The sequence below is a fragment of the Juglans microcarpa x Juglans regia genome, chromosome 3D, assembly GCF_004785595.1.
Source record: "Juglans microcarpa x Juglans regia isolate MS1-56 chromosome 3D, Jm3101_v1.0, whole genome shotgun sequence".
In the NCBI taxonomy this organism is placed as follows: Eukaryota; Viridiplantae; Streptophyta; class Magnoliopsida; order Fagales; family Juglandaceae; genus Juglans; species Juglans microcarpa x Juglans regia.
Genome location: NC_054598.1, coordinates 6513781 through 6583817, shown reverse-complemented (window position 1 = coordinate 6583817; position 70037 = coordinate 6513781). Strand labels below are relative to the sequence as shown.

The following is a 70037-nucleotide window of genomic DNA, read 5'->3' as shown; positions in this document are numbered from 1 at the left end:
TTAATATGTTAATTACTATTTTTTCTAACTTTTCTTTAAGTTATTTTCAATAACAAAATGGACAAAAGATGTTAAATAGTTGACATTATATATATACATATGTATATATATATATTCAAAACTGAAAAATTTTGTAGCTGGATTGAAATAAATAATGTTTATCGATAAATTGGGCCTTTAACAAAAAATTGACCCATTTTGCACAAGTTCGAACTAAATAGATCGGCTAGACCGGTAGATAACGGTCTGGTCATCTCACCGATCTAAAAACACCACAAGTTCAATCTCGAAGTGAAAAATAGGTGAACCGAAAGTTTCAATTCAGTCCAAAAATAATAACTCTTCGAACCAATTACACTCATATATGCTCCAAGTTGTGTAATTGCAAAATAAATTATATATAATTGTCTTCCCTCCCGAGACTCAGAAGTTTTAAATAAATTGATATTAAGTAGAGAACTTGAAAATCATATTAGCATTTTGTAAACATAATTCTAAAAGAAGGATAACATCAAATAGTTATTTTTCAAACAAAACACAGAGAAACAGAAAAAAGAATAACTTTCCTTTTTTTTGAAAATGACTTGAGACTTTTCTTTTGAAAAATGATTCTCAATTGTATATTTTTAAAAATGATTTTTTTGGACAAATGATTTGTGGATTTGGTTCAGGTATTTTATTATCTTGAAGTTCTGTAGATAATTCTGCATTCAAATAAAATTATTCGAATGGTAGTTTGCGTTCGATGAGAAAATTACTTTTGGTAATGACGATTGTGTTTGACGGGGAAGAATTTCTTTATTTATTATTATAGATATATATATATATATATATATACATATATATATATTTTTTTACTTTAGGTTTGTGTTTGATGAATAAAATGACCTTTTTGTTTTGTTCTAATGTGTTTGACAGTTAAAGTTATCTTCTTCTTTTTTAGGTTTGTGATAGGCTACTTTTTTGTTCGTTAAGTTCTAAAAATAATTTTTGTTTGGCAGGCAAAATTAAATTTACATTTAAATGAATAGTGCCTCTTTTTTCTCATCTTTTTCTTATTATATAAAATTACAGTTTTACCTCTGAGATTTCTTTTAGGTAAATTTTAGATAAATTTGGTCATTCATAGTCCATGCTATGACACGCTTAAGATCGTATTCTTATGCGATTGGTTTTAAGAATAACATCATATAGTACGAGTTATTTAAAAATAAAACCATTTAATAATTTTTGTCTATTAACATCTACAAAAACATGATTTAATCATAAATGTTAGCATACTAAATAATGTCAAACTAACATTCATCTTTCAATATCATCTTTATATATACAATTAATATAGATATGGGCATGTTACTTGCAATAAAAGAAACTATATATGAGTTGGGAATATTGGTTTTATGAACAAAACAAATTTCATCTCCGTAGAATAAGTTAACTATATTTTTTATAACCTAATCATGTGTGAAACAAATACATGCTCCTAGTTAACAAATACTAAACTTTACAGTAGTTGTATATATGTCTATTGACTTAACTTGTTCAAATACCGTGTTTTAATTTACATATCTATCATTGGTTTGCTACATTTGTCAACCGATTTAATAATTATTTTTTAAAAATTGAAAAAACTCTAAAATACTTTAACAGTGTTTAGTTCGTTATCATATTAACAATTATTATTTTTTCATAATGATTCTCATTCTTGATTATTAACTCTAATTTATATGCATTTTAAATAAGAATAATACTAGATACAAGTCTCAAATATACAAATTCTGTACAAGTCCTTTGTAAAAAAGTAGACCCCACTAATAAAAAATAGTTTTTTACACTTTTTTAAAGTGAGATCTATTTTTTTACAAGAGCTTGCATGTGATTTGTCTATTTGAGACTTGTGCAAATCATTTCTCTTTAAATATTATATGTTTTCATATAAAAAATACAGCAACAATTTCACCTCAATATATGCGCCTTGCACAGTCCAACTAACACATTGTTCAATAATTTAGCTTTTGATTAGGATCACCGAGCAAGGCTAGTCTGTCTAACCAACACGATGTTTGAGAATTTTGAGCATTGTAAGAAAATAAACATTGCTCCGGATCATCAAGCAAGTTCATTTTGACCAACACATCTCTTCTTGGTAATTCCAAATATTGCGAGAAAATAAACTTTACTCGGTATAATTGAGTAAGGTCATTTTGATCCACATATTGCTTAGTAATTTTGAGCATCGCAATAAAACAATTATTGCTTGGGATCGCTAAGCGAGTCCAGTCCAATAGACATACTAGTTGATAATATTGAACAACATAAAAATTTAACTCTTACTCGAGATCAATGAGCAAAACTAGTCTGAATAACACATGGCTAAAAAATTCAAGCATTGCAAGAAAAATAACCCTTACTATAAATCAACGAGGAAATTCAGTTGACAAACACACTAATTGGAGATTCCGAACATTGCAAGAAAATAACCGTTGTTCAGTATTACCGAACAAGACAAATTTGACTGACATATTACTCGGTTATGCCATATTCAACTGAGCATACATGCTTTTGCGTGAAATCTTTACTAGTATATATGTATATGTAAATAAATATATATAATATATGTATATATGTATGTGTATATGCATGTGTGTGAATGTAATATAAAACTAGAGTGACCAGAAATAAAATCTTGGAAAAGCTATTTTTAAATGGATAAATTTCTGACAAAAAAATAAGGAAAATGTTAAATATATATTTTTTTTAAACTTACAATTATGTTAAAAGCGAAGAAAACTTCTATGGATATAAAATAATTGTATAAATATATCATCATTTTATAAATATATTTTTATTTTAAAATATAATATGTAAAGGTTGTAAAAATTATTGCACTTTGGTTTCTTGAAATTAAAATCTAAAAACTTTAATAACATATACCTAGCGGTGTCTGTATTGAGTTTAAAGAAAGAAAAACAAACGATTAATAATTTCTCCTTGTCACTTTCCGTCAATCTCACCATTTTCTGACATTTTCTTACCTGTGTAAGCCTAGCCACGTGCAGAAGCCATATAACTAATAAAATTACATTGCATGATGGGTCTTAATCATTTTACTGTTTTTAAAAGTGTGTATTCCCGCACTTTTTTTTTTTTTTAGATTTCGAAAATATACGTCTTCCTCAATGCTAAGACACTGTTTAAATATTGAGCTTGAAATGAGTTAAGTTTTTTTTATAAAAAATAGTGAGTTGAGATAACGGAGTGAATTTTATAGAATCCACCTAAAATGAATTTAGATGTATTTATAAAAAGTTAAAAAATATTGTGGATCCCGTATGTAAAGAGATGTTGAGTTGAAAAATATTGTGTATCCCACGTGTAAAGAAGTTTTGAGTTGAGTGATATTTAGTGATTTGAGAATTAAGGTTGCGTTTGGATGTTGAGTTAAACTGAGCTGAGCTGAATTGAGTTCTTTATTAATAGAAGTAGAGTGAGTTATGTGGAGTCCATTTAAACTGAGTTGAAAGTGTGTTTGGATGTTAAGATGAGTTTAATAATTTTTATGAAAAATTGAAAAATGTTGTGAGCCCCACATATAAAAATATTTTAAGTTGAAAAAAGTTGTGAGTCTCACGTTTAAGAAAGTTTTAAGTTGTGATGAGTTTAGTAATTTGAGAGTTGAATGTTTGGATGTTAGACTCAGTTTAAAATTAGATTGAACTCAGTTGAATTCAACTGAGTTTGAGAACCAAGTGTAATATTTGAATATCAAACTCATTTAAAATTAGATTTAACTAAATTAATCTTAGGCTCGTTTGTTTTCAGAGATAAGATGAGATGAGATAAAATAAGTTGAGATTAAAGTTAAAAAGTTGAATAAAATATTGTTAGAATATATTTTTTAATATTATTTTTGTTTTGGAATTTGAAAAAAGTTGAATTGTTTATTTTATTTTGCGTAGAGATTTTGAAAAATTATAATAATGAGATGAGATGAGATGTTTCCTGAAAACAAACGAGGCCTTAATATCTTCCAAGTTGTAAACGGCTCTAAAGAAGCTTGGTAAAACTTGGACCATGGGACCAGTTTGAGCAAAATGGGAATTGGGCCTCTAAAATTCTTCCGAGACGATCGAATCAAAGTTGCGTTTGGATGTTGAACTGAGTTGAGTTGAGATGATAAAATATTATTAAAATATTATTAATATTTTGAGATTTGAAAAAGTTGAATTGTTTATTATATTTCATATTAAAATTTGAAAAAGTTATAATAATAAGTTGATATGAGTTGAGAGGAATTTGACTTCCAAACGAAGCTTAAGAGCGGGCACGTCCTGGGCTAGTTAACTGGCCTACAAGCTTCACTTGACGTTTTTTCAACGGGCTCAGTCTGGACCTAGGGCATAGGTCCCATGCTTGAATTTGGACCCAATCCCGAATTCAACAGCTTATTTCATGTAAACTTAGGCCCATCCGACTATATTTGGGCTATCTTCACCCAATTGAATCGACATTGTTTATCTATCCAGGCCTAAACTTGTGTTTTATATATGATCACATTTCTAGCTCGAGCCGGTTGTATCCTTCGTAAATCATTTAAATTCCGAAGGGACAATCATTTGGGCATCCAAATCAAGAAACAGTACATGTCGCAAGAGTCTAAAGAGACGTTGACGATTATGAATTTTGACACGTAGAAAAGATTCTTGCCATGAGATCTGTCTAAATTCAACACGGCTACTGTCCAAAACCCCCTATGAATGTAACACACCTACTGCCCAGAGGCTAGGTTCTCCCGGATAACAAGTCCAAGAACACAAGGATCTTGCTTAGACTTGACATGACTGGCATTGTAGGGCGGCAGGCTTGGCCGCAACTGGTACCAGTTGGTTCTGTGGCCATTGCTTATTTTCCTAAAAGTGAGTGCTGTGGTGTTGAGCATGCATTATTAACACGGACACTCGAATATATATATTAGAAAAAATTTACACAATCCCTTATTATTCATATAACTTTTACACATCACATTTTTTTTTAAATTTTATTATTATTTTTTTATCAAATATTTAATATATAAATAATTGAAATAGTTTAAAAAGAATGAACTCAAAAAAAAAAATTTTAAAACAATATTAAAAAATTTAAACGTTTAAAAAATTATGATGTATAAAAGTTGTGTAGATAGTAAGAGATTGTATAGATTTTTTTCTATATATGTGTGTGTTTAATTGCTCTGTCGGCTTAAGATGACCACGAAACAAGATTAGATTTTTTCTTGGACATGAAACTTTTCTAGTGCACAAAAAATGAAACTAGGTACAATTCACTTGACTTGATTATGTATGCCACTGCAAGAAGGTATGCAACACAGAAAAAAAGGACCACGAATCATTGTCTAGAAGTATATCAAAAGGCTTGCTAGGCACGGAAAAATCGTGAATAATTCAAACAATTTTATCATGCTGTTGCTAGTATTACTACAAGTGACCCTCAAGTGCTGTTATTACTGGAAGTAGATCCAAAGGAAATCAACGTCTTGTAAGAGTTTTATTAAAACTTTATCTCCCACACATCCATATCTTAATGGATTTGTACTAGTTTAAATATATCTCTTAATTAATAAGTGAAATACAAATACCTCTAGATTTAATCATAGTAAGACACGAATATCTCTAGATTTCATGATAGCCATAAGTCTATAAATGACATTGATGAGTTAAAAGATTCTCACCTACAACATAATTGTGTCTGTAGCTATCTGAAGACACTCGAAAGTAAAATTATTAGGGTGATCATTCTCTCATAATCAGATTAGATTCTTTATCAAATTGAGATGGGTTGAAGTACATTTTTTAACTGTTATTATTTTATTATTGTAGATCATAGAAAATCAAATATCCAATTATTTTCATATTAAAATACTTAACATGTACTATCAGAGCTTTAGGTTATAGATATTTCATGATCTCGATAAAATATATCGTAGAGATATAATAAATGCGTTTTGATTTTATATGGCCTCCACATACTTCTCTCGGATTGTTATTGTGTTGTGACTGAAAATCTAGTGTTATCCTTGTTTTGGTCAAAAAGAAAATTCATGTTGTCATTTGGAAATTTAAAATTATTGTTTCGGTTCTCATATATAAAATTTGCATGGCGATATCATGTGGAATTGCTTTGTTTTCATGAACTTGAGCTTTGTTTTTCTTTTTGTTGTTTGTAATGTGTTGTCTAAGAGAAAATCAACAAAGCAGTTTTATTTTTTGTATGGTCTTAGAGAAAACAATCAAGAGGAGACGCTAAGTGGGGTCAAGAAGGGGCGGCGTAAGGTGGTCTGAGTGCCCTCGTTGGTGCCACGAGATGGGAAAATGCAGCCGCCACAGCCATGCAGCTCCTCTCTGTTCAATGATAAGATCTCTCTCTGAGATAGGTTTTGAAAATTTTTAAAAAAAATGATAGAGAGAAGTAAGAAAATAGGTGGACGTTGACGGAGGGAAAAGGCCATGGACGCTTTACCGGCTTCTCCGGTCTCACCGGAGATGCCCATGGTTGCAACATAATAGAGCAAGAATGCTCTTTAGTGTGACGATTGCTTAATATTGAAGAAGAAGAAGAAGAAAAAAAGAGGCAAGTAGGGTTTTCTTCAACCCATTAATGGCTTTGGGCCCCTACTAGGCAGTGGCCTTGGCGGCTTGGCTCAATCTGAGAAGAATAAAAAGGGCAATAATATGTACGGGCAAGCACAGTGGGCCAGAATTCTAGCCCAGCCCAATAACAGAAAAAAAAGGAAAAAGGGGGCCAAAGGAGTCGGGCATGTACATTAGGCACGACCCAGATGAAAGGGTCATTGTATAACCCAACCGGCATTTAACGACTCTGACCATTCCGTTGAACCAAGTTTCGACCCGATTTCCTCAATCGGTCCGTTTCAATCCTGAACCGGTCAGATTATAATACAATATTATAATATTATTTATTTTAAATATATATATATATATATATATATATATATGAAATTTTATTTTCTCTTATGTGCATGCTTTTACTTCTCAATAAATGCATGAATGATTTAATGTTGATTTTTTTTGCTCTTATTTAAATTATTGTTATGCGATTTATAATTGTTTATTCTATATGGAGCAAATGATTTGCACCAAAATTAAAGAAAAAATTGGTTGCCCAAAAGTACAAGATTTTTATTTTATTTTGACGAAAAACTATTAAATTTCATAGTAAAAATGAATATGATGGAGTTGAACAATTTTGTGCATCAAAATCTACTCTCAAATGAGAATTTTGATGACATTACTCGTTCATCCATTAAAGTAAGCTGGAGTGAACAATTTGTGTGTCAAGATATCTCTCTCTACACCCCACACACTTAGTTGATCCATTAAAATAAGGTTGGAGAGAACAATTTGTATGTCAGAGTTAACTCCCAAAAGAGAATTCTGATGATATAACTAGTTCATCCACAAAATTTAAAGCTGAAGGAAATGTTTTGTATGTCAGAATTTACTCTCAAATGAGAATTCTAATGATAGAGCTAGATCATCCACAAAATTTAAAATTGGAGAGAACATTTTATATGTTAGGATTCATTCTCAAATGAGGGATCTCGATGATACTATTAGTTCATTCATAATAGTTTAAATTCTGTTATTGTTTATGAGTGTCAAACTCAAAGCATTAATGTGATCAAAATACTTTTCTTACAATAGATATGTGAATATCATTATAAGATTTTCTGTACAGAATGACTATAGTTTAGAGAAATATGAGCATGTCAGTTTTTCACTAAGGCCTCATTTGGAAATAACTCTAGCTCTAGACTTTGGTTAATCCATTTTAAGTATAACATCAATTATTAAAAATAGTGGTAAGGGTTAGAAAGATATGATGTTTAAGAAGATGAAATTAACTACTATATTTCAGACTTTGAACTTTAGGAATAGAAATGATGAATCTTCTTATTTTTGTACATAATGGTTTATTCTAAATGTATTATTATTTCGTTGAAATAATGAAATATGAACGAATTAGTAGCATGGTTGTTAGATTGATACACATTTATTTTGTTAGTTTGTATTAAAAATCAATTGTATCTTTTAAGAACGAAAAGAAATGACGGTTAGGAAAATATAAAAATTGTGTCAATTGACTTTTAAAATAAATAAAAAATGACTCACGAGGGTTTAGATATCGTAAACATAAGACTTAATTTGAAGGGAAGTGTAAGATTTTTTTGTATAAGTTTCGAATTAAATCTTATATATATTTATATATATTTTTTAGATTAAACTCAAATGCAAATGTTCATCTTTATTTTATCTATATAAGTTTTAAATCAAACTCTATAAATATTGATACTTATTTTTTGTGGTTAAACTTGAGTACAAATATTCATGTTTTAATTTGTTTCAAAATGTCATTTATGCTAGTTCCATTTTTCATTTTAATAAAATTTTTATTTGTCATGCCTTCATATAATGTTTTTGTTAAAAGTTTTTCAATCATGAAGAATGTACTGGAACCAAAGGAAAAATAATTTATGAAAAACTTTTATAATATGTGGCATAAAAGTTTGGAGAATATTCCCAATAAGAGTTTAGAGGTTAGTAAATAAAATATTTTTCGCATTTAAATTTTCTAATATCAGAATGTGTGTTCATTTGTATTAAAGGAAAGCAAATCAAATATATCAACAAAAAATGCCATAAGGAATAGAGAGTTTATTGAGATAATGCATATAGCCGCACGTAAACCTTTTTTTGTATAAGGTTCGATAGATAGAAGAGAAAAGCTGGAGAGTGGTTCGGCTTCTCTTTTTCATTAAGCAGCCCTCTAATGGTTGTGCACCATGTAAACACATTATAGTGTTTAGTCTATACTTGTATACACATGATCAGAAACCCATACAACCTCTCTCTGTCTCTCTCTCTCATCTTCTTCTCCCTCCTCCCGAATGCCTTCTGCGTGCCCCTCTCTCTCGCAAATAATCCTCTCTCATTTTCTTATTTCTCCTTTATATACTCCATGGCTCAAGACCCATTCTCCTCCATTAAAATCCTCCACTAGAATTGTTGTGATGCATATGAACGACTGAAAAAGGAAAAAAATCCCCATACCTACCCATCACAAAGGCTATCCCTCTAATCCAAAAAAAAAAAAAAAAAGATTCTCTAAATTAAATTTTTTGTGTTTTGGGTGGCTGCAGGGTTGTCTGCCTATATTATGCCCTAGTTTATGCAGCATATTTTAAAGACAGTGATAAAAACGGGGTGCTGCTCTTCTAGATATAAAACATTTTAGATTTGTGTTGGCATCATGTCGGCTTGAGATGAGAGGGGCTGCAAGTTTGTGAAGGAGATGACTCAAAGTCTGCAACAAGTTCTGGAAGGGGCTGCAAGGCAACCCAGACAGAGACGAAATGAGGAAGAGGCTTGGAGAAATAAAATGAGGAAAAGCTTGGTCTTGAGTGTTGTGATTCTGTGTGGTGAGTTTTAATTAGTCTATTTTGTTTTTCCCTACATGTCACTGTCTCAATGGAAGGTTACTCTTCTACCTTTAATAGCCCAACCGTCCCACAACGTTTCTTTAGATTGAAATATTTCATTACTTTTATATATGATTTTCGTAATATGAAAGTATCTATCTGCTATATGAGATGTCTCAAATCTTTTGCAATTATTGAGATACTTCTCATAGGGAGGAAATGTAGGTAGGTAGAAAAGTAAAAATCATAAAATTTGATTGAAATAGTGAGTACTAGGAAATTATCATGAGTCAGGTCATAACCCTAACATATTTCGTTAATTTCTTGAAAAATGTGTAGTAAAATTCTTAAAAACAATCGTGTATATCTTAGATTGCATTCTTGGTAAGTAATCTCAAAGACTTGTTTTGAGTTGTGGAGTGATAAGATACCTCATTTAAGGCCATATACATGTATGAATAGTCAATCTAAAGTAAGATTCTTCAATTCAAGCGAAAACTTTAGATTCTTCAATTCAATCTAAAGTAATAGTTCTTTTTTATTATTATTATCTTAATGATAATATGGAACAACAAACAAATGCTCATCTACTTTATCAAAGAAACATCGTTGAAGAATTGATCATGAAAACTTCAGAACATATAACCTTATGTGTTCTTGATTTGTTATTCAGTTAGGATATTTTCAAAATTTGAATTTGACATAGAAACAAATCAAGGTTCACATATGTTTTCACAAGTTATAGAAAGAGGTGATTGTATAAAATATCAATGCATAATGAGCGATTGAAATTCATAAATCAATGTAAAGTCTGTAATTTTGTTTAATTGTCTAAAAGGTATAAAAAGTCAAATGGAGACAAAACCTTGACTTTAAAGGCAATGTTGAACAATATAAAGTCAGACTTGTAATCAATGATTTTATCCAAAAATGTGCATTGATCAGAAAGAGAAATTTTGTAATAAACCTGAAAGGACTCATTCAAAATTATTGTAACATTAGTAACTCGTTAGGATTTAGAGTTATATCAAATTGATGTGAAAACAATTGTAGAATAAAGTTTGAAATCTACAAAAAACAAATAAAAGGACCACTTAGAAAAAATAAAAGATTTTTTGAAAAATGGTATATAAAATTTGATAATACCAATACTGTTTTTGAATTTAAGAAAAATATTTATTATTAATGTATATACCTAAGGGTCAGTGGGAGTATATTTGTATTTAGGTCATGCATATATATGACATTTTGACAAGTACAAATCATGGTTTGTAGTATAACATTAAAATTATGTCTATAGAGAACTTTAAAAATAAAATTTTTGAATGAGACATCCTTCATGACATGAATTGAATTTTAATACCAAGATGAAGACAGTTAGGATTGTCTCAATAAAGTTTCATAGAGAGTTTTGAGAGACCTCGCATGAAAAAATGTTAGTGAATAAGTATTTTGTGACATGTTCAGTATTTTATAATATTCTAAAATTGATTAGATTATTAAAGAAATTTTGTACATGTTAGATACAAGGAATCTAATAATTGCACAAACTTGTATAAGGCCAAATATCAATTTTTTCAGTTGGTATCCTTAATTGTTGTCAAAGTAACCTAATGATGTTTGACCCAAAAATTGTGAAAAGAGTGACATGTTATTTGCAAGAAATTAAAGACTATATTGTTGTTTTTAGAAGAATTAATACTTTTAAGGTAACTAAATATTTAGACCCTATTTTGTGGGATTACTTTAATGATAGAAAATACAATTATGATTATATATTTTGCTATCTAGTAGAGTTATTTTATGAAAAACTATGAGACAAATCTTTTACTGCTTCATGCACAATAAGGACTGAGTTTGTGATATGCTTTAAGGCCACAATGTATGGTATCTAACTGAGAAAATTTATTTTATGACTTGAAATTATCGACTTATAGCCAAGCTGCTAAAAATGTAAGGCAAGAGTTCCTCAGAGTATTTTTCTACAAATGATGAGTATTTAATAAAATTTTAAATACTTAAGTGTTAACGATTATACTTTAAAGAACATGTTGAAAAAATTAGTCTTATACTCATACCCATGATGTGAACATGTTAAAGAAATCATTGATATGCTGAGTATTTTGTTACTTGACATTGAGAGATATCTATTATGGTTGTTTCTATTGTCTTGTCTTCCACTTTATATGTATATTGAATGGTGTTGATGAATGATGACAAGATAGTGTCTGAAATAGACATGAATTAGAACCCAAGGCATTACAGTATTAGCCTTAATTGTTCCAATTAAAGATCATGTTAAATTAAGTTACTAGTATTGTAGTACATGGAAGTAAATTTATTGGTTATATAACAACAGACCGCCATAACTTGCATTAGTAGTTGATTTGACATTGATGTTACAAAACTCATGTAATGTATTTTGAGCTATGAAAGTTTTCTAGAAATGAACATACATAGTATGTTTAATTTTCTATAATAATCCCATGAACGGAAAATTTTATTTTATGAGCATATGAGCCAAGTAAGAGAATGTAAGAGTTTTATTAAAATTTTATGTCCTACACACCCATATTTTAATGAGTTTATACTAGTTTAAATATATCTCTTAATTAATGAATTATAGTGAGACACGAATATCTCTAGATTTCATGATGATCAAAAATCTATAAACAGCACTGAGGAGTTAAAAGGTTCTCACCTACTATATAATTATGTATCTACCCATCGGGAGATACTCAGAGATAAAGTTGTTAGGATGATCATTCTCTCATAGTCAGATTAGATTTTTTATCAAACTAAGATGGAGTAATGTTCGTTTTCTAACTGTTATTATTTTATTATAATATATTATAGAAAATCAAAGATTTAATTATTAATGTTCATGTAACACATCTACAATGTGAAAGTTTTCCCATGCACATAGTTAGGACTGTTCATTCAGATCGGGTTTTTCCCAGCTCAATCTGGAACCCGGGAAACTGGATTCCGGTTCCAACCTGGAACAAATTCAGGTCGGAACCCGAGTTGCAAAATCCGAGTACACCCAGTCTAAGTACTGAGTTTTAAACCTGATACCTTTTTGTTTTTTTAGTTTGAAAGTGGATCCACCAAATGTCACGTGTGATTTCACCATTTTCAAGTTTTAAAATACATGCGTTTAAATAGTCACTACCCTGCCCCAACATTATGATTTCTGCCTTGATAGGCCCCCCACATACTGTCCTGGCCAAAGCTTGCCACCAAAGAGATGATGAATGACATTGGACATACGAATGATGAAGATAAAAAGAAAGCAGAAGAAAAAGAATAAAAGCAAAAAAAAAAAAGTACTGGGATGTAAATCTGGATTCATCCAGGATCCGACCCTAGTTTGAAATCCGGATTCCGGTCCGGGTATACCTGGATTCCCGAACCGAAACCTAGATGAACACTCCTACACATAGCAATTAGCTACTGGTCATTCACTTGAAAAAGGACATTCAAGGGATCCGTGCTCCTGCTTAGGCTAATCATCAGAAACCAAGACTCGGACAGACGAGTCTAACAATACCATATCGCAAGCAAATCACAAAGGAGAAAAAAAGACAAGCAACGTGCTTGGAAATGCACTTTTAGGAGAATGACAAGACATGATCAGTGTGAGGATACGAGAATATGTCCCACAATATCTTAGCCTGTTCCAACTGAATCCTCATAACACAAGAATCACTGCACGGGTGAGTAATGAGTCCAAACAAATTCTAATTCAATTATTGGAAATGAAGTTCTCCTTTCACAAACCCAAGCCAAGTTCTTTCGTAATAGTTCCAATTCATGATCTTTCGATAGTGAGACAAAAGGAAATCATTGGTGCCTTCTAAATGTACGTGGAATGATGATTGGTGATAATCTATGAAGTGTTTATCTGCGATTTATTTTTTGTCAAATTTTGCATGGTTCCTGTCGTATGAGTGCATCATATCTTATCCAACCTATGTAGACCACAGACTTATTATCAACTTAGAAGGCCTTCTATATGGTTTGAACCCTTTTCATTTAGAATCATATGTTAAAGAAACGTATCCAGATGCGCATGCAAACAAATGGTTACCGACCTTGTAAAATGAGGTTTTCGCTCACTAGTCACTAGATTGGAATTTCCATGTGCATATTCATTCCCTAGTGACAATGGTTTAAAGCTCCTTCCCCTCCTAACACCTAAATCTCCCAATTAGAATTCCAAAGTTCCCCGGCCTCTTTGTTCCAAGATTCCATCAGAAAAGGTAACAATGATGCTTTTGCGGCTAATGTAGGACCAGTCGGCCAAGTCTTAGAGGACCTTTTTCCCTCACCATTAAGTTGGAGATTCTAGGTCCCTAGTCATTAACAGGTAAAAGGGCTTAATCTGGATTAAAAAACAAAAATTAATAAGATAAAACATGTATAATACTCTTTGAATCTAGCTAAATGTACGATTTATTAGCAGAACCACACTCTTGGACTATCAAGAGTAGTCCAGAGTGCATGACTCGATTTCTCCCACTATTCTCCCACTAGTATGGAAGGACCAGCAGGGGAAGAAAAGTCCTGAGACAGAAGGATTCCATAGATATTACTTTCTATTGGAGATAGACTGGGTGATAAGGATTCGAAAACTTGGTAGGAGGGTGTATCTCAAAGCATCACTTTTTTCCTTTTCTTTGTATTTTTTGGTACAGAATCTGAAAAATTGCTCGAGTAGTTTTCAGCTAATGATCAGTGCAAGCCCCACTAGCGTGTGGTCAGAATCCCATGACCATGACTCCTAGAGGCAACTTGATAACCGGGGGCCACTTTGGCTTCAAATGTTTGCAGACCTTCTATATATAATATACTATAATATAATTAATCAAGATTAACTGATCACTAGAAACATTATCTGCTAAAGAAGTCCCAAAGTTCAATATAGTTGTCGACATGACATGAAAATCTGTGGACGGTACAGCAATCATGTGTGTCACCCCTTTAACTTTTAATGATAGAATAAACGGAGAACGTATCAATATATAGGAATATATGCAAATACTATATAGCACACACTATACTTTTAGAGTTGTGAATATTTACTACTTGTTCTGAAAAAAATAATATAATCACTAGATCCTAGATTATGTGTTTATAGACAGCTTTAGTGCATAAATATCTTCAATTAAACTTTATTACTACGGTATTTTCAAGATCTTAAGGAATCATATACCATTCATTTCCTTCTACTGATGTTTGCTCTACCACGCACCTGAGGCATCCTCGACCCCACGTGCTATTTGGTTGGAGTCGCGACACCGGGGTGATGGTCACTCGGGTCACACATCACATTGCCAAGTGCAAGTGTGTGCGAACATGTAATATGTGTACAATTTATAAACATAATGAAAAATCATAAGGTAGTCTAAAACTAAGTACCAGAAAATTAAAATACAACTCAACAAGAAGCCCTCCATAAAGTTATTACAGTCATCCAGCTGATCAAAATAGAAATAAAAATAGAAATCTATAAACTATGAAATAAACCCCAGATCATCACTCCTCAGGTGGGGTCGGTCCATCATGCTCAAACATGTCCTATGCATCAAAGTCTACAATTCCATGGATGAGAATTAACACCACAATGAGATCTCACAGTCTCAGTAAGTAAAATCCTAGACTAACCCTTGGATTACTAACGCTGAAAATTTGTGTTTTGTTGAAGTTTGGTTGTGGTTGGTTAAGCAGCCAAGGGCCATGTGAAGTGTTGGAATATAATATTGTGGTTGTTGTTGGAATTGTTGGCCAAGGGCCAGGTGGAGTGTTGGGAATCACGTGTAGTTGTAGAAAACTTGATTTTTTGAAACTATAAAAATTGTGAAATCTGTAATGTTTGTTGTATTATACTATTGCCATGTCATCCAATAACCACCTCATTCTACTCCTACTTACATTCCAATATCGGGGGATTGCTGTTATAGATTCCAGATTGAATATTAGACAAAACTGAAATCTACTTGCAAGATTTTAGCCAACATAGGCTCGTAGGTTGGGGCTACCATATACCCACTTGCCAGCTTAAAGCCACGGTATCACACCGCCAGGCTCCTCCATATCATGCTTTCCTAGATTTAGCTTTTTATTCCAAACAGATTTAGTCTCACCCGAGAAACTGCGTCATTTTCTCCATTGATATACTATCCCCAGCTAGCTGAGAGCATATTATGGAATATTAATATGCTCACCGGCCCCAAACCTACAGCTTCTAGAAACCAAATCTCCAAATATGTGGAGATCAGCCCTTCTAGCATATTAAGCACACAGTTATGAACTAGACAGCATTAATGCCTATGCAGTGTTGACAAAACCCGATGCAGTATTGCATTTGAGTCATATAGTATTGACTGGGCATAACAAATTGCGCTGCTAGAACAAGAACTTAACTTTAATTATAGCACATATATTAATATCATAACAAGTAGTGTTGGTTATAAACATAGTAACGTTAGTAGGAAATGGGGGATATTAGGGACGGTGGAAAGATAAGAAAGATTTATGTAGGGGAATCTAGCCAGCAGTTGTGTTCCATCAATTTTCCGGTAGAAAACAACGAAAACTGAGCACTTCAAAACCGTAGTTGGTAACTACGCGGGGCTATATATATATATATATATATATATATGCATCGATCCACGGCAATATTAAAAGATTCTCCCAAATTATTGTGTGAATCTTCATCATTAGTAAGGGTGAAACAGATATATGGGCCAGCCAAGTTCAAATCATGTGTTCATCCAAGAGAGGTAAAACTTTAAATCGCTTTCCCTTTTACTTGAGAAATAAAATATATATGGCAATAAAGCACAATTATTTATAAACATAATGAGTTAAAATCTAAGACCAAGCGGGCAAACTCTACCAGACTCCAGCACAACATCCTAATGAAGTAACCCCTAACAACAAATCCAACATGAGATCATCCGTGGATATCATCCCTATTATATGTAGCGGTAGTACTGTCTTTTGTATTACTTTTTATGTGCTTTGATTTGAAACTGTCTGCCACAAGAAAGGATTGAACGAACTTTAGCATCTTAAAATAAATTATCTTCAACTTTTACGTCCATTCTGTGAGATACGAATGGTTAAGTTCCATGTCAAGTAATATATAGTCACGAGAATAAGTGATTGATATAAATGGATCCTGTTAAATCATCTATTTTCTTAAATAATAATAAATATAAAAAAAATAAAATAATAATAATAAAAAACTTGAAAGTTGATAGGGAGAGAGAACTTCAGTTATTTACTTTATATTCTAATAAGCGTGTTGTACGTACTATAATAGTAATGTTCGAACAAGTTATATCAAGTTTGAAGTTGCATCTAAACGTTAAGTTGAGTTGAGATAATTTAATTCTTAATAGTAATGAGTTGAGATGATGAAATGGATTTTGTAAGACTCACACTTAAGATAAGTTTAGATGTGTTTAGATATTAAAATAAATTCATATATATTTATAAAAAATTTAAAAAATTGTGAGTCCTGCATGTAAAAAAATATTGAGTTGAAAAAATGTGTAAATCCCACATATAAAAAGGTCTTAAGTTGAGATAAATTTAATGATTTAAAAATTGAATATTTAAATATTAAATTTATTTTAAAATTAGACTGAACTCAATTCAGTTCAACTTTTAAATCGGGCATTAAATCTCCAACCATACTCCCGGTTCACCACACTTGCATAAAATCATCTGTAAAGTCTACAACCCAGTTTTCCATAAAAATAATGAACATTGACAACTTTGGTAAGATTCTCATTTTAAGTAAAAATAATGCATATATAAATTGTGAAAAACGGGTTTTTTGAAACTGTTGCTTTTGCGAAGTAAACGATCAATGTCAACTACGACTATATAATTACTTGTTCCGGTTAGAGTTTAAGACCAAGTCAATCAACTCTAAAATCCCGTTTTTCACAATTTAGATGTAGTTTGTATAATGAATTAAGATAAGATGAGTTGAGATTAAAATTAAAAATTAAATAAAATATTAAGTTTTAATATTATTATTATTTTAAAATTTTAAAATGTTGAATTACCTATTATATTTTATATAAAAATTTTAAAAATTTATAATAAAGAGATGAGTTATATTCAAATCCGACCTTAATCAACGGTAAAAGAGTTAACGTGGCCCTCTAAACTGTGATGGTATCAAACTGGGGAACTTCCATTGTCCGTTAGGAAAGGAACCTCCAAATAACTACGTTTGTTGAGAGTAGAAAGTCTTTTCATTCTTGAACGGAGAGGACGAACGAACATGATTTTTTTTTTGGGATGGTGTTTCCGGGCTGCCAGCGTTTACCGCTAGGGTACCGATAGTTTTTTTTTTCTTTTGATTTTTTTAAATATTTTAAAAAAATGATAGTTATAATCGTGAATATATAAGTATTGTATAATTATTTAAAAAATATAAAAAATATAAAATTTATATAAAAAAATAATTTTTTAATAATAACTTTTATTTTTTATAAAATAATTGTATGATATTTACATATTATATAACTGCAAGTAGAAATACTCAAATTTTTTAACATCGAGTAACCCAAGAGTGCCTGCAATTAGACACTTCTCACATTCAGGAAAGTTCTCGACTGCTAAAAGAGCGGGTAATATATGTTGATCTCTTCTCAGATTTTATTTTATTTTTAATAAAGAATAAGGAAGGAAAGAAAAAACATGATATAATAATTGTGCGGATTCATCTGGCAGGCTAGAGTGCTGCTTGGACAGAGTACACTGCAACGTAGAGAACTCAAAAAAGCTTTTATTGCAGTAGATGATCTCCTTCGAAGAAGAAGAAGAGAATTTGCCATCCCTAGTTCAAAACACGAAAGGACCTTTTGGGGTCTATGGGTTCTACTATTTTTTTAGGAACTACTTATTAACTTAATAAGGAATTCTCCTTGTAAACTATGTTTTACTAACTTCTTGGAGGTACTGATTCTCCCACGTTGTTCTTCTTCTTCTCTTTCCCGTATCATCTTGTGGTTCCTAAGAAGACAAATCATAAAAATTCGACAAGAATTTTGGAAGATTTTAGGCCAACTGGCGCTACCCCACCTCACCCCCTCCACTCCTGCTTATAAAAGAGAGGACGTTGCACTCTCTTTGCACATATGATCTCACCTCTTGACAAGATCAGTCTTCTCTCTTGACTCTCGTCAAACATCCCTCGCTATTTTTTGCCTTTCAGCCTTTTCTATTCACTTCCTTACTTTAACACCTTAGCCCAGAGTTTCCGCAATCAATATAGTGTTCCTTCTCTTCCATTGCAAACGTACGGCCTCACCCTAGCTAGCTAAGCAAATGGCATCCAGGTCAATGTCCTCCAAAAGCTCCGACTCTTGGACAGCCAAGGAAAACAAGGCCTTTGAGCGGGCTCTGGCTGTGTATGATAAGGACACTCCCGACCGTTGGTACAATATTGCTAAGGCTGTTGGTGGGAAAACTGAGGAAGAGGTGAAAAGGCGCTATGAAGAACTTGTGGAGGATGTCAAACGTATTGAGGCTGGCCGAGTGCCCTTCCCGAGTACAAGACATGAACTGGAGGGAGTGGCCAGGGAAACATGACCGACGAGGAAAAGAGGTAGTAAAGTTAAAGCTTTTCACCTGAGCAAAGTGCCCTTATATATATAATAGGCATGCATATATACTTTATTCTATATATGCTGGTTGTACACACACAACTTACGTAAACTCTATCTAAAATCTTATAACTACTGTCAAACCAGCAAGATCTCCTTCCTTTGAGCCAAAAATAATAATAAGAGTACTCGCCCTTACCAAAAGTCATGGCTCTAACTTCTGTTTGGATTCTCTTTAGACTTCATTAAAGAAAAGCTAAAGTTTGTTTCGTCATTTGCTTTTGAAATCCAATTTTTTTAGATTTTGAAACCCCGCTCCACACCCCCCCCCCCCCCCCTCCCCCCCACCCCCCCCCCCCCCCCCCCCCTCCCCCCCCCCCCCCAAAAAAAAAAGAAAGCAAGTATTTCCAAAACCTGAACGAATTAAGCAGATCAGTCTCAATTTACAATATCATGAAACCATATAATATATTGCTGGGTAAACAACGTGACACGTAAACTATTCAGACAAATGTAAATGGTTTTCCTTTTTACTAAGCCAGATTCTGTTGGTTTTTCTTCATATATGCAGGATGAGTTACCTAAGGCTCTACTGAAGTGCAATGACGGCCATGTTTAACTACAATAAAGATTAATCGATCTGCTCCTCCTAATATTCGTCCTTGTATTAGTAGTAATATAACTTGAGTAAGAATCACAAACTGGTGATTCCATCTTCAATTTCATGTCCGTTTTAAGTTCAGTCTATCACCTATTTCCTTACTATTCCACCATAAGCATATCAATGCAATGAAATATATATATATCAGTAGTATGTTTTATGTTTATAAGGGGTGCATTTCTTCTCCTTCTTCTTTTTCTTCTTGAGCAGTTCAATAAAGCAGAAAATATGATCCAAATATGGCAGTAATTAAACAACGAAAAGAACAAACGAGAAGAGTCTAAAGCATTGCATGACATGACATAGTTTGGGATCTAAAAAATTCTGACCTCGGCCTTCGGAAATCATTAATCGAATCTCTAATTCTTCCGGATTGAAACGATAAAAGAGGGAGCCGGTTCAGAGATAACCAGATCGAAGGAACGAGAGATGCAGCCACAAAACGGGAAAATGACGAGGCGGGAAATATTATTGCTTTGAAAAGTGTTTTATACTCGTTAGCAGCATCGTGCTGTGACTGGAGGACGTTTCCCGCTATAAAATTTTCCCACGGGGCATTAGACAAACACCAACTCCTACCACATAATAATTTGTTAAACAATTTGGGTAAAGCCCATTCCAGATAAGAGACCCTTCTAATCCTAATTAAGATGGGGTCCATTTATTTAAACCCATTGTTTTTGGGAAATATGTATGCATCAGGCTACGGCCGCAGCACACCTCATGTGCTGCGGTAAAATAAAAAAATAAAAATAATGTGAAGTATGTTGCAGGCTGTAGGCTGATGTATAACAAGCCTCTTGTTTTTGACATATCACGTTGAAGTTTCTTTAAAAATTATTTATTTTGCAATTTTATGAGATACATTTTATCCTTACGCTTTCTTTTCTCTTCATGAGAAATGATTGTAGACGGAATAAATGCATGAGATTTTCATAAAAAAGGTTAAATTTGGTGTATTTCTTATGAGAGTTATGCATATTTATTTCGTGTTTATATAATTTTTCTTTCTAAAACACAATATTCAATGTGCATACGAAATATGTAACGCTCTGCATTTATAAAAGACCAATGAATAAAAACTCGATAAATAGAATCTCAAACTTAATTAATTATTTTGGGATATAAGCTAATATGTATCATAAAAAAATTTAGTCTTACTTCGAATCAGTATAAATTTCGAAAACATATATCATTATTTCCATGATAGCTCATTTACTAAACTCTCATTTATCACTAGCACATAGATGAAGAGTATTTCAGACTATTATTCCTCCTCCGATGCTCCAAAGTTCTTCCTTTACATTTTAGCATAAAATTTGAATCGCCATCTACTATAAGAAAAGTGGTACATAGAAAAGTCAATAATAATAGAAAAAAAGATATTTACAATCGTAAATTGTACAACCATCGCATAATCGCTTTGAAAAAAGTGAATAAAATATAGGACCTACATGAAAAAAAATTAATTTTTTAATAATAGACCTCACTCTTTTTCAAAACGATTATGCAGTATTTACATACTTCACGATTATATATAGAATTATTCTTAATAATATTCAATATACACAAGTAGTCTGTCTAGTTACGCCCCTTGCAAATAATAGACACCAAACTAACAATGAGGTTGATGATAAAGAATATGACAAAACAAGCGCAACAACGTCCAATTGTCGACATTTCTTGCTTTCAATGGCTAGTGCTAGACTGCTAGCCGGCGTTAAAAAAAAAGTTGTTTGTCTTCCTTGTGCTATCGTAGAGGCAATCATTTAAACCAAGAAACAAAAAGCTTTGGCAAAGTCTCAAAAGCTACGGATCCCATGATTCCCATTCCCTGGGCGGAAAGTTATGTGGCTTAGGTTGAGGGCAAAAGAGAGAGGGTACTTGCCCTCTTGATACAAGTTTCCACAAACTAATCTCTTAGGTTACCACACTCAAGTTTTAACGGTATAGTACATCATGAACATGAACATGAGTTTGGGAAGATACAGGAGATGCATGTGTCTCGAGCACGCTAACCCATCTTCAAAATCTCCATTTTTTTCTTACAAATTCTATTTACAGTCTTCAAATAGAAATTGTATGTGCACACCCTCCATTAGATAGAAAAAAAATACCATTTTGAGAAAGATATTATTGTAATTTTAAAAAATTTTAAAGACAAAATTCACTAAGCTTACACATGCAGTCTCCAAATGAGATTGTATGTAGCATTGCTTTTTTTTTTTTTTTTTTTTTTTTCTCAAGATACCCAATTCGCAATCAACATGCAGGTTGGCCAGTTAAAAGACACCAAATATCTCAGCCTAACATCAACCCAGAGAGAGAGAGAGAGAGAGAGAGAGAGAGTCGAATCAAGAACGATGAGTGTCAGCAAATGATTCCAATTAAGAGGTTTTTGAGTTTTTGTTTCTTCTTTTCAGCTCCATTAAGCGCATAGTTAGCGTTCTTTCTAAGTCCGAATCAAAATAAAAGCACTTTACTGTAGAGCAACTGTAACGCGATTTTATGTTATGAAATTAATTTCTAACTGCACATACAGTCTCATAAGTCAGTTTTCACTTCAAAATAATTGAAATAAATATTTAGAACTTATTCAAATCGGGTTAACCACACTGCACCTGAATCGATTAGACCTCAAGCCCATCTAATTACGTCTATTTAGCTCGAGGCTCTCAACAGAGATGGGCTTGCTATCTCCGAATTCTCGAGAACCAACAGATAATTCCCAACCCCGATAAATATTGGGAAAACTAAATAATTTACCAAAGTAATAAAAAACCAAGATACAGGTAGTCACTGGACCTCTCTTAGGCTTGTGCCCTCCCTCAACATCTGGCCTTAAAGTCTTGAGTCTTTACCACAATACAAATGCTTTACTGATTACCATTCTCGTAATGCTTAATTTATATTTACCATGTTTTCACTTCCCTAACTTCTACCAGATGCGTGTAGACGGGCTATGTTTATTTCATTCATATTAATAATATTTATCTCTTACTTACCCAAAAAAAAAAAAAAAAACTTCTACCGGATGCAACAAAGCCTCCTTGGGTCATGCTCTATTGCATGCCCACAACATAGCACGCTGCAGCCAGGAGCTAAAGGAGCAACATACATATATAATGAAGGAAAGACACATCAAGTTGTTTGATTTCCAAAAAAGTAGGCATTGCAAAAGCCAAGATGGATAAATCCGACCACAAACAAGTTATGCTTGCTCAGAACAAAAGTTTATTATGTACTTTCCCGAGCAGGACCATACTAACAAAACTAGAAAACATAGCCATATCAACAGATAAAATCCCTTATTCTGAAAACCAATTTTAAGAGGTCTACGAATTTACTCATACCCTCCAAGCAGTACTGCTGGAGTTAAAATTCTACCAAGCAATATATTTTATATTATCGAAACAATCATTTTTCCAAATCTAGATATCAAGCTGCCTCGAAAAGGAGGGGACACATTCTACTTCGATACCGTTGTTTGGAGTGGCAGAGAGACTTCAATTCCATTAGTGTGAGTATTCCTTTCTGCAACAATCTTTGACATGCCAAACATCTGAAATCAAATTTGAACTGCACACTTAGCTTGGAATAAACAAGTTTGAGGAAGGGGATAAGAGCACAGAATTGTAAGAGAGAACAAACCTTCTGTATGGTCTTCTTGAAGCAACTTTTGTGTTCATCCATAGATGCATGGATGAACTCATCAATATGGTCCTTAAAATCCTCCAAGAAAGTAGCTTCTTCATTCTTCTTCTTTCGACATGGAGTGATGGGTGGGGTTGTAGCAGCAGGTGGAGACTGTATTTCAGGTTGACTTTTCGCTGCTTCCATCCTCAATTACCTGATACAGAAGTTACCCTGTATCAAGTATTAACACAAAGCCAATCGAATTAATTGAAAGAGTTCGACAAGTTCAAATAATCAGCATCTGATCAACTGTCAGTCCACATTGCACAGGAAACAAAATCAGATAATTTTGATCGGAGTTTTAAAAAAAAAAACCATGTAGCTTCTTGAAAATCAACTGGTAACATGACACCAAAATGCGACATATGGAAATTAAAAAAATAGGCGTTTACTGCAACTCGTATTGTTAAATAGCAGTATATTGATCATTTTCACAATGTGCGAAACAGCAAGATAAGAAAAAAAACTATAGTGCACAGGTTTAAGAAACATCTTCATAATCAATTCTGGTGTTTAATTCTCATAAAACATAAGAGAATACAAAATAAGTTTTTATTTAAAGAAATTTACGTAAACTCTTTAAAACCAATTTCACTCCACAAACCTGATAACCAGGTTTGACAAACCTGATTCTCATTAACACTGTTCACATTAACACATACACAACTAATGACACCCTGCCCACCGTAATAGTTTCCACCACACTCTATCAAGACGTTACCAAACACCATTGCCACCATGGGACATCCACTGAAGCAATAAATCCAACCCCAACAAATACCCTTGATTGAGTACAGGAGGGTAGTATGTGCGATTCTACTTGCCTAGGAGAGAGAACTATTGCAGTTTATAATTGTTTCAAGGAACTTGTATTGTATCATTGACCATCCTTTTTTACTAAAAACTATAATAACATCACAATAAATACAACCATCACCACCCCCAGTCACCATCTCATATCAAAAGGAAACGGAAACTTAGGAAAGCAAAGCCAAACAGAAATATCATTGTTGTTCTTGAGATGGCCCCTTTAAATGAAAGGGGTGCTGTACAGCCTAAAACTATCAAGTTTCATCGCTTCACCATTAAACAATCAGTAGGAAAGCAAAACAAATTTCAACCTCTACATGCATTAGTATAAAGTTCTTTGAATGTATCTGAAGATCCTAGAATCACCAGTTGTCGCTATAACTGCTAAAAGCAGCGCAAAGCCAATTACACCAAGTTCCTTCAAAAGTTCAATACCTAAAAAAAACTGAGAAATTCATCCAGCAAATTCAGTGTGTAAATTACAAAAGGTGGAATAATCAACAGATTCAGCTTTTCAACAAAAAACTGTGAACAAAATTGCCATAATACTCAAGCCCCTAAACTCGAATACAAAGATTACAAAACTAATTCTCCTCACCTGTTGCCCTGCAAATCCAGTCACAAAAAGAAACTCCATGCCCTGATCATAAAAATAATCATAAAAATTATCCAAAAATCTAGAAGAATATTTGTTATGATCCCAAGGTTAGAGATTTAACCAAATTAGTATTCACCAGTCCAAGGGCTTTTGGATCATGATTGGGTCTTTAACAATTGGAATCAGAGTAGAAATCAAGTTACGAGTTCAAGTCATGGAGGAGGCGACCTAAAGGCTGGATTAAAATGTCTTGGTACTATGTATGGACATAGTGTTAAGTCATTGAATACTGATAGACGAGTAGTGAACCCCCAAAAGTAGGACTGAGCACCAACCAAGTCGGAGTCGGTATGGCCATCCTCCGACTCCGACTTTGTCAGAGATCAAATCTGACCTCCAACTCCGACATGTTCATCCTCCGCTCTGACTCCGACTCCGACTCCGACTCCGACTTGTCAGAGCAAAGTCAAATTTGGGTTTTTTTTTATGTTTTCAACTTCATATTTGGCACACTTTAAAAGAATTTTTTGTGTGACCTTTTAAATTTAATTTTTTTCAAAAATCACAATCTAAAGTAAATAATTTACTTTTTACTAAAAACATAACAAAAAATAAAACTAAATAAAAACAAGTAACATACTAAGTTACTAACATACTTCAAAAAAATAAAAAATAAATAAAAATGACTAATCACTGCAATAAACATCCACTCCCATCAATGCATCATCCATATCCACATCCAACTAATCACTTTAAGTCTACAATAAACATCCACACCCATCATCCATCAACCACATCCAAAATCATCCACACCCATCATCCACATCAATCATAATAATATGTTCTTACAACAATTACAATAAACATTTTTTAAGTTCTAATTTTGAAAAAAAGAGAAACCCAACATTTTCTAAGTGCCAACCAAATTAAATGTTCCCAACAACAAACATATTACAACAAATTAAATGTTCCAAGTGCCACAATGCTATTCCAACTTCTAAATTGTGATTAAAAAAAAATATTAAAAGATTTTAGCTAGAAAATATTTTGCTATGCCAACCAAAAAATGATAATGACAACAGAGCTAACTATGAATTTTGCTATGCAGTAAATATCCATTATCCTCCATGAATTTCACAGAGAATAACATAAATACCATGAAATTTAGGAGTTCCCGAACTCCAAGAACTATATAACAGTTCAAATAGACTAACAAACTCCAACCGCTAACAGTTCAATGATCTTACAAACTCCAAAAATCCAATGCAAGCATTGTTGATGGTCCTCTCAATTCAACCAAGGAACGTGATATAAGTTATTCAATCTTTCTTTTCATGATTTTCAAGATTGTCAGCCACAAAACAGACATCAGTAGGACTTTCAGGGAATAACATGACAACTTATGTTGTATATGCACTAAATTAGTTTATCAAAAAGAGGTGATTTCGTCAAGTCTGAATTCCTAAAGGTGATAAAGCTTCAACTTTGTACTTATAAAAATGTTCAACTTTGTGGAACACAGGTTAACTGCCCAACCACACCATCAATTACAGAAAGAAAATAAAACAGCCCACATGTTCACTAAAATAGTCCCAACTTTAGCATCATATTAATATATAAACAGCCCCAAACCACAACACACAAACAAAAACAGCTCCAAAAACAAGTATAATCACAGTTTATTCATTCAAAACATCCCAACAAAAACATCCCCAATATTAACTCAAATTAAAACAGCCCCAGTATAATCACAGTTTTATCCAATCATTCCTTGCAACAACAAAAAAAGAGCCCCAAACTCATTCTATTTTAGTTACAAAGATTTTACACAAACTCATCAACTGCAACATCCATCCAAACAAGTATAATCACGGTTTATTCATTCAAAACATCCTAACAAAAACAGCCCCAATATTAACTCAAACTGATCAACTGCAAGTCTGCAACATCCATACTATTTTAGTTACGCATATTTTATACAAACTCATCATCACAAAATTACACTGATTTTACACAAACTCATCATCACAACATTACACAGATTTTACACAACCATATCATCGCAAAATTACACAGATTCACATTTTACACAAAGAGAGAGAAGACGAAGGGAGAAGAGAGTGAGGCTTACCGTGTCGACCGCTGCCTGCGGGGGTGGTTACTGGGTCAGGGTGAGGTCGCGCGGCGACTCGGCGAGAGAGAGACGAGAGTCGGGGGGGGGGGGGGGGACTGTCGCAGGGAGGGAGGGAGAGAGAGAGAGAGAGAGAGAGAGAGAGAGAGGGTGGTCCTGTGGAGACTAGGGTTTTTTGAAGCCTGAAGCCGAAGGAAAATGGAAATTATGAGGGGAGAGAGAGAGAGGCGAGAGTGACTGGGTGAGGGCCTGACTCCGCGGGCTGGGGATGGGGGTTCAAAAACGGCGCCGTCCTAAGTTTTTATATTTATAGTTTTTATAATTACATATTATTATATTATAATATTACATGTTATTAACAATTATATGTTATAGTTTATAGACTTGTACTATAATGATTAATTACATATTATAGTCTATAGACTTGAGCTATGATTTTTATAAATAGTGTTTAAATCACGTGATATTAACTCATCATGTTTTTACTATAACTAGCGTCTAACTTATTCCTGTTAGCTAAAGTATAATTAGTATTATATATTGGAATAGAAAAATTCTATTCCTAAACCTCATACACCACACACCATCATTTTTATGATTTTTTTAATTTTATTCTCTTATCAAATGTGTGGTATATGAATTATAAGTAAAATAATTCAATTATTTTAAGAATAATAAAACCAAAAAAAACTTTAAAAAAATTTTAAAAAAATAAAAAAAATTATGGTATGTGGTGTATAGGCTTATGAATAGCAATGCTCATTAGAATAATGGTATTACATGTTATTATACAGTATACATTAGTATACAAATAAGAGAAAGTCTATTTTGCCTCTCCAATTTGACACTTCTATTTGACTCTTAATTAAAATTTATTTTTTTATTTTATTTTATTTTTTACTTAGTGGTTAAAGAAGTGATTTTAAGTGTATTGATGTATTTTTTTTATTTTTTAAATATATTTAAATATATTAAAAAAAATGTGAAAAAAAAAAAAGAAAAAAAAAAAAAAATTTACGCTGGGCGGTATGCCCAGCGGTCAAAATGGGGCGGCATAGTAGCCGCCCCCTACAAATAAACTCTCGGACATTCAGCCAGTTGCCACCTCCGGTTCCAGCTCCGCAAGTGAAAAAACTCTATCCATCTCTCGCTCCTTCTCGCTCTGCTCCTAAACTCCACTGGTCTTCCGTACCATCACCACCGGCAGCCGCTTTTGCTACCGTCAACCTTCTTCCGGAAGCGGAGTATTGGTGTTTCGAGGAGGAGTTGAAGGACGGAGGGCAATCGTGCTTCGGTTACGAAATCCACCTCTTACAGTCTCCCGAACGCAGAATCCGGGCAATCACACTCTCTCCGCAACAAATCCCTTGGCCTCGATTTATATTCTTCCCCTTCACCGGCATTGCGTCGCTACCGTTCACTGCCTTCAATCCGTCCTCCTTTGCGTCCGACTCATCTATGCTCGCGTCAGTTGGAAATAAAGTTTAAAGTTTTAGTTTTTTCCTAGTTCCTTGATTTGAATACTTGGATTATAGCTATATTTACTTATATGGGAATTTATGAAGATTTGTTTGTGAAAAAGGGGATCGAAGAATTGCTGAAAGATTCAGATTAATGTCCAGGAATTGTTACCACTCTCTGGATTAACATTAGGTTTGAGCGTCTAGGTTCGAATAATGTTTCTAGATAAATTTACTTTAAAAAAATTAAGAAAATGAAGAGAACCTGCAAGCGAAAAGTGACATATCTGTTCAGATTTTTTTTTTTTATCCTCATAATTCATATTTCATAAAATATGAAGACATATTTTTAAGTTGTGTGCATATCACGGGCTTATGTTTAGAATTTTTTTTTTCTATACTTCTAATGAGTTTCGCATATCCGTGCACTTCTTCACAGTCTTCTTATTTACACCATCGCCCCTCATTTTTTCCTTTTCCCCCTTTGACGTCCTAAAATATGCACCGTAGAAGTTGCAACCATTTTTTCTGTGTGGTTCTAACTTCTAATACATTGCTAGTCACATATGATGCATTCCCTTAGATTTCCAATGAGTACGGTTTACAAGAATCATAGGGTCCCACCACTAATGTAATATATCTTAAATTTTCTATCTCTCTTGGTTTTTTTGGGTGTAGCAATGAGCAATTTTAGAGAGTAATAATTATGGATGAAAAGGCTCGACTGTCGGTATCCTCTCGGTTGAACCATAGAGGAGATCGGACTAATCAAAACCTGTATTCCAAAGGTGAGGAAGCAAATACTACAATTCCACATTTCTCTCAGAAAGTGAAAATTGGATTTTTTTTTTTTTTTTTTTTTTCCCTCAAGGAATTTTTTTTTTTGGTATGATGAGTTAAAACTTTGTCATAGAACAAGAGTCGAATGAATATGTGTAGGTTCTCTGTGGCAATGCAAAGTTAATTTGTTACTGCTGTGTGGGTTTGGGTGTAGCCTAGTATTTGTGTCATTACATAGAGGTGGGCGTGTGTGTGTGTAGATTCTTCATGGCAATGCAAAGTTAATTTTTTACTGTTGTGTTTGGGTGTAGCCGGTCATTACATAGAGGTAGACACACGCACACACGCATGGTTGTGTACAACAAATTTGTGTAGTTATGCTGTGGTGGTGGCGGCAGTGCAGATTCTGAAGAGGGTTTCTCCCATCCAGGGAGGTCATCCCAAGATTATCCCATGAAGATTGTTTGGAAGAAGGGGTTTATTCGATTTGTTCTTGTGGCAGGCATCTTGTGGATGTTACTAATCCTCATTGCATTGTCGTTCCATGTATGGTCTTGCCAATCTTCAGTTTCTTTCTTTTCAGGTATTTCTGGAAGATTAAATCTTCATTGTATTATGTATTTTTTTTTTCCTCTTAAGTGATTGTTTTGTATCTAACACTCTTGATTCGTGGAGAATTGGAAGAAGACAATGTTATTGTAGATTTGAAGATGACTTTTGTAGTGGTTTGCATTTCAAAAGCTGAATGAATAGCTCAGCTCCACATAACTTGATACAAATGCCTGCAGTCTGGAGGTCTTGTTTATTGGGATCCCAGAAGCTTGAAAATCATAGGCTTGAAGAGTTTCTTTTCATCTCCCCACATATCTGAAGTTATACCAAGTATTGCTGAGACAATCATGTCTAGGTGTTGCTCTTGTATATGTTCCGTGTACTTGGCTATGCCTATTATCATTATCAATAAAGTTCTTGCTTACTGATTGAAAAAAAAAAAAAAGTTATACCAAGAATTGCTGATCTCTCATGTTGATATATGGTTTGCCTGCGACTCTCCTTTTGCAACCCATTTATGTTAGAACTATGTAGGTAGATTCACGTGACATTTTTGAAATTCTCCAGAAATCAGAATGACTAGGAAAAAAAATTAATTTTTCAAAGCAGTAGATATTTATGGATAAATAAAGTATTCATGTGACATAATTACTTAACAAAAAAAGATATTTATGTATAAATAAATGCATTTGAATCAGGAAGAAATAATATGTTGTGTTTTTTATTTTTTTTTTTATTTTTTTTTTTTGGGAGGGGGGGAGAGGGGATATGCTGGTTATTGTCATGTATTCTTAGTGGGAAGGATCTGCATGATTCAGGTTTTGTTGCTATAATTGCGGATATCATTTAAATGGTTTGTAATAATTTCGTGATATTCTGTTTGATGTGCAGCTATATGTAATAAAGATAGCAAAGTGTTCACAATTTTAAACAATATGGGCATTGTTTCAGAACCTCTGAATCTCCAACACCGTAAGATCATGGCATATATCTTATTTGATGTACTTATAAAAAAAAAAATCTTATTTGATGTGTTGGTCTTTGCTTAGTTATGATAATTGATATTACTTTGTTCAAATTAATATCCTTTTCACCTTCTAGATAGGTGTATCTCTTGGATGCTCCTTGTGTACTTGAGTTTTACCTTTTATGTCTATTTATAAAGATATATTACTTATCAAAAAAGTTTGCTCAAATTAATTAGGCTGTCCAATTCCTCTTTCCAAGGACCCTGATAAAATAGTGATTCCAAAGGGAAGAACTCCTGACAACATTGTCAAAGATTTGTCATATGTAATGGAGGATGAGCTGTGGAATAATGGATCTCAGAGATCTCCACTATTTGGAGGACATCAAAACTGGTCGCAGAGAGAGGAGAGTTTTAAACTAAAATCAACCATGAAGGTAAGACTTAAGTATCTTTCTAAGGTAGATATTACTTATAAAAAAAAAAAAATCTGGCTATGGTCGATATTGGGTTAGTTTTAACTTCTTCCTTTTTCTAGTGTTACCTGCGTAGTTTTTTTATTGCTATTCCTTCTCCTTCGCCTCCTACCAACACTAATGATGATTGTTATCATGATAAAGTTAAGCATGAGCTTCAATTGCTTATTTGCATTTTTAGAATGAAATTAGTTGTATTCAATTATTATGGAATATAAAAGGATAGGGGACGGTTGCTTTTGTTTTTTTCATGCAGTTATCTACTTTCATGATTTTCTGTCCGTAATTTCTGGTTCCTAAAATGTATTTAAGTGTTCTTTTGTGTACTTCTTGTGTAAACAGGCTCCGCCTACTTCATTCGTATCAATAAAATTTTCATTTTACTTATAAAAAAAACTATTCTCTTTCCATGTATTGAAAATAGTTTGTTATACTATTTACTGGTCCTTCAGGTGCACTGTGGATTTATTCGCAATAGTGGTGCTGAAATGGTTCCTTCAGACATTAAGTATGTCAAGAGGTGTAGGTTTGTGGTCACATCTGGCATTTTTGATGGATACGATATACCTCAACAGCCTTCAAATATAAGCCTTCGTTCTAAGAAGCTCTTCTGCTTTCTTATGGTTGTGGATGAGATCTCCCTAACATTCATAATGCAAAATGTTACTGTCAAAGAGGATGGTCATGGGGGGAAATGGGTGGGTATCTGGCGTCTTGTCTTACTGAAGTATCCACCTTATGACGAGCCCAGAAGGAATGGGAAAATCCCAAAAATTTTACTCCATAGATTGTTCCCTCAAGCTCAGTACAGCATTTGGATTGATGGTAAAATGGAACTGATCGTTGATCCATTGCTAATACTGGAAAGGTAACTTGAAAGTGTGTTGTGTCTTGTTTTTTTTTTTTTTTTTAAAGATTAACATGTATGCACATGTTTTGAAACTTGAGAAACTGTATTGCTCTGTTTTTTAACTTATGAACTAAACTTGTTTAAGAAAATGTATTTTATATGAACAAAACTCATTGAGAAGCTGCATTTTACTTTGGTAGTATTCATAGAGCTATGAACTAATCCTTCATTCAGCTGTTGAGAGTGTTGAGAGAGGTAAGAAAAAGAAAATGAAAGTTGTATATTTTGTTTACGTTATTCTAGAAGCTAGCTACCTAGCTGGATGAAAGTCGGAATTGTGTTTCTTGTCTGTCAATGTGGCAGGCTCTCTAGTAGATTAGAAGTGAACTAGGCTGATGCTAAGAAAGCCCATTGAAGATGAAATTTTACCAATAATCATCCTGTCATAGCAACTTCTGTTCATAACCTACATTTTTGCATTTCTTTTACTGCTACCAAGGAGAAATGACATTTTAAAGGAACCATTTTTGGTTTTCAGGTATTTATGGCGTGCGAAGTATACATTTGCCATTGCTCAGCACAAGCATCACCATAGTATATATGAGGAAGCTGATGCAAACAAGCGGAGAAAGCGATATGCCCGACCTCTTATTGATCTTCACATGAAAATTTACCGCTACGAAGGAATGGAGTCATGGAAGCCAGGGGGAAAAACAATTAGTGGTAAGATGGAAAAATGATTTTGGTCCTAGACTCGGTGCTGTTGGTTATTTTAAATAAAATCATGGCACTGACCCCTCGGTTCCGAGACAGAACCAAAGAATGTAAGCATGCGAGTATGCTCTAAAAGACGGTTTAAAAGTTGTTAATACAAGAGTCCTCATGCATACATCATAAGCTTTGATTAGTGAACAAAGGACAAACCGGGCCCAATTGGTTGGAAAATTCCACAAGAAGTTGTGTAAAATTCAAAGGCCTGTGGGCAAATATTTATTTTCCAGTAATATTCTATTTCCACAGTTCAGTTTATTCATTGTAGAGAAGAGGAGCACAGCTTTGTGTTGGAATGCATCCCCTGATACAAAGGGGCTAGTTCAATGAGGTCAACCTCTCACCAAGTTAGTTTGGTCGTAAAAGTCAATAGCCTTGAGTTCTGCTTGAGAAAGTAAATTAATAATAAATGAGATTGAATCATATATTAAAAAAAACTGATCAACGTTTCATTCTACTTGGTCAATGGCTACATGTTAACACTTGTTATTTCATAATATTGACAAAGTTGTGAAATGCAGATGTGCCGGAGGGAGCCATTATCATACGGGAGCATACTGCAATGAGTAACTTGTTTAGCTGTTTGTGGTTCAATGAGGTCGACCTCTTCACACCAAGAGACCAACTGAGCTTTGGCTATGTTGTATTTAGGTTAGGGGGCTTGTTCAAGTTCTATATGTTTCCAAATTGTGAGTACAACTCTCTGTTTGTGCTGCACCCACACACAAGGGAGCATTCTTCAGCTGTTGAATGGGTGAAGAATATCACCGAGCTTGATGGTAAAGGTAGCAGAATGAAAGAAAGTCGTGGAGGATTAGGCTTGTGGACTCCTTATCCTGGGAACCTCGGTTCAGTTGTCTTGCCATCTGTAGCAAGAAAATCAAAAGCAGGCTGAAGTTCAATTCAATCCAATCGGCCATTCTTAACAGCTTCTACCATGATTTCTTGATAATTTAGTTGATTATCTCTTCGCTGCTTCATTAAAAAAGAATGTTGACACCCTAGAAAATATTTATGCCACCCGCGCCTGTGGGGTTGGGGGTTGTGGGTTTGATTAATTTTGTAGGATGCTGCTAGGAATCAACTGAAATGGCAACCACTTTAATATCAACACACCAATAATACGAGTCCTAGAATTTATTTTTTATTTTTTATTTTTGATCTTTTGCATCAATACTGCTTAAATTACAATTCTACTCGAATTCAAGAGCCAGAATGAGACGGATACAGATTAGGCGGTTTTGAAGTGGGGAGGAGGGGAATGGAATTGTTCCAGACTGTCGTCAAATGGCAAAGTTGTGTGCAGTGTATGTTGTGGGCACTTCCATGGAAGTAAGTGCATTTGGCATGTTTGAGGAGTGAGATGAGATGAGAATTTAGTAAATAATAGTAAAATTGTTTGTGAATAACATGGAGATAGTTTGAGTTAATGTTTTATGGGATTTTGAAAAATAAGAGGGAAAAAGTTTAATAAAAAATATTATAAAATTAAAATATTGTTAGAATATAGATTTTTAATATTATTTTTGTTTGGAGATTTAAAAAAATGGAATATTTTTTATTTTTTTATTTGAAAGTTTAGAAAAGTTGTAATGATTAGTTTAAAAGTATTTGTGTTTGAGTGATATTTGAGAAATAAATGTGATGAGATGAGAATATTGGGATGGAAACATTTTCCAAACAAGTTATTATCAGCTCATAGTTTATTTGCAATATGATAAACTTTTAGAGGCATATGTTATCCTGTTGTGTTAACTAAATTAATTTGAAATTATATCCACACAACGAGCACGTATCACCATTTAGGCTAAAGCATTCGACTTTGTCGGAATTTGAATCCAAACTCCGACTCCGCCGGCAAGTAGGATTTGGTATTTTATTATTATTATTATTTTATTTAGCCTATTTTTAAATAAGACTACATATAAGAGATCATTTTTTTTTTTTGTTGGATTTCAAGTTTCAAGCTTATTAAAAACATTACAAAAAAGAAACAAATTTTAGATATGAAAAAAAAAAAAATAACTAAAAATGCTTTATATGCTATGCAAACTTGAAAAATAAAAAATAAAAACTTAAATAAATTAAAAATATACAGTAGGTCCTTTAGGTTATTCTTGATGTACTATCACTCATAAATTCATATAAGAGTCAAACTCCCAAATTAACTAAAAATAATAAAATGATTGTTTAACCATTTGGACAAGGCCCCAAATAACAACCACCAAGTGCAACCATGAGCCATCATGGTCCAATAGTAATGTCCATCATCCAATCATTCAATTCTTGATAAATTATAGACAGAAAACACAATCAACTACATAAATACAAATCAAATATTGTATTAGAATCTAGTTATATACTATTATATTAGAATATATATAATAAATTAATAGTCTTACAATATATACATTATACATGGTACATGACTCACTATTAGATAATTAAGTTTCATATGCCCTAATATATGCAATATGTATGATAGTGATACTATGATGTGTATTGTGTATATATAATTGATTATTAGTCTATTAATATTCTTAAATTTAACTATATAAATTTTTATATGAGTATATACGATCAACATATAAATAATAGATATTTTTAGGACTGTTTCTTCGTATAACATCAAATTATGTTCACTCTTAACAAGGACGTAGAAGGAAGGTCATCTTTTTCATTGCCTCCACCGCCATTGAATCTGAACTGATGGTTCTCAGCATCCTGAAATAACCCGAGGTTGTTAGTAATTTGCAGGTCTTATTCATCCCTCTCTCCCTCCTTAACGTCTGTGTTCGTTAAGCCATTTCTTGGAGGTTTCAATTCAAGAATAGTTTCAAAGAATTTGAATTCTCAGCAGCCGTAAACACCCGAGATACTCTTACGTCCTTGTTAAGAATGAACATAACTTAATGTTTTGATGTTATACAAATAAAAAAAAAAAAAAAAGAAACATCAAAACATACAAACTTAAAAATAAAAATAAAAATAAAAAATCGGGTATTGGATTGTAAACCCGAGTTCCGAGTTTAAAACTTGGATTCATATGAGTTCCGGCTTAAGTTTGAAACCCGATTTCCCAGGCTGGAACCCGGATAAACAGTCCTAGATATTTTTATTAAAATCAGATTCGGAGTTGAAGCGAAGTCGGCTAGATAGCAACTCCGACCCCGCCTTTCAATGCAAAAAAGAATTTCGACTCCCAACTCCGTGCTGGCGGAGTCGGATTTTCACACAGCCTTTCTCATCGACCATCAGACATTATAATTACGGAAAATATAATCAGAATGCAAAACTATTATTTACAGGATTATTGATAGCCTCTTATAAATACTCTCCTTTGTTCCCAGGTGAATCATAAATGGTAGCCAAAAGGCCCAAAATCATTCTCACTTACAAAATGCAGAACGAGCATCGACATTAAGAAAACATCAAAAATTTATTATGGCCTTGAGTTTGAAAATCCATGAAGATTAAAGGATTGAATATGACCATGGAACAAAACAGCATATCTGACGGGGCTTCATCAATTCTAAAAGAGCGATTGTTCCTCACATCTCAATAAAAAGGAGTAATAAATGCAACAGCCAGACCAAAGAAGGGCAATCCGAACTAAAAAATAGAATAAAATTACAGGGATACAAGATCTAAGATGTCTCGCTAACAGAGTACTCATCATTTTGACTAGCTGAAGAGCTTCAAATAAGCAGGACTTGAATCGGACCACAATCCTTACTTGTAGTGCTGGATGGATATAAGAGTTATGGCAACCCAAGGGAGAAAGAAATAAATAACAAATTGCAGAGCTCATGCAGTGATGATCAAGCAGGTGAATAGGATATATGACTTGTTTTCTCTATTATCAATTAGATGCATCTCGGCTGTAATACTGGTCAAGGACCTTTGCAGGTATACGGTGGAGAAGCTCCCGGGGGAAAATTCGAAGAAGTGTCCATGCCAAATCTAGTGACTGGAAGATATTACGGGTGTCGTACGCTCCTTGGGTCACAAATTTCCTCTCAAACTTATCCAAGAACTCCAAATACAGCTGCGTTATAAAGACAAATCTCGTTAGGTTCTCATTTTCCTTTCCATGATATTTTACTCTCTGAAACTAAAAGAATCTTCATGAAAAAAAGATGAGGTCACAGACCAGGTCCTCAGAAGAAAGGGCTTCTTCTCCAACCACAGCTTTCATTGCCTGGACATCCTTCCCAATTGCATAGTTTGCATATAGCTGCAAATAAGTGAAATGTATATGAAAAATAAGGTTAAATGGCTTTAAGTGAGACAGTACTGAATTAGAGTGACAACCCAAGCAGACCTGGTTGGATACATCAGCATGGTCCTTGCGGGTCATACCCTCACCAATGGCACTCTGCAGAAAATCAATAATACTTGGTCATCAGATGTTCACAATTTTGCACAGCTATTCCTTCACAACAGCTTTTGCAAAGTACCAGAATTACCAAACTGGCCCTCAATATATTGGAAGTTCAAATAATTTCAAGATGCTTCTTACCTTCATCAGACGAGACAGGGATGGGAGGACATTGATTGGTGGATATATCTGCTCAACTCAAACAAATCAATCTTTACTTTCAGAATCATTTATAGGATCACATAATCAATCAATATCATTCCTAACCCTTATACCAGCAGTCAGATAAAGGAATAAGAGACCTAGCTTTCCAAATGCAACGAGAGAATTTTGAAATTTTGAGATAAAACTAAACAAGAGCTAATCTTTGTATATGGTTTTCAGTGATAAACCTGTTCTTTTAATCCCAGTCACACTGAAATATTGATCAAAACCATGCAAGGATAAAGAACACAACATGTTTATCGATGAGATAACTATAAGTTCACTTTGTTAGATACGTGTTGCCATCATGCACATACAACCCTCAATTAACAAGCATCATAAGACATCAATGCCTATCTGAAACTTATCTTCCCACATCAAACTACCAAGCTCAATGACACTACTCCAGAACTGTAAGCTTTATCATAACCTTACCTGTCTGTTGTGCAACTGCCTGTCAATGTATATTTGCCCCTCAGTAATATATCCTGTAAGATCTGGGGTGGGATGCGTAATGTCTGGAAAAAACAAAGCAATCAATGTTCAAGAATGTACACAACTAAGGAAAAAGAGCAGTAGGCAAGATGATCAATGTGGCTTGAGATTGCATTACCATCATTAGGCATGGTTAAAATTGGAATTTGTGTTATGGAACCTTTCCGCCCTTCAATTCTTCCAGCACGCTCATAAATTGTTGCCAAATCAGTATACATGTACCCAGGATACCCACGCCTTCCCGGCACTTCTTCACGGGCAGCAGACACCTGCACAGTAGCAATCAGTAGTCTAGTCATGCAAATTATATTAAGAAGTTCTTGATATCTTGAATGCACAAAAATACTCCAGACAAACAGAAGGCTTTGACTTTCTAATCTACTTAGGAGCCATGCAAAATTAGCAAGCACATGGAATAACTTCCAACACCACAAAAAGCAACTTAAAGGTGTAAAGTTTTCTATTACCTCACGAAGAGCATCGGCATAAGAACTCATGTCTGTAAGAATGACAAGAACATGCTTCCCACATTCATAAGCCAAATATTCAGCAGTAGTAAGAGCAATACGAGGAGTGATAATACGTTCAATTGTAGGGTCATTTGCCTGTGCAACAGAACGTCAATAAACACGTTTTTGGAATGGCCTACAAGGTATGACTGAAAAAATTATTCCCAGAGTAAAAAATACCAGATTCAGAAAAAGGGTCACTCTCTCCATTGAGCCATTTTCCTCAAAATCACGCTTGAAAAACTGTGCAGTCTCCATATTTACACCCATAGCTGCAAATACAATGGCAAAATTATCTTCTTCCACATCCTGTAAATTCATAAACTAGATTAGCATAATCACCAAAAAGTTAGAATCCTTCACTCCCCCATCCCCCCCCAAAAAATTAAAAAAAAAAAGCAAAAAGAAGAGATTCATCATAGCGAAATGGCCATCGATATTTTAACAGCAAGATAAACAACTGGATCACAGGGAAGCAACAATTAATAATTCAATGTAAGCAGATTGACGTCAAGTCATCCATGGGCCATTCCAACTCTTTAAAAGATTTCACATATACTTAAATATACTTAAAACTACAAATCCTGCAATTTTATAGAGTTCAACTATGATAATCTTGAAAGATTAGTATTTCGCACTAAGGTCGATAATTGTGGCACTTGAAATGAATTTCATGTAAAAGGGGTCTATGGATTTAGATTTTGAAGGGGAAAGGAAGGGTAACCCTTCTATAGTATTCCCGCCTTCAGCCATCTAACTTGTTCAATATGCAATTGTCACTAGCTAATAAATATTAGAATGATGGTTATACCTCAAGAAGATTTTCAGACTTCTCCAATCGCTTGACCAAGCCAGCCTGGCGACATATCTGAGCAGCTATTTCATTATGGGGAAGACCGGCAGCAGAGAAAAGTGGAATTTTTTGTCCTCTAGCAATGGAATTCATGACATCAATTGTAGAAATCCCTGTCTGTATCATCTCCTCGGGATAGGTTCTCTCACTAGGGTTGATAGAACTCCCTAGAAAAGACAAGTGATAGATTGAACAAATGATAATATATAATAAATAGATGATGTATATTATCATTGCTCGAGCAACTCACCAGATATGTCCAAGTAAGCCTCAGGCAAAATAGGAGGACCATTATCAATGGGTTTCCCGGAACCATTAAATATGCGCCCAAGCATGTCCAATGAGACAGGAGTTTTCAAAACCTGCAACACAAGTCCGGAGAGAGTGAGGGGGATCAAAAGAGCATAATGATTCGTCAGAAAATCAAAGGGTTGCAAAGGAAAAAATGAGCCCTGATCTATACAAAAAATGGCTGCCTAGCAAAGACTTATTTATAATACGCTGTATGTATTTCACATGTACTGCGATCTGCTCTACGTACCATGGAGGTCCAGTTGTGTTTAGCCTCACACAAGATCAGAAGTTTCTAATAGCAAATGATAACTTCTAGGTTCTACAGTGTTTTAGTAGCCCCCGAGATGAAATCACTTCAACTGAGAATGTTTTTCTATAATCACGCTTGATATGATAGAAAACTCTAAAATGTTTAACAGATACCTGAATATACCGTGCAGTGCCTGAACAACCCAATTCATTATGTGAAAAAAAATGCTTTCGTAATACACGAAGAATAAGAACAAGTTAAATACCTCTCCAGTAAATTGCACCGTTGTGTATTTATTGTCAATTCCAGACGTTCCTTCAAAAACCTGGCCAACGACATCCAGATGAACAAAGTATAAAGATAACAAATTCATTCACAAATAACAATAATTATGTAATAGATTAAGGGAAAAAGGGATACATTTAATGGCATGGAAAATCATGGACATGTATGAACAACTAAAAAGAAAGATATGATCATCAAAAAAAAAAAAGATATGGGTGCACGATCAAAATGTGAAACTCCTTGATATAGTATAAATCGAGGCAAGAATTTCAATTATGAGGAAATCACAGGAGCAGATAGTATATATTTCCAAACAACACTAACCTGAACAACAGCCTTTTCTCCATCAACTTCTAGAACTTGGCCACGTCGGGTGGTTCCATCTCCTAGACGGATATTGACAATCTCTTGATATTTAGGCCCCTGAAACAGTTTTAAAAGGATTTGAGTAATCACAGAACCTGCGGAAAGGGAAATCCTAAATCGAGAAAGCATAGCTAAAATACTGAGATATGAACAGCAAGGGAGCAAAATCCCCACCTTTACTTTATCGAGGATAACTAGAGGTCCTGCAACTCCAGACACAGTTCTATACTCTGCAATGGAAAATAAACAAAATGAGCAAAACTTAAAAAAAGAGATCTACTAATCTTTATCAGATCAAAGAGGATGTCGACTGCACTTGACATTGATAGTCAAACATTGCCTCAAAATCACATACCGAAATAAACATCGTAAGACAAAAGAAGGTAAAAAATAGCAAGTAAATGAGGGTAAAACTCACCCATTCCAATCTCCAGCGTCCCCTCCTCCATGTCGTGATTGTTTGGCGGCACACCCATTATAGAGCTTCAATCACAAATAAAAACTTCATAAAGAAAAAAATCTGATGAACTCTAGTAAGAAGACTTACCACGGATTCTAAATAAGATGGTCCGGTATGCATTACCTATATCATTTACAATTCTTTGTTTGCTAGCCCAAAAAAGGGTAAAATGGCAACGAAGTGAAAATGAATGTAATTTGTGTAGTCAAATTAATCCAAATATTGGGGCTGGGCATAGTTAAGGGTAAAGCCTATAGTTCTCTCACACTCTCCAAGTAACCACGAAAATACGAAATAATAATCAACCAAAACAAAGCCATTGATAATGTCAAAAAAAAAAAAAAAAATCTCTTTGTAAGAAAATTTAACTCGAAATTCAAAAAGGAAATGAATTTACATATCAACTACAAGATTGAACACGCACGAGTTGTGTATTGAATCGGTACGATCGATCCTATCGTTGTATAAACTCAGAGGTTTCTGATCACAGAGTATGCAATTAAGATCGAATCAAATGAAACGATTAGGGATTGGTTGGCTGAGAACCGACCGTGTATGGATCAGTAAGTGAAAAAAAGTGCATTACCTTTATATTCCGATCCGAGAGAGAGAGAAACAGAGAGTAAACTGGAGATCAAAGTGAACCAAAAAATGAATTAATGGCAATTTTCAATAAATAAGGAATGGTGATTCTTGATTTAAAAGCGGCATTGATGGGTAATAATATCAGAGAGACAAAAGATGCTGTTCTGTTCTGTATACAGGTGGTGATTCTTGGTTGGCCGCCCCATAGTGACCTGGCGGCAGTGATTGTGTCTGTGTTTCAGTAGCTATAATAAACAAAGAGAAATATTATTTATGATGGTGAAATGTCTAAATGTTGTATAATCTATTTAATAAAATATGAGTAAATGTGAAATTTATATAAAAAAATTAATAGTTTAATAATAAATTTCATTTTTTTTAAAGAAGTATTTATAAATGTTGTATTTAGAATTAATCATAATTAATTAAATAAATAAAGAAAAAATCTATACACTATACTATCATCTCATTCTCATCTTATTAAATAAGATGTAATATATTTATCATTATTAAATGATTATTTATTACATATTTTTTTATTATCTAATAATAATAAATGTGTCATATACTATTTAATGGGATAAAAATAGAATGGTAATATAGTGTATTACTCATAAATAAATACTAAAATAGTCTTATTACCTTTATAATTATTTATAAACATTTTTTACTTTCAATTTTATGCGTTATGGTCAGTTTCTAAAATTTTTTTTAGAAATAAACTACGATTTACTAATAAAGATTGAAATTATTAATTAAAAATAGTTAATAAAAAAAATGGGAGTGAAATGACAAGATTTTTAGAAAATCGAGATCCATCCTAAAACGCATGTGGAGTGGACAGGGAATTGGGGTCCACTGCAGCTTCCCAAATTTTAACCTTTTTTTTCATATCTTGGCATTGTAGTTAGATGATTAGATCGGACGGCCGGCCAAAGACATTTGAGTACTGACTTGAGAAAGTTCAAGTCAAACCATAGAAGGGTGATGGGGAATCCCACCTTGATTGAACTTGATAGAGATTTATGCACCAACTGAAACCTCTCCACTTATTTAAGCTTTATGATCTAACAACAAATAGACATGTTTTCAGTCAACAAAATCTGATTGGTCCGAACAAATTCGTTTTTGCATGTCATTGATTATTTTCTCACGAAACAAACACATGCTTGGTGTTAACACTTTAGAACATAAAGTTGTGTTCAAATATGCAACTTTAAAGTATTTAATAAATTTTCATGAGAAAATACATGTGCTCAAATATATGGAGGATCCAGTGACAGGTTCACTGAAGGAAGAAATTGGACAATGGAACTTGGGATCTGAACTCATTAAAGCTCCTGTTGAGGCTTCGAAGCGCTTGAATGTGAGGTTCATCTTCCTCTACTGGTATTATTTTGGCAAAGCTCCCTTCTTCAAGGTAGTCCACCACCCGGTTCGCGGCTTCAAGTCCCGTGACATAGGATTTTTCCTGTGAATGAAATCAATCACAACATCATGTTTTCATTTGGTCCTCAAGTTTCATTTATGTCAGCAAAGGGAAGGGAACAGTTTCAATCAACCTGTGACCAGGAACCATGTCGGGTTATGATCCAGTCTCCGGCCATGAATAAGTTTGGGAAAGATGTAGACCCACGCATCATGTACTTGTATGAACCTACATGAAGAAGGCGGAAATGAAAAAAAGGAGAAAATCTGAAAAATGTATAGAGTGGAAGGAGTAAAATTAAGTTATTTGTATGCCATATGTACATATCTTTTTCCAAACCTACTGATATTTAGATCAGAAAAGGAATGATACAATTACTTATATAAGAATAGGATTTCTAATAAATAGAACAAGTATTAGATTACCTGGATAAAAGTGAGTAAAAGATTGTGGAAATCTTCCAATCACCTTATCAGTCACAACAGCATCTTTGAATTCCTTGATGCACTTTGATAGGTAAGACATCACTTTTGCAACTATATCATCATCCTTCAGCGGCAACAATTCATTGGAATGATACTACAAACAAGATAAGTTAGGACCAAAAAAAAAAAAAAACATTAAACCTTAATTCGGGACAAAAAATAATTACTTCTTCATTTCAACAAGAAAAAAGAAGTCAAAACTCACAAAATCAGCTTGCAGGACTGTTACTGAGTCATCTTTATGCTCATCATGAATTATATTCAAGTCAAAAAAAGTCCAGCCTGATGAATAATCAAATCCAGAGCATGCGTTAATTGCATTTGGAATTTTAACCTGCACAAATGTGAAGTTATCATTATAAGTTCAATTAGAAGGAAAGCATTTTGATATCAATTAAAGGAGCCTGCAGAATCCACATTCATGAGTACCGCATTATGACAGGCATAACCTGCCCGGTGTAGGTAATTGAACCAAATCAACAGATCCAGCTCTCCAAAAAAAAATTTTTTTTTATTAAATAAAAGAAGGAAAAAACACAACTTTTTCAACACAAAAGATACCTAATATCTTTGTTTCATTATGCAATTATTTTCAGAAAACACATTTTTTTCTTATCATCTAGTTTCTAGTTGATGCCATCAGATGAGTGATAGAACAGGTGACTCGAAGTAGACCGCTTTACTTTTGAACCACTGGCTTGGTTTGTAAGCAGCCATCCATATTGTATGTGAAGATGCAGCGTCCATGAGCATGGTAGATGCAAGAATTCCCATAACGATAACGATAAAGCTTAGTAAAATATATTAAAGAATGGATATGTATATAACAAAATTGGTTTGCAATACCGTTTTTAATAAACAAAATTTTCTTTTCTTCGAGGACAAAATATATATAGTGATAAGAAGGTATGGTCAGAAGGACTTCCCCACACTCACCTTCCTATCGAGGCAAAGCTTAACAGTGACTACATCGATGCCAGCCAAGTTTAAAACCTTGAGAAACTCCTCCCTTGTACATAGCACTGCACTATACAGACTCAATTGCAGTCAAAAAAACATGGCAAGAATGGGGTTATCTAAAGCTCTAACATGGGGCTCGATATTTTAGAGTAGGAATAGATCTGCCTAAAGTAATATTCCAATTAGTTTTTGGTAAGGATGAGTTCAGATCCAGTCTGATTAACAGCACTACTCACCAATTCTTTTTTGTGCAAATACTGATCATCAAACAATGGCAGATGTGAAAACTTCAAGTTAACAAGCTGATTCAAGTTAATATCAAATAATAAATGAAGTCAATTTGACATACAACCTGAAACCACACACCTGTTTTTGATAAGTTCCTGAAGTCTGGATATTCCAACAGCAAAGATAACTGCATCAGCATTATATGACTCCATGCCACAGACTATTTCTGTAATACAACCTGTTTCTTCGTTAAAGATCAAATCTGTCACTTTTCTATCCTCCAGAATATCAAAACCTTTGGTCCTTATGAAATCAATCCACGGCTCAAAAATCTTTTCTTTGACTGTCCCATGACACCATACCAAATCAAAATCTTTCTGCATCCATCCACATACAAAAGTATATAGCTTCAGACTAAGAAAACATCAGAAAATATTTCTAAACAATGATGAAAAGTATGGGTGGTTGCATTATGTTTTCAGACAGTTCAATTTTAAAGTTTTGACCAAAATATTACACTGTAGTTTTTATAATACGCCCTGAGAAAACAATTAGGTTGAGTACACCATTTGTTTTGTTAAGATATCATTTGCATTCCACTGACTCCCAAGCCAGAAGAGCTTCCCTGGAAAACTTGTTTTTGAGATTTAGAGTTAGAATATCCTCAAGTTTTATAGGTAATATAGCATATTCCCATTAAAATCAGTACCTCTATGGACTCGTTCAACCTGATCAACTTCCAGTAAAATGGCCTCCAAAATTAGTTCTTGAATGACCTTATGGTTCCATTGGTACTCTTTACCCTCATTCCTTCCATATTGTGAGGTAATTTTACCTCGTAAATAACTAATTACATCCTAGATGTGAAGTATTATTTTCTCTTGACCCAATGACATACAGGGAGAAATGGATCTGACACCATGTTAAGTGTCAATATGATTTGCAATTGAAAGACTTTATAAAGGTAGCATTTTTTTAATACTCTGATCATGGTAGTCGTCAGTTTTGTTTTTTTTTTTCTGAACATTTTTTTTTTCCTTTTTTGTTGCATGGCGGGAACCACCGCTGTCGTTGTCAAACTTCAAGGCATCATGCCACTGCCAGACCTAATCTTCTAAGCAGAAAACTATACAAATGGCTATAGAGACTTGTGCAAACTCTTATGTACTCTAGTGAGAACTTGAACAATCAAACCTGGTGGGCAAGGATGTAGTATAGCAACCCAAGAGTTGCAGCAGCACTACATTGCTCTGCTGGAGCGAACAAGCCCACTTGAAGCAATGGACCAAAAACATCTCGATGAAGCCTTTCCGAGAAGCCAAACTGTTTAAAAAGCTCCCTTGCAGTGACTAATAGTTAAATCACTATATAAGACACTTAGAAATTCATCATGATTTTATTCATTGGTGATAATAGCTAATCATGTGAAGAGGGGCTCCTGAGTCCTTACTGGAATCATATTTTCTCCAGGCTGTGTCAGTGTTGTCAAAGTCAATTACTGCAAACAAAGGTAGAAATAGTGAAGGAAAATATGAGTAATGAAGAACGACGTTCTAAAGATAAAAATAATAGAAAGAAAGAAATAAATAAACCAATTTGAGCTGTAACTTGTGTGATATTACAGTAACTTCTACTGTGGCAACTCACAGGAGGTCCAAATACAGCTTTGAGTTTCATAATGATCTTAAATGGCATCAGAATGTTTGTAGCTGTGCAGGTATAATAGAGGTTAACGGAAGAAACTGAAGTCCTCTTACATATCCCGAATATACTTCAATATTATGTGTACAACTTCTTGTGATGGTACTTATTACTTCAAAAGATAATTAGCAGAGCACTTCTATTGCATTAAGATGGAGAAATTGGGTATCACGTGATTTTCTCAGGAAAGGTTTCAAAGTTGGAATTCAAAAAGACAAAAACAAAAACAAAGAAAATCCACAACTGGTGGTAATATACTAATATCCCGCCATAAAGTGAAAACCAAAGCATGAGGATTTACTTTGCTCTAGTACTGAGTAAATCCATTGCTCAGTAAATAGTAAAATCTAGATTTCAATAGCAGGCTGTACCTGCAGCCGCTAACGGAAGTGAGGTTAACCTATCCACAAATGGGAGCCGAGCAAACTGCGCAATGTAACAATGTTTAATGTCCATAAGGATAAATACACTTTCCAAAAAAAATATATAATACAGTGTAAAGCGTACTTTAGTATATAATAATGTCCCCAATGGAGTAGGCAATTGAGGCAAATCATTGAATATTGGAAATTCAACCTGCAGAATGACAGATTATGTTAAAACATCGTAAATGCAGACTGGATTAATTTAGAGATTCAGTGGCTTGGGAACAATGGAAATGTCTGCAAATAAAATCTTCATCAATTTGGATGAGTAGTTCAGACAAAAAGATGAAAAGTAACATGGTAATTACCTCTAACCCCTCTTCTGAATACTGCGCAGACGTTGTCCAGTTAGTGAAGGGCTTGATACCCAGCTCATCGACAAGGCTAAATATGTTTTGGTAGGGATACCAATAACCTACAAATTAGAATCCTATATCATTACCAAATGATCCTCATGCTAAACATACAGTTGAACATAATAAGACATACGAATCAGCTTTACTGTCATCCAGAACAGGATGTCACCAATAGGAATCTTCAGATACCCCCTATTTACGTGTAAAACCTTCTTAGTAGATTAGGATCGCCCAGTAATTATGTAGCTAATTGGCAACAAGATATATCTTGTGGAAACACACAACAAAATCATTGCCTCAGCCATTTTGATCGATCAAAAGCAACGTTAATGGTAAATTTGAGTCTTTTCAACACGGGTTCGACCGAATTCATTGAAATTTCTTAGTGTAAGCAAAACCCGGATTCCAGTACATCATATCGAACAAGATGAACAAGGAAAACGTGTTCCATTACCACGAATGCCAACGTCGTCCGGACTGCCTTCAAGAACGGTGACATCAAAGCCCTGGTTGCAGAGGTGATGAGCAGCGCCAAGGCCAGCCCATCCGGAGCCAACGATCATTACCTTCTTCTTCTTATTTTCCTTGTTATCTTGGCCCCCAGTTGCATGGCTTTGAAGAGCATCAGCTCTGCAGCAAAACCCACTTCTGTATCGGCTCCTAGGGAAGCATGGAACGAGTGAGACTTTCCCAGTAGCCAACATCGTTGTGGTAAATAAACCGTTAACGGCTTTCAATGGCTATTCTGCTCCTTCCCTGCTGTTACGGAGACCAAGAACCAAGGAGTAATTATAATATTATTTGAGGGAAGGGACAGAGAACTGGCCACAAGCAAGGCACGTCCAGAGCGTGCAGTCAAGGTGAGGACACGCGACACAAGTTAGACACTGGCCTCCAAAAGTGTGGCTACAGCTTTGTGTTGGATGGTCGGATACGATTCACTTTACATACTTGACACACTTCTTTTATGCTTCCTCATATTTTATCACAAAATTATTCAGAAAAATTATTTAGAAGTATCTTTATTAATGCATCAAATTCACTAATAATGTGCAAGTTTATATAAAAATATTTGCTTTTTAATTTTCATAATTATAATTATTATTATCTATGGTTCTCCTTTTATCTCAAGATAAATTAAAAAAGAGAAGAAAGATACACTAAACGACATAAAGAAATAACCACAACGATAGTAGTTCAATAGTTTTCTCTTTTTATTTAGAAAAGAAATAATCTTGAGAGAAGTCACTGTTTAGGAGCAGTCACTTTGCACACCCTATATGGCATCATCCCAACCATCCATCTGGAGAGAAGAAATTGATGAATTGTAGTATATATATTGTATGCACTACTACAGTAAATACTATATAGCACTATTCTTTAAAAAAAACATGAAATAATAAAAAAGAAAAGAAAAATGATGTCCTTTACAATTTTTTTACAACTTTATAATAAAATAATATTTTTTTAAATATTTATTTTAGTTTTGATTTTGATTTGATGTATTTAAAATTTAAAAAAATATTATTTTATTAAAAAGTTTGTAGAAAAATTGTAAATGGGTGGGATCATTGGTATGGCTGTCATTGCTCAATCAGCCTCTAGATTAATAACCGTCTCCTACTCTACGCTCAGCCTCCCGTTTTTGCCCGACGATGGCTGCCACTCTCTCAGTCCGGCCCAACCGCTTCGCCGCCGGTTCACCCTACTCTCGGCCCCCGGCCCGTCGTCCCGTATCATCACACACTGGCAGGCCCGCCAAGAACGAACCATGGCAAGGGGTGAGTACTGCTACCGTTATACCCTCCCGGCGCACGCTAGTCCAAGCCGGTTCGAGAGCCGACGACTCGGCGCCGTCCGAGAAGTCCGTGGAGAACGCTCTCAAACTTCTTGGAGTCTCCGAGGGCGCTTCCTTTGATGAAATACTCCGCGCCAAGAATTCGGTCCTCGCCGCTTGTAAGGACGACCAGGAGGCGATTGCACAGGTACCATCTTCTTCGCTTGCTTCCCCCGGATTGCTTCTCTTCTTATTTCAATTACAAAAGGAGAAAAAAAAGGCATTTTCAAGGTTTTACTTTTTTAATAATCGATTTTTTAATATAATATTTGGGTAGCATTGATGAAGGGCTATGAATTGTATTTGGAGTTCTGAAGTTGGTTGAGAAGCTAACGATTTCATTTTGATGTAATTAATATTCTTTACATAATTCTCAGGCTATTAAATTCTTATTATTTCTCTTTTTTTTTTTGGGTTGTCTTGTAATATATTGCCCTTATTATCAACTTGTTTTAGACTTTTTCTTGATCATAGGTTGTCACTTGCCACTTCCTAAAATCTTGGACCGTACAGATTGCTAGAAGAGTCATGTATGTATGAGACAGTCCTCTGGTCGTGGCTGTTAGTGTGTATCGTCAGTAGGTTGTCAAAGAAGGCATTGTGCTTTCTGGATGGGTTTTGATGTCCAGCATTTTTTGTGAAATAGATACGTTATAATTTGGACGGGTTTTAATGTTGATGGTGTCCGATAACGTTTAAATTTTAAGAACACTCCGTAGTTACCTTGAAGAACCTGGAGGATCCCGATCTGATGCTGTTGTGGTAAATTTAATTCTGATGATTGATAGGTCCAAGAATTTCAATCTCAGATTTAGAAGACTTCATTAGGCACACTCGGCAGTGCACTCTTTCAGTCAATGTTTAATGTCCAGTATTTATATTATTGGAAGATGTTCATATAGCAATTTACCTAATAAAGTTGTAGGAATCTTCATGTCCTTGTCACTACCATTTTGGATGTGTTTTAGGTTGAGGCTGCATATGATATGTTGCTTATGCAAAGCTTAACTCAGCGGCGAGCTGGAAAAGTTGTGAGTAGTGGCATCCGTTATGCTGATGTTAAGCCTGTAAGTGCTCCTAGGATGGGATCAATGCCTCAGTGGTTGCAGGCTGCTGTGAAGAATCCTCCTGTTTCAGTTGAAACACCATCAAGCAGTGATTTGGGAATACAAGCTGGTGTTTATGGGGCTTTAATGGTCTTAACATATGTAAATGGAACTTCATCATCTCTTGCAGCACCATATGCTGGGGCTGATGTTCCCGGACTGATCTTGGCTGGGAGTTTTGGAGCTTCCTTGTACTTCATGACCAAACAAAATGTTAAGTTAGGTAAGCAGCTTTCTTATATCTCTATGTTATTAAGATTCAAGGGAATGTTGTCCTCGAGAACTTCAAGATTCCTTGCAAATTTAAATCCAAGAAGTTTAACTTATTCATTATACAATATTATTACTTTACAATGTGATCGAAACCGGATAAGAGAAGTGAAAGAAAACCTTGTAATAATTCATTCAAACAGACAAGCTCCACTTCGGGGTCCCAATACTTGTAATTTTTGGTCTACAGACAAAACATGCTATACCAGCAGACCTGGTTTGCATGGACACAAACTACATGGTTTTAATGCACTCTCCGTTTATGTATAAAATCAATAATTGATGTTATATTTCATTCCCCTCTCTCATCAATAATGCAAAGTTTCATGTGTTGGTAGTAAAATCTCTCACTCTGATGTTGCTAGCATTGGTGTTACTTGATTCTCTTGATTGAGTCTGGGGTAGTATAATGGTTTGGTGCCTTTTCTTCATTAGCTTGAACACCTTCATCACCTTTTTTTTTTTTGTCAGTCTCTATCACCTTTTTTAAGGTCATTCAATCATTGAAAAAGGAAAAGGAAGTAAAATGATTTTGTACATAGTCAGCTTACCTGGTTCTGGTCAGTCACTGTGAACTGGTTGAGTTCAGTGGCCCAGAATAGGAAAAAAAAGGGTAAAAAATGATCTCCCGTTAATAGAAGGTAATCATGACTGCTTTTGGATATATCCACAAGTGCAATTCAGCTGGTCATTCTGGATTATCAGGGGGAGGGATTAGATAACTGCTCCTACCTTCTTAAAATAGAACCACCCCTCAGAGAGTGCAAATTTTCACCTTTTCATGGTTCAGAAATGGTAAAATATTGTGTGTTTTGCTGTTCGTATTGCAGGGAAGGCTACAGTAATTACCATAGGCGGGCTAGTGGCTGGTGCTGTGGTGGGATCTGCAGTTGAGAGCTGGCTGCAGGTTGACATTGTCCCATTTCTTGGCATAAACTCCCCTGCTGCTGTAATAAGCGAATTTATACTCTTCTCTCAATTCTTGGTCTCCCTGTGCCTAAGGTAAGGGGAAGAGAAGATGGTAATTGTAACTTACATAGTGCAATCTGTAATTATTCATTTGCATGGTCATACCCGAGCTTTTTTAGGATGTGTATCATCGCATATTGTACAAAACTGAAAAGAATGTTGCGAAACTTGAATCAATTTAACAATTTTCTCGCAGATTATAATGCTCATTACAGGCTTACAGCCTTTATGATATGAGTTATATGCATCTCTATTCCTAGTTGCAGAAATATCTTTAGTGATTGTCATTCTTCTTGTTGACATTACTTCTTCTGATTAGATAATCCTGTGAAGTTATTTTACATGTTTGGTTGTAAAGTGAACTTGGAAGTCTAATTTAAGTTCTCCAGGAGTTGTACGAACGCTTCATGACTGAGTTTTTCTGTTTGTGAGGTCAAAGACTCGGAATGCTTCATGTATCAAATGGCGTAGTAATGCACTGTCGTTTAAGAGAAAACGACTGTCCTAGTGGTTGCGTAAAGGACTTCGGTTCTCCTAAGTTGCAAGTTGTGATAGGTACAAGTCGAGGTCTGAAACATAAAGCCACGCATGGATTTGTCTCATAGTCGATTTGGGTTTGAGGTCGGTCTACGTGTAGCTTACCCCATTGTGTAGCGAAGCTCGAATGGAATGATACGAGTGCACCAAGACAATGCGGATACGATATCAATGTTCCAACTAAAGCAAACTCTCTTGCAGTGTATCTTGTTTTACTACGAAAAAAGAGAAGAATTTCGGACGCACAGAAATTTTATAAATTAAAGTAATTTCACATAAATCGCTAGATTTGTTTTATAATAAAACATCAAATCACGTAAAATTATAAATTTTTTTTTTAACCAAAATAATTCTCATGAAAGATATAACTTATCATTTTTTTTCAATTATTTTATAATTCTAAGATTCTATTATATGATTTAAAATTAATTTTAAAATAATATTAAATACAATATGCAATCGTCACCTAATCTTTATAAAAAAGAGTAAAATTTATTATTAAAAAATTAACTTTTTTTATATAAATCTCATATTTATTCACTCTTCAAATATATATATATATATATATAATATGCTTATTCACTTCATTGCTTCAAGCAAATATCTTCTTCTTTTCTTTTTTTTTTAATAAAATGGTATAAACATCTAATAATTTCAATTCAGAATCGACAGGTGTACGCTGTACGCTGTGCGAAGATTGGCCAATCTTAGACATGTCACGGGCTTGTCACCCAACACTTCATATAATTCGATCTCCTGTTCACGATCAAAGTTCAATTACTTACAAGAATTGCCCACTTGGATTTCCCACCCTGCACTTCCTGGTTTTCTTGCCAGGAAAGACTGGAAAATAGGAAATTTACAGGTTTTGCAACAAAAGTTGTGGGCAACCACAAACTATTAATAATAGCAATTATCATCTCGTTGCTGCGAGAAACTTCCCAAACATTTTTCATAAATAAATGTGTCTCAGCGAGCTGCTTTGGCACAATCTAATATACAGTACCTTTTATAGAATGCAGACGTCCTAGATCTTTCCCCTACTTTAGCCTGGTATGATGTCATCTGCTGCCATTGTCTTCAACCATGGAGCCCTCTATATATGATAGATTCCCAGCTTTCTCAGCATTTTCACTGCAGGTTACAAGGTCATTGTACATTTTTTTAGAAGCCTTGGAAAACTCCATTAAGGACTCAAAAACTGTAGAAAACCCAGTTTGAAATCCATTTAATGTGATCCTTTGTGTTTCTTGCATGCAATTGTGGTGTTTTTCCTTCTCTACATCCAACTTCCTTCTCCACGAGTCCAACTGATCCTTCTTATCAGTCAAGTACTCATCCCGATTTTCCTCTTCTGTCTCCAACTTCAGATTCGTAAATTTGGATTCAAGAAATCTACTCTCGGTCTTCTCGAATGCCAGAATCCTTCTGTCGATATCTTTTGCCAGGCTGTCTACTTTCCTTTTCTGTTGTTGTTCCTCCCCTTGCTGAACCCACAGAGCCTTCACATCCTTTGCGAAGCTTTTCAATGCGAATGCCACTGCTTTATCTGGTAACTTATTTATAGAGGCTAACCAATCACGGCAGATAACAAGCAATGGGGGTCCATCAACTCTATATGGCACAGCTGAATTTCTGCCCCTAGAGTAGAATTCTACTTCAGGAACTACAAACTTTGCTAGCCAGCCATGGAGAGCTTCTACATATCGTTTCTGCGCCGTTACATACTCCATGAGGCATGCCCGCCAATTATGAAGCTCAGCCTCGAGCTGAAGTGTTGCTAGTCGATGAGTGTCATTGCAGAATTTTCCAAAAGTGGGGCAAGTAAAGGACCTGACTTCAAAGAGGATCTTATTCTGGGTTTCATGGGATTCCAACATAATTTTCCAGGTTCTCGTTAGGCTGCACTGGCAAAAAGGAAAATAAGAAACCGGAGAGAGAAGAATATATAACTTGTGAGTTTGCTTGTTTCGTTAAGGCTTACCCCTTACCCTTTCAATAGTTCAACAATTTGGGGCTGCAATTCTTCATCTCTGAGTTTCTGAATTCTCATTGAGATTGACTCTGCACTTCGAATAGCAACCAAGATCCTGGCATACAAGTCTTTTACTGCAGCTCTGGTTTTGTCCAGTGTTTGTTCACCATCTCCTCTGACATCCTGGTTTCTCAGTCTTAAACATTTTTTCTCATAAATTTTTCGCGTGCTATCTCCAGCCTAAGGACAAGATACAATGTCAAACACTGGAAGTAGATATGGAAGAAATCATTTCAAGTTCTGCAGCTTCTTGCTTTTTATGGTTTATATCACAAATTATAGAATATATGAGACACGTGACGGGTTCGAAACCAAGGGTACCGTTAACAGGACAAATTCTGGTTGGCATCAGCAGCTGAAACACTTCCTGTTTCATTTTGTCAAAGATTGCATTGGCCACCAAAATGAGATATAATCTAAACTTTTTCAGTAGCTGATTAATTTTATTCCCAAGAAAAAAAAAAATGCTATGCATCAGCTACTATTCACTCTCACGCCCCACACCTATAGACTTTTTTTTCATAGGATGTGGAGTAGTGAAAAGTAGCTGATGAGAATAATTTCTTCTAAGAAATGGAAATGAAGATTGATATAGATTGATTTTAGCCTGAAAAATCATGTCTTCATCAAATTCAAAATTTGTGTCCATATCTATCTAGACATGGGTCCCATTAATGTCGTTGTAAAAATCACAAAATAGATTTCAGTTTTTTTTCTGCGACCTTCTTAGCCTATAGCTCGAGACAACAGATGGGAATCATATATAAAGCAGGAGATAAAGCTGCTAAAGAGACAGAAATGTCCAACTCCAAAATTCGAACTATCTACATGCCAAAAGTATGAAAATGTAAAAGCAGCAAATAATCTTGAGAGAGGGTAAATTACCTTAACTTCTTCATACAGCTTCTTCTCCCAAGCATATAATCTTCCTAAAGTCAGTGAATGGCTTCCTGATGCCATTCCTCCATAGTCATCAAAGAGGTCATTCTTATACTCAGTCCATGTTGAAGAACTTTTCGAAGAGGATGCTACAAGACTCTTACATGATGAAGTCCTCGATGAAGTGGACCGGTTGCATGTAATGGCTTGAATGAGTTTAGTCGAGTTCTCTGCACCAAAATGAAGAGCATTCTTTTTGTTAGATGGATGTTGACAAAAACTCAAGATGGAATGCTTCAGCAGATTTCTTAGCAAGAATGGGAGCGAAAGGGGGAAACCATCAATGGTGGTCTCCAGCGGATGTCCCTTCTCAACTAAAAGGAATTTTGCGGATAGAAAAATGGATGTTCTAGTCTTTGTTTTGTCTTCATATGGCTTTCTCTTTGATTTACTGTAAATGTATTATATGTAAGTCGGGTTCTGTTACCACGGTTTCCTCCGTTAAAAGTGAGGGATTACAATAAAATTTGAGGTATTAAAAAGAGAGAGAGAGAGTGAGAGAGAGAGATGGATGTTGACATATGCATAACTAGAGTAGTTTTTCATTCAAAAAATGGGAAAAAAATATTAGGTATATATCATCGGTACAGAACAATAAAATCTTGGGCCCGTGTATGAAAAAGCAAGGGATATATTCCTTACAAAGTAATTCCAGCTTTCTGGGAAAAAATATATGCTGCCATGGTCCAACCAACTGAAGGGTAAATTAATTCAACAAGCATAATAAATACGTCAATTTGATGCAGTACGCATAAGCAAAATCAAGGCAGATCGTTCAACCTCATACGAATTATATGGTTGAAAAAAGTGGATACCTTTTCTTTTTCTTTCTTTCCTACTTTTGGTTCTGGAAGAAAAGGGAGGTAGGGGGAGACATTCTTCAGAACTGTTTAGTACTTTAGTTAGATCAAGACAAAAGTGAAGATAAGATCCTTTAGCCCATAATTACATAGAAATCAATCATGTAAAGGCCATGGAAGAAGTTTCGGAAATAAATTAACCGAAAGAGTAAAATCTTTTGAACAGAAGGATAAGCCCTAGAGAATAGTTTTCTTTTCTTTTTTACCAAAAGATAAAGAAGAAACGCCGGTGGGACTTCCAAAAGGAAAACCCAAAACCACAAGGAAAAAAAATGGGTGAAATTGAAAGGAAGTAAAACTAAAGACTTATGCAGACCCAGCATAAGCCCAACAGGTGGAATTCTTTGAAACAAAAGAACGGAGAAATTTACCACCTTATACATCCTATAAACTACATCGCAGAGAACTTCGATCTTGGGATGCAAATCAAAAGAAGATACAAGCAAAGGTAACTCAAAACCAAAGAATAAAATCGTTTTTAAAAAATGCAAATTTCGGGTAAGTGAAACCCCCCCCCCCCCCAACCTTATTTTTTTCACCAGAATGCACTGCAGATCAAAGAAAAAATTGTATTGCAACGGAGATAGGACCCATGCAGGACTAAACAATGGGAACAAAATCTAACACCTGCAAAAAATTGAAGATAAAAACTAAACCCACCTTTTATTTCCTCCAGGTTGGACTGTAGGTAAACTCTATTGGCTTCTAGCATCCTGGAAACGTCCTTGCCAGAATCAAAAGCCCTGATAAAATGATCTTCGATGTCCTTTAGAGCATCGAGTAGTTCCCTTCCTACCACTGGGGTATCAATAACTGTGAGCCCCTTGTGCTCTCCTTGGTTCACATTAGCACCATCTACTACTTTCACCTCCTCAACGCCACTCTCATGCTCCACATCACCATTTTCTTCAACCATCACCACCTTGGTTTCCTGTTCTTCTCTGTCACCTTCCTCTTCTAGCTCTGGAATCCCTTCCTCTTCCCTCACGACCCTTAAGTCATCATCTGAGCTCCTCCGGTACCCGCTGATAACCTCGGGTCTCATGCTGTCAAAAGAATTAAAGAAATCCCACCCAAAATCTCTCTGTGGTGATGGCATTGATGGCGGCATTTCCATATAAAAGTACCCACAGGGCTGTTCGGCTCTTTCTTCTTCTTCTTCTTCTTCTTCTTCTGCTTCTTCTTCTTCTCTCTCTTCCTCAGAAGAGTCTGAAGAAGTTAAGGACCCACACGATTCACAAGCGATGGCTTCGTGAGTGGTGGAATCAGAGGGTCTTTGTTGAAGGAACATTGGGTTGTTTACGACATTCTCCATTGGAGGAGGAGGACAAGGTGGTGGGAACGTGATGAGGAACTGTGAAGCATGAGAAGAGTGGCGAGCGACAAAGAGATCTATGGCTGCTGCTACCGCATAGAGAGCGTGACAGTACCTACAATGTGCCTCTGCAAGAGCGTGTCTTCTCTCCACAGCAAGCTTCAGTTGACGTTTCCTCTCTTTGCAGATAGATACAACTTCCTCTTCCCCCTCCAGCTTAGAAGCAACACACCCCATGTCTTCTCTCGGTGAAGACGGAGGTATTTCTTGCTTCCCTAGCTAGGGGGTGATGCTGAGGCCGCTTTTAGAAAAATGGGCTAAAGTGAGAAAACGTGATTTTTTGAGGAATCTGATAATTTTTTTTCTAACAAAAAGGAGGGGTTTTTTTTCCTAGAATGTGCTCGCTTCAAGTTTTAGAGAAGCAGAGAAGAAAATGTGTAGCCTTTGGAGGAGTTTTGGAGCGACCCATTTCATTTTCCGGTAAAGAAGGGTGGAGTTTTGAAGCAACCCATCTCAGAGCTATACCCATTTCATCACTTGGCAGGCTGCCCTACCAGGCTACCACGTAGATTTTGCAGTGGTAATAATATGTTGTAGCAGAAAGGTTTCATTTTTTTCAAGGAGAACTGCTAAATATAAGAAAAGTTCTTAGTGGTGAGTTTATCACTTAATAAACTATTACTGACCAGAGAGAATGGCAGAGAATGTGGGGGAGAGAGAGGGCCAGCGGAACCATAGGGCGGAAGAAGGTAGGGGCTCGAGAAAGAGAGAAAAAATTGTAGGCATTCTTGTGTTTGGTAATTTGTACCCAAAACTGAGTTGGCGTACGACAGCGGCAATCCTTTCTCAGCTTTAAATATAGAATAGAAATTTTCAGCAGAGATTTTAGAGAAAGATCAGCATGTTTAGGCTTTTAAATGATGAACAGTGCAATAGCATAGGCACTCAAATTGTCTACAACATGTTTGCTTCTGACCTAGAGTTATCTTGCCATATGCAGATTACAGATCATTTCATCTAAACCAAAAAAAACCCTAGCCTTTTTAGTTTTTAAAAAAAGTAAACAGAAGGCGCTCTCTTATTAGCCTAGCCATGGTGCCCAGTGCCCACAGCTACAGTCACACGGGTAGGCCAGTGAGTAAAAAGAGGAGTCAAACATTTTTGTAAATTACTGGTAAAAGGGCACACTGACCACTGCATGCTCTGAGAGAGAATATGAAATGTCACTGTGTTGCTGGTGATATTATTTTTATTCTTTTCTTATCTCTTTCTTACTTTTAGCACTAATAATCAGAGCATAATTGTGTTTTATTTTTGTGAGTAGAGGTTTGTGTATGGGTTTAGGACAGGAAAGAAGTAGGCAAGAGCCTTTGTCTTGGCGGCCAAAGACAAATCTCTCTCTTTGCTATTTAGATATTTTGGCATGGATAGCGATAAGGTTACTAATTTTTTATTATTTATTTATTTTTTATCTTTTTTTAAATATTTTTTTAACATCTTTAATCATTAAAAAAATTAAAAAATAGATAATTTTATTAATATTTACTTTTTTAACCATTAAATAAAATTAAAAATTAAAAAAATAATAAATAGATAGTAGAAGGTTCTATATTTTACTTTTATTGGCATTAGATTTTGATCCTGTTTGGTCCATTCATGAGCCAGGTGATGCTATTCAGTATAGACTTCTTTGTTAATGCGTCTGGGGAAAAAATGAAAAATAAAAAATAAAACAATAATACTTTGTCAGTTTGGTTTATAAAATCCACGTAATGTTGGCAGGTTGTAATTATCTCTGTCCAGACAAAAAGCAGAAGAAAAAATTAATGCTTCGTACAGTAATCGTGAAGTATGTAAACTTAATATAGTAAAAAAAAAAAAAAAATTATTATTATTAAAAACTTAATTTATTTTCATATAAATCTTATTTTTTTTTAAATAATTGTAAGATACTATAATTATTATTTCTCAAAAAGAAATATGTACAACCTGAATGCTAAAGTTCACGTGAAATATATTAATTACATTTATGACGATATAATATTATTTCTTAAATTATCCTAAATTTATCTTAGATGTTTTAAAATTTGTTACTTATAGAATCAGTTTCTTAATTTTCATGGTTTTACATAAATATTTTAGATTTTCAACTTTCACTTGTTACGTCATTGGATTTTTCAGATTTGTTTTCAATATTAAAATTTAAAATTTTAAAAAAAAATTATTTTATTATTATAATTTATTTAAATTTTTATATAAAATAAAATAAATAATTTAATTTTTTCAAATCTCTAAAAAAAATATTTTAACAACATTTTATTTAACTTTTTAATTTTAATATCAATTTATTTTATCTTATCTCATCTTATCGCTAAAAACAAACAAGGTCTAGTTCATCTGTTCATCTTCTGTTTACTTTTTTAAAAAACTGGAAAGCAAATAAATATATAAATTGAGTTTAATGATACTTAATGAATATTTAATGTTGTAGGAGAGCTTTCTCATAAGAAAATAATAAAGAGAGAAATAATCTACTAACAACTATTTTATAATTCAACGTCAAAATATGATAATTTTATAATAACTTTATCTTTTTTATAGATCTTTTCAATTTATCTCATCTCATATAATCATTATAGTTTCCTCAAATTTTCAAGTAAAATAAAATAAATAATTCAACTTTTTCAAATTTTAAAATAAAAATAATATTAAAATATATATTCTAATAATATTTTATTTAACTTTAAACTTTAATCTCAATTCATCTCATCTTATTTATGAAAACATACGGGGCCGTATATGATTATATTAATTGATTGAAAATAAATTGTAAAAGAGTAATTATTGGGATTTATTTAATTGATGTTATGCGCACATATTTTCTATTGTTTGTAGAGATATCATAATCTTATAACTCCCATATAGTATAAAGACTGATTTCAGCTGTTTTTTTCTGTTTTTTTTTTTTTTAAAATAATTGATTTCAGTTGTTGGTTCATAGTTGAAAGTTAGGGATGTAAATCGGTCCAGTCTAGTGTCCATCATTTTTCTCAGACTAGATCGGACCGAACATCCATAGAGACCGGACTAGACTGGTAGCTATCGGTCTAGTCAGGCCTAATTATTTTATTATTTTTTTAATCTTTTTTTTAAATAAATTAATAAAAAAATTATTTAAATTATTAAATTAAAATAAAGTGATTTATTAATGTGGATTATGTAACTAACTCATTAAAAAATATTTTGCTATAATTATATTTATGAAGTTGATAGTTACTACTTACTAATTTAGACTTTACTCTTTAACATGCATAATTATTCATTATTGGAGTGAAGACTGGTTTTAGAGCTGAAAAATCGAGAAACAGTGAGTTCGCTCGACCTAGCGCTCAACCGAAACGCTAACGTGAGTTCCCTGAACAGTAGGCTCGAGCAAAGCTCAACCTATGAGTTCGCTTGAGTCTCGTGCAATAATAGGCTTGAGTGAGGCACAAACCTTAGTGTTCGTTCGAGTTACGCTCGACAACCCGCTCGAGCTAATATTAATGACTATCAAATAATTTCATTGTACATAGATTATTCATACTTGCTTGCAACTTAGGTATTTAAAAAAATTAACTAATTATTTTGATTAAATGTAAATAGTAGAGTATGTATGAATGTATGATGTATTAAGTATTTACATATAATGACAAATTATCACATGATTTATGATTTATTATTAATTGATAACATATATTATTTTATATTTTATATTGTCAATAACAATAAATTAGATAAAAATTATATTATTAAATTATATCATTATTATATAAAAATAATATATTAAATTATTAAAAATATTTTAAATATATATAAGGATTCGGTCCAATTTAGTCAATTCAATTGATTCAATCTAAAATTTGTAGACTTCGAGACGAGACCGAATGTCATTGGTCCACATATTTTGAGACCGTCCGGTCCAAACCCAATTACTTACAGCCCTAGTTAAAGCTATATGCGCAAGTTGGGTTTGTTTCAAGACTGACTCTAGCAGTGTTCCACCAAAAACTGAAGCAGCAACTCTTTAGCCACATTGACGAGTCGTCTACAAAACAACCCCTCTCGCACAATCTAACAAAGATTGTATTGAAAAAGCTGAATTCTTTTCATACGACACTACAAACAAAAAAAAAAACAGTTTATTTCTTATAAAAATAATTGTTTTTTATTAAAAATAAATATATTCTCATCGTAAACCGTCATTCTCATTATATATACCTTGTCATGAATACTATTTTTCTTGGTGACTTTAAAAAGTTATCATTCCGTCGGTTTAATATATATTTAAAACGAAAGGCAGAAACAAAAAATGGTATGGGGAACTAGATCGAGTGACATGGTGTTCATAACAAAATACAAGGGAAACATGTCCTTTCGTCCAGCAGAAACTAAGCCAAGCGCTTCCTTAATAAGATCGATTGACTGCACTGCGGAAGAATGAATGAGGCTGAAGGTGAAAGAAAACAGCTTTGATGTTTTTTTCAGTGTTTATATTCTTTTAAGAACTGTTTTCGAGAACAAAAAGTATCATTCTTTTTTAAGTAGTCTGGATTTTATCAAGAAAATACATAGAATTGTCTACCAACTTACATAGTGGACTTGCAGATCCATTAAAATGGCGTTGATCTTGGAATTGTAAAATCCCTCTCGAAATCCTTCAAAGATCCAATTTTGTCACCATAACTCAGACTCTAAATATAAAACCACGGGTTCTTTGACATTGGCATTGAGGAATGTGCTTTTTAGTAGGATTACAGCTTACAACAAGGAGTGGCAAATAAAAGAGTAATGATATCTACTCTCATGGGTTAAAACAATTAACATGGGTTTTCTTTTCTTTTTAGTGTAGGATTATTATGCCGCTCCACTTTTATCCATACCGTTTAGTGATTTTTTTTTCACATTTTTAATATATTTAAACATTTTTTAAAAATAAAAAAAATTTATCAATACATTTAAAATTACTTTTTTAATCATTTAAAAAAAAAAAAACACACATTAAGAGGTAACAATGAAGCGGCTAAATAGTTTTACTCTTTCTTTTATGGGTTAGCGAGAATATGCTCAATCTCTGAACCTCTGACAAGTAAGTCAGAAAAGGCAGCCTTTCTCCCTTCCTCGTAACTCCCTACTTCCTCGCTTTTCCATACTTTTTTTCAACGTTTCTATTTAGGATTTCGATGAATGTGTCGTTAGATATCAGACGGATAGGACTCCTGATGTTCAACTTTGGAATAAAGTATAAACTCATTTAATTCAATGATAAACGGCATTGTTTCCCTGTGCCTACTAGTTAACAACTTTAGTGGAAGTGATCCAATATCGATGTATCACCTCCATTGGATTGGATTGTGCCCACCACCCTTGTTTGTGCAGTTTAGTTTAATAGTCTCTCCATCCTTTGGGAATCAAGGCACCAAAACCTGAGCTACTGCCCTGAGCTACTGCCCACAAGCGTAGAGCCCTTTTCATATCTCCAGAAAATGAGAGCAATATTAGGAAGAGTTCACAATATCATGACAATATTTCTGATTTTACCTGACCACCACCACCACCCATGTTTTGAACTCGTTTTCCCCCAGATAAGTGATCCGAATATCGAGTATCCAACGTGTATCTTCTTTGCAAAACTCTGCCTGCAAATCACTCTACAGCTTAAACTTTTCTCAATGCCAATTTAGAGTAAAGTGGAAAGAGCAAAGAAGCAAGCAAAACAGGAAGGGGGAAAAATTAAGAGGGTAAAGTGCCGAGGAAATAACCATCATGTCTGTCACCTAGAAATGTTGTCTTTCTCTGGTTTCTTTTCATTTTTGGCACAGATGCTAAATACAGTTAAAAGTTACGGTGTACACTAAAGAATTGAAGGCCGGCTCATGCGATCTCTTCGGATAGCTACCTGGTATTCACACAGGAAATAGTACAACAGACACGAGATACATCTTAACTAGGTATTGCCAGCTTCAGTTGGCGTCGTACAAGGTGCTAGTGTGTTAGGGGAAGGTTTATACCACCCCCTCTCACGGATATAGTAGGGCACCTGACTGAGCTAGCCCTGCTTACGAGATTTGAGTCTACAAAGGCAACAATCACTGTGATATCATCGTGGAAGTGGCGGCGGACACCACGGTCGATCTTCTTCAAGTCCGAATACCTCATTTCTCTCTTCTTTGCGGCTTCTTGCAAAGCAGCTTTTACTAGCCTTCTTGCACTTCCCTGCATGAAGTTCAACAGAAGTAAATTCTCTTTCCCTTTTCCACCTCCAAAAATAAAGTCAAAATCCTATACAGCATGTGCCAAATAAGATTCAAAGAAAAAAGGTGGAAGTTAATTTTTCTCTCCTGTCTGATGGACAGTTCTCATTTGGCAGTCAACAAAATCCTGCACGCGAGCACAGGAGCAGATTCAAGCTATCTTAACTTGGGGTAGAGTAAGCCAAGCCACAGCAGAATGGCAGACATCTACAATACATTTGATGCTCAATGGAAATGATTTAATTCCACCACTTTTTTCATCGCATCCGAAGGAATACATGGTTTTTATCGCATATGATAGAGAAAACCTATTGGAACACTACCATACCTACTATGAATTCAAATGCTCATTTACTGTAGAGTTGATCTTGTCAGTATGTTTTGATCTTATCAGTACGTTTTGAGACAAAATAAGGCAATATTTTCTCTTTAATGAGTAAATTAAGGCCACTAGGTAAAACTCTAATCGATCCCACTGAAGATTATATAACAGTGGTCAAATGAAAACACTTCCTTCACAACAGGAAGGGCAGCCCGAACTAATATTTTCTTAAAAACCTCATCTCCACCACAAATATAGTTGAATGTCAAAGCAAAAGAATGTAGAATCCATCAGTTCAGGAGCAAGAAAAGGAGAGGGAGGAGGGGGTCTGGGAAAGGAGATTAAGAATTTACGCCTGGCCGAATCACTCCCAACTGAATTTAACGTCCTAACAGATGTCAACTGCATAGTCAAATTATTCATTCTATGCACGGCTACCAACTACCATGAAGAACATGATGATCATCATCATGACCAAGACGATATAATTCCAGCAATGACTCTTCAGGTAAATATTGCTACAACTTAGGATAGAAAGGCATTTACTGATGTCAAAACAACTAGCACATCAGTCCACCAAGAATTCTAGTTGCTAGATATTGCAGGAGACCAACCCAGATCTAGGTTGAACTGCATATTGTCTCTACCATACTTCCTGACCCAAGACTGAAACAACATAAGTTCTCTTAAGTTCTCTTTACCAATAAAGAACGAGCATTTAGTATTAAATTTATGTAACTTACACTATGTGGATGATTTTGAACTATATCAACTGCTTCCTGATTGCTAAGGTGCTCCCACAGCCCATCAGATGCAAAGATAATAAATTGATCATGTGGTTGCAATTGGTGCACTGAAATTGCTGGTTCAGAACTAAGTATTGGCCTTTCGAAAGGTTCCCGAAGGCGAAACTTAGAATATAAAGGCTCCCTGTTGAACTCGGCCTTTTTTAAATATACATCACCAATTGATCTAGAAATCTGCAAGATGAAAGACTTGGGTAATTATGGAAAGCTTTTTTTTTATCGGTAAGAAAGCATTTAAAAAAAGATGCATAAAGTCAATTAAGCCAACATATATCCACATGAACCAAACTCTTGTCCAGCATCATCACGTTAAAATCCTGCTTGGTATTGATAAAGATGCAGTCAAGTTACATATGTCAGAGAAATATGCTTCCTTAGTAACAGACAAAGAGGCACACTGGCTCGCTCTCTTTTTCTCAGAATTCATCATAATGATTCACAACAGTCTGTCCCAATGATTCTCATAGGCAGATATATATTTTCACGATTACAAGATTAATAAAATATCAGAGGTGCCACACTTTTAACTTATGTAGCATTTATACCAACTGCAATGATTTCCTCCTACATGTTTATGTTATCCAAACTCAGGCTTCATATCAAACTCCAATCACAAATATTGCTTGACTAGCATGATATGGAGTTGGGCCATCAGAAGTATGGCTGGTTATATAGTGAAGTCTGTGGTCAAATTATACACGAAAGTTTGAGAATCCTTTCCATTATTGCTCAGGAAATTAGTAGAAAGCTAGCAAGAAGAGGAAGAGGAATCCTGAAGCCTGAAGTATGAGCTAACAGCCACTTATCCCACTTTCCTCTGATCCGCTATAAAAGTTAAGGCACTGAAAAAGCTGCCTCATCAGTGGCCTACGCTAACACCAATGATAAAATCATCCAAATTATAAATGAAACTAAAGAATTCACCTCTGTTAAAAGAGGTGGAAGAGGGGGAGGGGAAATAATACTCACTCTCAAACTCCTCTTACTGTACTAAATGATTTTTCATTCTTAAATAAGAAAAAATGATGCCTGAGTATCATTAAAACAAGTATATGGAAATACTTAAAAAAAAAATAGGAACTGCACTCATAAATAGAAAATAAAGCCTGAAGGGTACTACATAAATTAGGAACATAAAATTTTCTTTACTTGCTCCAACTGCAAGAAAAATTGAGGCTAAACCATTTTCTAAATATCAAATGAAACTCACCTGTATAAGACCTTTTACACGCCATACATTATGTTTCAATACTACAATTTGTGAGTCATTGGGATGCAAAGAATGCAGCTCCTGCCTCACAGATTCTATACAAGCATTGTGCTCCATCGACAATTGGATGGCTAAAACCTCCCCTGTTGCCCTCACCACTCTTCCCAGGACAGCACGGGAATCACCAAGGTTGGCAATGTAAAGGGTTCCCCCACAAATAATGCCAACAAGAGCACATGACCCAACGGCTGCAATCTGTGGCTTCACTGGCCATTGTTTGGTAACAAGAGACAAAAACCCATCTTCTGTTGCTTGAAATGCTTTCCGTATCACATCCATTGACATCGATTGTTGCTCTGCAGTAAACCCTGCATATAAAAATGATTAAAAAAATATTCATCACCAGTACTGGTTCTTGAGTACCAAATTTTCAAGTTCACAATTCTGCTGCTCCAGTTAACGGCTGATAAGGGGAAAAAGGACAGAAAAGCAAAAGAAGGAAAGAGAAGAGAAACTGAAATTCTAAATCTTACAAATACCAATATTTTTTGCACTTATTTTGCCTTTAAATGAATTCAACTTAATTGAGGTGATTCTTTTATTTTCAGATAATTACACATGAGACCTTTCTAACTCAACCAACCTATAAGTTTACAACTACTCTTTCATTCAGCCATCTAAAGACTTGTCATGTATTATGTATTTTTTTTTTCCAATTTTATCAGCATCCGAATAAGGAGCATTCAAACTTGGGACCAAAATAATTCCAAGATACAAAACAATCAGCTGAGGATTACACCTCATGAAGCGGAGGTCAATGGTCTGTATCTTTCCATCTTTCCTCTAGGGGGGCCAAACTCACTCATAAAAAAGAACAGAAAGAAACCTCTGGAACATAATATTCTATCAAACTAGGAGTCAAGTCACTCACACTTCAGATGCTGAAATAGGTGAACATTGATATAGCGTGATGTCTCAGGCCCGCCATGCCCGTCATAGATACCAACAAAGGTACCATAGGGGCCAGTCTCATGCGAGCTCAAACTGCCAGACTCCAGCTGGCTCTGGTCCTCAAGCAAATTGTTGGCCTGGACTACAGCCATAGAGAATTCACCATTCAAGTGCTGTCCGCTGTCTTTGTACCAAAATAGCCCATCTTGGCGCCCCCCTGCATCGGAACCCCCATGAACATATCGATCGGACCTCGGCCGAAAACAGGCCCTCAAAAAGTTCATCAACTCCGATAACATCCCTCATCTCATCTAAACAACCCTCAAAATTCTCATCCACATCAAAAACAACTGACCCAAAAACCCAATTCTGTATTCTGTTCTTCTCAACTTCACAGCACTATAATCACACTACAAGACATCAACGATAGAAGCACATATAAAAATCAAAACTTGTTAATTAGAACCTACAAAATCAACAACAAAGTGCGAACGGAATAAGTAATTGAACAACTAGAGCTTAACGACATCAAATAAATGACATTAAGAAGCCACCTTTACAGTTGAATTCAGTAGGAGAATTGAACCAAAGAAGCAATTCAGTCCTATAATCTGAAGCCCATCTTTGTTTCCTCTTGTAAAAAGAAAACCCTATGACCACGAACAGCCGCTAATGATGAAAAAATAAAAAGAGAACCAAAAGGGTGTTTTTGAAAAAAAAATATCGGTCAAAGCCACTTTCTCTCGGACAAGTGTTAGGTCAGCCATTTTGGATATCCAGAAGGTCTACCTCTTCACATTGAAAAATTGAACCATAGAACCCCCCCCCCCCCCCCCCCCCCCCCCCCCCCCCCCCCCCCCCAAAAAAAACATAAAAAAAATTCGTCAATACCAAAAATTCAACTTCCTTTTCTTCCATATATAAGCAATAAGAATACGACAACAAAAAACGCATATACTAAAAATGAACCAAAAACAATGATACTAAAAGAACTTACCCAATAAGTTGGCAGGTTTTTGAAAGCTACCGCGGGTTACAGCTCAATAAGAGGAGGATCTGGAAAGAGCGAGAAGAAGCTCATGAGGGCGCGACCAGGCATTAGACTAGATCTGTGGATCCATCGAATCCAATAAGAGCAAAAAATTGGTCTTTATTGTGTTTGCTTTGTAGTGGTCTGCGGATGATGACAGAGTTGAAGAAGGAGAACAAAGGTAAAATGGGGGAACTTTGAGAAATACCAGAGTCTATGCGTTGAGGATTGGTGGAACGGAAACTCTCTCTCATTCTCCGCAGACAAAACCCATAAAAGACCAACAATGGAGAGCTTGAAGCCAGCAAAGCAAAGGTCCAGCTATGGCTATAGGCTATAGTGGTGGGCTCCACACCACTATAGGCTATAGCTAAGGCCTAAGAGTTGGAGAGAGACGGCTATAGATGGAGTCAATGTCCCGATGAAGTTATTTGGGTACTTATAATGTGCACTGCGGTGTTCTGATGTAAAAGAATAATATAGGTTACCTACTACTACTCATTTATTATTATTTTTAATTTAATACTACTTATTTATTTTAATAATTAAAATATTAAAATAAATACTTAAAATAAATAAAAATAAAAAACTTGAAATGTACTTAGATAATAATGGATAATAACCACTACCCTTTATAAAATGGGCTTCCTATGTGACCATGTGGACCACGACAATTGTTTAAGAATTTCATATAATATAATATTTTTATTTTATTACATGATGACGTGTTATTAAAATTATTTATATAAATAAAAAAAAGGAAAAAATTATTAACTTCCATTTTTTATAATACCAAAATTCTTGGTAATAGGTTTAATCGGAGAATAATATGACATATTCCAATTTCAGGTTTCTTTTCCATCTTGTATTGGGATCAAATTGAGCCGAGTGCTTCCTGCAATTTGCAAAAGAAAAATATAGTTTAAGTAAAATATCGTACAATTATTTTTAAAAAGTTAACAAATATGAAATTTATATAAAATGAAATTAATTTTTTAATATTATATCTCATTATTTTTTAAAATGACTATACGATATTTGTACATTTCACGATAATATGTAAAATTACTCTTTATAAAAATGAACAATTTTTGCGCCTTATCCACAAAAGGCATATATATATATATATATATAATATAAAAAATTCTACTTATCATATTTTACACCACACACCAATATGTGATATAACAGCCCTAATTTTAAAATTTACATACACAACTATTTCATATTACTAAGATTTAATTTACAAGAAAAACTAAAATATTAGTCATGTGAAGAAAAGTGTCATTCATATATTTTATTATGTTCAAGTGAAACTTAAAGACGTGCGTATTAATATCTTTAAAAAATGTTAAATGTACTTATAAAAAAAATTATGTAATCACGTGACTTTTTATTATTTTTTAATAAAATATTATATAGATGAAAAATACACGTGAATATAATATATATAAGTTTTTTTTTGCAAGTATAATTAGCATTGTTCCTAATATCTTTATAGTACATACTACATAATCTAGAATACAGCATTAATAAGTACAAAACTATAGCCAAACAGAAAAGAAATGAAATTATATAAAGTACTCCATCACTATTCGTTAGAACAAAACGTGGCACCAGACAGTCATGACTACCTGAGATAATAACGTACGTCTAACGTTTCAGGAAATTGGATGAGGACAAAATCCACCACTGCTACAATGTTTGGTCTCCAATAGTGGAACTGTTGGGTCAGCTTCAAAGGCCACTTGAGATTTTTTATTTTTTAAAAAATGGCAAACACACTGCGTGCCCAAAAAAATGTCACGTCTATTTTTCCTCTTAAGAAATTCATGTAGTAGTATTGTAAAGTACTCTACATGTGCGCCCAACCTTCACATTCTATAATCTAATCATTCTCGATCTGTTTGCTTTGATAGAAAAAGTGAACATATTATATCGAGGGACATTTTTATTAGTGTTTTTGGATTTAGGCCATTATCAATATAATATATATATATATATATATATTTATATATCTATAAATGATTACTCAAACAGGAGGGAGTGGGGAAGTTAAACCTATAAATTAAGAAATCATTAAACATATATAGTATCGGCTATTAACTGCTGACATAAGCTGATCAGTTTCCATGCTGCGGAGTTTATATATATATATATGTATATATTCATAACTTATTTAGAAACTTCCTGATTGCTTGTTCATTGTTAAAGAACCGATGACATAAGTTCGACGTGGCATGTTGTGCTGTTTTACTCGTAGTTTTTATGTTTTTACTGTTTATAAATTGGCCAATAAACATACTGCTAATAGATTCATTATAATTTTAAAAAAATTAAAACATAATTGACATGCCAATAAATGTATTTCTAAATAAATAATTTTTATATTTCTCTAAATTTGACTA

General features: G+C 34.4%; 8 protein-coding genes across 18 annotated transcripts; 3 read left to right on the top strand and 5 right to left on the bottom strand.

The window, feature by feature from the left end:
- The first annotated feature begins 16129 nt into the window (after positions 1-16129).
- Positions 16130-34023, top strand: LOC121255664 (probable hexosyltransferase MUCI70). Of its 7 annotated transcripts, none has more exons than XM_041156110.1 (7): positions 16130-16163; positions 29600-29850; positions 30711-30791; positions 31024-31223; positions 31715-32130; positions 32651-32835; positions 33405-34023. In XM_041156110.1, the coding sequence occupies exons 2-7, from the start codon at positions 29721-29723 to the stop codon at positions 33776-33778; spliced, it is 1386 nt and encodes a 461-aa protein (XP_041012044.1). In that variant the 5' UTR covers positions 16130-16163; positions 29600-29720; the 3' UTR covers positions 33779-34023. The 7 variants fall into 7 exon arrangements, with proteins under 7 accessions (XP_041012044.1, XP_041012046.1, XP_041012042.1 ...); XM_041156112.1 differs by lacking the exon at positions 16130-16163 and adding an exon at positions 28112-28493 and having other exon boundaries at positions 29770-29850; XM_041156108.1 differs by lacking the exon at positions 16130-16163 and adding an exon at positions 28112-29275 and having other exon boundaries at positions 29770-29850.
- On the top strand, positions 18654-19958 carry LOC121255669 (protein RADIALIS-like 1). The gene is made up of 2 exons (XM_041156120.1): positions 18654-19133; positions 19703-19958. The coding sequence occupies exon 1, from the start codon at positions 18854-18856 to the stop codon at positions 19115-19117; it is 264 nt and encodes an 87-aa protein (XP_041012054.1). The 5' UTR covers positions 18654-18853; the 3' UTR covers positions 19118-19133; positions 19703-19958.
- On the bottom strand, positions 22942-27313 carry LOC121255667. 2 transcript variants are annotated; one of them, XM_041156119.1, is made up of 3 exons: positions 27028-27313; positions 23444-23642; positions 22942-23354 (listed from the first exon to the last, which is right to left on the bottom strand). In XM_041156119.1, the coding sequence occupies exons 2-3, from the start codon at positions 23630-23632 to the stop codon at positions 23262-23264; spliced, it is 282 nt and encodes a 93-aa protein (XP_041012053.1). In that variant the 5' UTR covers positions 23633-23642; positions 27028-27313; the 3' UTR covers positions 22942-23261. The 2 variants fall into 2 exon arrangements, with proteins under 2 accessions (XP_041012053.1, XP_041012052.1); XM_041156118.1 differs by having other exon boundaries at positions 23444-23659; positions 27028-27312.
- A 2280-nt stretch (positions 34024-36303) lies between the features above and the next one.
- On the bottom strand, positions 36304-41780 carry LOC121255665 (V-type proton ATPase subunit B 2). 3 transcript variants are annotated; one of them, XM_041156115.1, is made up of 16 exons: positions 41567-41780; positions 41378-41460; positions 40939-41003; positions 40695-40750; positions 40479-40577; positions 40135-40194; positions 39576-39687; positions 39284-39492; positions 38653-38781; positions 38431-38568; positions 38082-38232; positions 37904-37986; positions 37406-37453; positions 37208-37261; positions 37037-37120; positions 36304-36931 (listed from the first exon to the last, which is right to left on the bottom strand). In XM_041156115.1, exons 3-16 carry the CDS (start codon positions 40994-40996, stop codon positions 36746-36748), a joined length of 1467 nt encoding a protein of 488 aa, XP_041012049.1. In that variant the 5' UTR covers positions 40997-41003; positions 41378-41460; positions 41567-41780; the 3' UTR covers positions 36304-36745. The 3 variants fall into 3 exon arrangements, with proteins under 3 accessions (XP_041012049.1, XP_041012050.1, XP_041012047.1); XM_041156116.1 differs by having other exon boundaries at positions 41405-41460; XM_041156113.1 differs by lacking the exon at positions 41378-41460 and having other exon boundaries at positions 41567-41607; positions 41736-41752.
- An 892-nt stretch (positions 41781-42672) lies between these two features.
- Positions 42673-47952, bottom strand: LOC121255663. Its single transcript, XM_041156105.1, has 12 exons — positions 47604-47952; positions 47102-47208; positions 46876-46944; positions 46740-46794; positions 46118-46165; positions 45862-46016; positions 44806-45044; positions 44416-44506; positions 43685-43813; positions 43420-43573; positions 43128-43222; positions 42673-43036 (listed from the first exon to the last, which is right to left on the bottom strand). The coding sequence occupies exons 1-12, from the start codon at positions 47851-47853 to the stop codon at positions 42851-42853; spliced, it is 1578 nt and encodes a 525-aa protein (XP_041012039.1). The 5' UTR covers positions 47854-47952; the 3' UTR covers positions 42673-42850.
- A 775-nt stretch (positions 47953-48727) lies between these two features.
- Positions 48728-51526, top strand: LOC121255666 (protein CHAPERONE-LIKE PROTEIN OF POR1, chloroplastic-like). The gene is made up of 3 exons (XM_041156117.1): positions 48728-49134; positions 49955-50315; positions 51193-51526. The coding sequence occupies exons 1-3, from the start codon at positions 48805-48807 to the stop codon at positions 51366-51368; spliced, it is 867 nt and encodes a 288-aa protein (XP_041012051.1). The 5' UTR covers positions 48728-48804; the 3' UTR covers positions 51369-51526.
- A 1024-nt stretch (positions 51527-52550) lies between these two features.
- Positions 52551-58030, bottom strand: LOC121256389 (protein ALTERED PHOSPHATE STARVATION RESPONSE 1-like). 2 transcript variants are annotated; one of them, XR_005938981.1, is made up of 5 exons: positions 56363-58030; positions 54789-55012; positions 53860-54083; positions 52875-53770; positions 52551-52624 (listed from the first exon to the last, which is right to left on the bottom strand). XR_005938981.1 is itself a non-coding variant. In XM_041157171.1 (4 exons), the coding sequence occupies exons 1-4, from the start codon at positions 57252-57254 to the stop codon at positions 52930-52932; spliced, it is 2181 nt and encodes a 726-aa protein (XP_041013105.1). In that variant the 5' UTR covers positions 57255-58029; the 3' UTR covers positions 52551-52929. The 2 variants fall into 2 exon arrangements, 1 of the variants encoding a protein (XP_041013105.1); XM_041157171.1 differs by having other exon boundaries at positions 52551-53770; positions 56363-58029.
- Positions 58031-62827: 4797 nt separating this feature from the next.
- On the bottom strand, positions 62828-68035 carry LOC121255718 (probable protein phosphatase 2C 60). The gene is given in 7 exon segments (XM_041156203.1): positions 62828-63053; positions 63056-63272; positions 64376-64612; positions 65649-66016; positions 66580-67009; positions 67154-67249; positions 67597-68035. Coding segments are annotated over 5 exon segments (1191 nt in total). The 5' UTR covers positions 66899-67009; positions 67154-67249; positions 67597-68035; the 3' UTR covers positions 62828-63003.
- Between the last annotated feature and the right edge of the window lie 2002 nt (positions 68036-70037).

Coding starts and splice junctions, on each gene's coding strand:
- LOC121255669 (XM_041156120.1), top strand. CDS start 18,854: ATGGCATCCAGGTCAATGTCCTCCAAAAGCTCCGACTCTTGGACAGCC.
- LOC121255667 (XM_041156119.1), bottom strand. CDS start 23,632: ATGGAAGCAGCGAAAAGTCAACCTGAAATACAGTCTCCACCTGCTGCT. Junction 23,355..23,443: donor TCAAGAAGACCATACAGAAG/GTTTGTTCTCTC, acceptor ATTTGATTTCAG/ATGTTTGGCATGTCAAAGAT.
- LOC121255664 (XM_041156106.1), top strand. CDS start 29,194: ATGGATGAAAAGGCTCGACTGTCGGTATCCTCTCGGTTGAACCATAGA. Junction 29,276..29,670: donor TCAAAACCTGTATTCCAAAG/GTGAGGAAGCAA, acceptor GCGGCAGTGCAG/ATTCTGAAGAGGGTTTCTCC. Junction 30,792..31,023: donor ACCTCTGAATCTCCAACACC/GTAAGATCATGG, acceptor CAAATTAATTAG/GCTGTCCAATTCCTCTTTCC.
- LOC121255665 (XM_041156115.1), bottom strand. CDS start 40,996: ATGGGTGTGCCGCCAAACAATCACGACATGGAGGAGGGGACGCTGGAG. Junction 40,195..40,478: donor GAGAAAAGGCTGTTGTTCAG/GTTAGTGTTGTT, acceptor GTCGTTGGCCAG/GTTTTTGAAGGAACGTCTGG. Junction 38,569..38,652: donor TGACCCTTTTTCTGAATCTG/GTATTTTTTACT, acceptor TCTGTTGCACAG/GCAAATGACCCTACAATTGA.
- LOC121255663 (XM_041156105.1), bottom strand. CDS start 47,853: ATGTTGGCTACTGGGAAAGTCTCACTCGTTCCATGCTTCCCTAGGAGC. Junction 46,166..46,739: donor ACTTCCGTTAGCGGCTGCAG/GTACAGCCTGCT, acceptor CTTTGTTTGCAG/TAATTGACTTTGACAACACT. Junction 43,574..43,684: donor CAGTCCTGCAAGCTGATTTT/GTGAGTTTTGAC, acceptor TCTTGTTTGTAG/TATCATTCCAATGAATTGTT.
- LOC121255666 (XM_041156117.1), top strand. CDS start 48,805: ATGGCTGCCACTCTCTCAGTCCGGCCCAACCGCTTCGCCGCCGGTTCA. Junction 49,135..49,954: donor ACCAGGAGGCGATTGCACAG/GTACCATCTTCT, acceptor GATGTGTTTTAG/GTTGAGGCTGCATATGATAT. Junction 50,316..51,192: donor CAAACAAAATGTTAAGTTAG/GTAAGCAGCTTT, acceptor TTCGTATTGCAG/GGAAGGCTACAGTAATTACC.
- LOC121256389 (XM_041157171.1), bottom strand. CDS start 57,254: ATGGGGTGTGTTGCTTCTAAGCTGGAGGGGGAAGAGGAAGTTGTATCT. Junction 54,084..54,788: donor AGCTGTATGAAGAAGTTAAG/GTAATTTACCCT, acceptor TCTTGTCCTTAG/GCTGGAGATAGCACGCGAAA. Junction 53,771..53,859: donor ATTGTTGAACTATTGAAAGG/GTAAGGGGTAAG, acceptor TTGCCAGTGCAG/CCTAACGAGAACCTGGAAAA.